Source organism: Acipenser ruthenus, chromosome 2, assembly GCF_902713425.1.
Source record: "Acipenser ruthenus chromosome 2, fAciRut3.2 maternal haplotype, whole genome shotgun sequence".
Classification (NCBI taxonomy): domain Eukaryota; kingdom Metazoa; phylum Chordata; class Actinopteri; order Acipenseriformes; family Acipenseridae; genus Acipenser; species Acipenser ruthenus.
In genome coordinates this window covers 65,284,710-65,339,709 of record NC_081190.1, presented here as the reverse complement: position 1 = coordinate 65,339,709, position 55,000 = coordinate 65,284,710, and the positions used below count along the sequence as shown (strand labels likewise).

Sequence of the window (55,000 nt, the reverse complement as noted above, 5' to 3'; positions counted from 1 at the left end):
GATGGTATTTACTCGCGCATAGTTTTGAATGTTATTTCTGAAACTCTCCTTTAACAAGTCTGAAGGGGACACTGTATTATTTAAAACGTGAATTAACGTCTTCAAACCTGTTAACAGTGAGCAGTTACCTTGGGATTACACCCCAGGTTCAGACGCATTGATTGGACTAATGTATCCGCAGGCGACCTAAGACTCACCGTTTCAACGGTGTCAGTAGTGCTCAACAGAAAAGAATGCATACAGAAAAATATTGTATACTGGCCATGGGCTTTGGTTTTGCCCAGAGCCGTAACTAAGCATTTAGCTACCGGGGCATGCAAATATATATAAATATATATAAATTGCATGCGCCTCCGGTTGAAGCAAACGGAGGTGGATGGAAAGACTCCATATCGCAGCTACAGGGGCATGCAAGACTCCACATCGCAGCTACAGGGGCATAAATTGTTATTTTTTTCTTTTTTTCTTTTTTATTTTTGGATGTTAGTAGTTAGGATGGTATTTTCAACGGTGTCAGTAGTGCTCAACAGAAAAGAATGCATACAGAAAAATATTGTATACTGGCCATGGGCTTTGATTTGCCCAGAGCCGTAACTAAGCATTTAGCTACCGGGGCATACAAATATATATATATATATATATATAATTTGTTTGTTTATTTAGCAGTCGCCTTTATCTAAGGCGATTTACGGAGACTAGGGTGTGTGAACTATGCATCAGCTGCAGAGTCACTTACAACTACGTCTCGCCCGAAAGACGGAGCACAAGGAGGTTAAGTGACTTGCCCAGGGTCACACAATATATATAATATCCGTATCATGAGTGTTTGTTTGTTTTGTCTAAGTATTACTTGTTATTATTAGACAGCTAACACATTCTGGAGCTGTTGCCAGAGTCCAGCGCAAACCCGGAACAGCACAATACTTGTATCACAAATAACTGTATTGTCACCACGAGCACTAATTCACGCACTATCGACTTGTGTATGTGCTTTGTGTTTCGTGTGGGTGTACAATAAACAGGACTATTATTTCGGGACAAACCCGGGGATTATAGTCCGTAATACACACCACTGTATTACTTGCCATCATTATTGTTTACTGTTTGTTCTGCCGTCAGGCACTGGACATACAAACGCATTAAACTACTTTGCACCTGGATTATAATTGTCTGTCTGTTCATTGATCACTTGCACCTGCACACTGTTAGCCACTTTGGCATACCCATATAACATTAAGTTATATTATGAACTTGCTAATGCATTTGTACTTTACTGTCTGGGACAGAAGCTTTTTTATGTCTGTGATCCATATTGCATCATTTTTTTGTTGTATGTTCCAACAGATGTTTGAATGTTAATTAAAATGATCATTAACAACAGTGAGATTAAATTATTATCTCTCGCATGTGATTTCTGTCATATGGTACAAGGCAATAAAAGCATACACAGCTTAACAAGCCTCAAGCCCTATGATCAGCAAAGAAAAAAGCCTACATAAAGTGTTCAGATAAGTTATATAGTTCATACAGTATATAGAACGGTAAAAAACAGTATAGGCTTTGTAATAACCGCAGACAGATGGACACACTGACTTACATTTTTATATGGCAGCTCCACAATCAGGAGAATAGATATTTTTCCCTCCATAATGAATTATAAAGTGCAACACGAATCATTGAATATAAAAGCTTTTTTTTTTTTTAAATGCAATTCTCAAGTCTGCAAAACATAAAAGTGCCTAATTTTGGTTTGAAACTGGAAAATTAATGGTTACCATGCAAAGGCATGATGGAAAATACTTTACAGTGACTGCATCTGTATTTGTCACCTTCTTCTTTACATTTTTGGTGCAAACTCGTTTTGGAGCAAAACCGTGCTCAGTTCTTCTCAGTGCTGTGAAAGAGCAGGCTGGAAATGTCTGCACCACGCTCCACTCCAGCAACTACGCCGCTCCGCTCCCCCCGCTCCATATATAATTGGCTCGCTCTGCTCCGCTCACTCTCTCTGTCCCCAACGCAGGGCCGGATTAACCAATATGCCAATAACACCATTCGCCATGTGCATAGGGCCCCCAAAATATGGGTTAACGTAGGGCCCCCATGTCCTTTAATCCGGCCCTGGTCTGGATGCAGGTTCAATTAAACAATTTGGGTTGGAACAAAGACCAGGAATGGAAGAGACAACTTTGACCTCGCCTGACCTAAAGGAATTATCTGTCACTTCTGTGTCTAACGGCAGATGCAGCATGTATAGAAGTGACATTGCATAGCATTTGCCTATAAAACTGTGCATAACAGCATTTGCTGGTGTTTTGTGGTATTTACTGCTATGACCAGTAGTTTAACAAGGATTGAATGACACAAGTACTGTACATCATTCCTTTCTTCAGTAGCTGTGTTTTGAAGGACTTGGGTAAAGGTTCTCTGACACACCCAGGAACAGAAATTAAACCACAGGAAATAAGGTATGAAACAATTTACAGATTTTAGTCCTTATTGCCTAACATTTACAAAAGACAAAAAAACAATAAATTATATAACAAATAGCAGCATGTAAACTCTAAACTATTTCTATTACCATACACTAGCCTTTTAAACAAGTTATAACTGATTCCAGTTTTGAACATAGCTTTGCTATCTTTATGGTGTCACACACACGCACACCACCCTCAGGTTCAGCTCCTCGAGTAAAACTTACCAAATATACATACCAATTTCACCTACAATATTTAAACACCTACTTTTATTATTATTATTATTATTATTATTATTATTATTATTATTATTATTATTATTATTATTATTAATAACTAAAACCAAAAAGCTTAATAGTCTGTTAAGTACATTTTGTTTTTAACACCCTAGTAATAAAACTCCACATATTTCCTGTACAGTCATAGCAAACATAAACGTTGGGTGGAATTAAGGTTACAATTACATGGAATTCTGAGCCATTGCAGTTTTTTATGAGCTTGCCCAGACACACCTTAGCTCGTTATTTCCATACAATATGCTTGACTAAACTCATAGCAAAACCTGGAACCCCGTTCCATTTTAGTTGCTTTTAAAAAATACCAAACAACAACTTTTTATTTATTTATTTATTTATTTATTTATTTATTTATTTATTTATTTAATGCACAAAGTCTGTAGTAATCATATTTTTTTGTTATTTATTACTTGGCTGCTATAAGAACAGCAGCACCATTTTTCAGATTTAATCAAGAGGGTTTAAAATACTAAAATAATTTTTTGAAATACTAAAACAAACTAAAAAAAATCATTTTGACTATTTTTTTTATGTAGAACACATTAAAAAAAAAAATACAGTGGGGGGAAGTCCATTCAATTCCAGAGGTCGCTGATTTGTGTCAGTCATCACTGCTTAACCGCGGAGTCAAGTCAGATTTGATGTCTTAATAAGTATTATCAAAGGCAGCATTGCTGTACTCATAACGGTCATGGTCCACATAAGTTTTGGCAAAGTTCTGCTTACTGGCCTCGGGTGTGGATTCAAAGCCATGGTTAGAGTAATGAGAGCTGTAGCCAGTGTTTAAGGCCTTACTCAATACAGGTGGCTTGGTTCTTGCGCCACTGATCTGGTATGATGGAATCCTATCACGATGCAGTCCTCTGACTGTGTCAAAGCCTTGGCCTCTCTCTAGGGTAGAGTCTTCCGCTGGCTTTTTACGTTTGACACAGCAGATGCACTTATTCCTGGAAACAAAACAAAACCAAAAAAAATACAATTAGTTACTGACTGTTATACATACAGTATAAGAGTATTATCTTATATCAATTTCTATATCTTATGTAACTTAATGCAGTAGATTCTACAATCAAATTCATACCTTACAAGAAAAGTAACTGGTGCATTTATCAGTGTGTTTAAAATTGAAAAATAACACAGAGACACAAAAAAGTGCTTAATTTTCTTACCCTTTCATGAAGGTGACAGCCATGAGTAAGATGATAAATATAGAGGAGATAATGCAAACTATGGCAATCTTGAGCCACACTAAAATATAAACAATATAAAAAAAGTTCATTTCAGATAGGCAAATCACATTGAGAGTATAATGTATTATATTTGAGTGGGGAGTGACTGCTTACATTTGTCATCCTTGATTACTGGAATAAAGTCTGTGACTGCCAAAAAGAAAAGAAAAAAAGATTCAAAATCCAATTGTTTTATGCAACTATTAAACAGTTCATATCATATCCTGTAGGATTTGTTATAGTTCTTGAAAGTATTACAAATAAATCTTACTATTTGGGTTGAAGCAGTAGGCTAAAGCAAGCTGGCTGGGTTTGTTGACACATGGAGTAACTGTCAGCTTTCCACTGGAGAACTGAACCACGTCCTTGTCTTTACTGTTTCAACAACCGCTCAAATCCCAGTGTACCTTAAGGGTTTAAACAATTTAGAACAGAGCTGGAACAAAGACCAGGAGTGGAAGGGCCAGCTTTGGCCAACCCTGATTTAGATCAAGACAAAAAATAAAACAAATAGTGGTATATTGTTTTTGTAGATTTTTTAGGTGTCAGTCTAGTTCCAAAGAAAAGGTTTGTCAGCACTGCAGAGTGCCATTGAGATAATAAGGCCCTTAGGGAGTTTCTCTGCCCCCCTTACCCCCACCCCACCCCACCCCACCCTGCCCCGCCCGCAATGAAAAGCAGTTTTATTACTTACATGCCGTCAGGGATGGGTGTGGATGTACTACTCAGTTGTTTCTTTGATGCCAAGCTATCACCAAGGGATAAACACCGTTGCATAGCTTCACTGTATGTCATGGTACTGTTCCCAAATGGAGGATAGACCACGTATACATCTGTAAAAGACACTGTGTGAAGAAACAGAGCCGAACTGATTTTTACCACTGTATTCCAAAACCTCTTCAGTATTGTCATATCCTTTGCTGCTATGTTTTAATTCTGAATAGGCGTTATACATGGAACTGGTTGTACAGTTAACTAGATCAGGAAGATGCACAGAAATCTTTTTGGGAAATGAAAGACTTGTAAAGGAACTGAGCAGAGACCAAGCAACATTGTATTATTGTACATCTTACCACGCCAATCTCAATCAGCTTTGCAATATTTGTTTTAGTGTTTTGTGGTATTTACTGTGTTGTACATAACAAAGAATTGTTTTTAAGAAAGTGTTTTACAAACGATGTACATGTGTAGCAGTACAGTAAAGCACACAAACTAAATTAACCAGCTTATAAATCAAATAACCAGGCATTTCCACTAGAACACACTAGCTCTCGAACTCAAGAGACCCGAGATGGTTACCATTGGTTTTGTAGCAGTAGGCACTGGGTGCAGTGTAGTATCCACAGGGCCCTTTTTTAATGATGCCTATATTACTGTTGCCACAAGTCTTGATCGCTGTGGTACGGGCAAGAAGAATTCACTGCTCTTCCACCCATCCATACCTGCCATCGAAAAGTTACATCATGAAAATGAAGGGTGAGCCAAAGCATTTACTTCCATAAAAAAAGTCAAACTGAATGTGGTTCAGAAATAGATTGTAGTATAAAATCTCTGATGCTTTAAAAATTAGGTTTACATGATATGAGAATATTACAAGTACAGAGCAATGTATTCAAATTGTAATGTGGAAGGATCCTTCAAAACACATGTTGTTTTTTTTGTTTTTTTATTTATATTCGATTGCAATGTAAACGCAATTCAATGTATTGGTATGTGGGTTGTGCAGATTATGGGTTATTTTCAATTGACTCAACCAAGATAATGTATTTGATAATGGTAACACCGTGTAACAATTTTTTATTTTTTTTTGGTTCCTGGGTATTAAGTGTTATTTCCTAATTGCTTATGCCTCAAAAGTATAGAAAATGGCTATTATTCCCCACAAACTTTGCTTTTGTGACCAGGACAATGATATTTTGAAATTTACCTATTTTCCAGAACATTTCAGATAGATTCAGTGCTGAGTAAACTTGGAGTAACTTCTAGAACTTTCTAGAACTTTCCAGTAATATAAATAGTAGTTTAAATACAGGGGCCTTAAGCCCACCAGTTCAGTTTAGTTCCAGCTGCCTAAGTGGATACATATCTGCATTTTTCTGAGATGGCATCAAGGTCATAAGAGACTTCAAAATGGTGGCATTCCTGATGGGTCTCCAAGGCGGTTTTACCAAGTTTCCCTGCTATCTTTGCCTTTGGGACAGTAGGGACTCCAAGGCGCACTACCACAGGCGGGACTGGCCACAGCGGACCGAGTTCTCTGTGGGGAGGAACAACGTCAAGTGGGAGCCACTGGTGGACCCCCGGAAGGTGCTGATGCCACCACTGCACATCAAATTGGGCCTTATGAAACAATTTGTCAGAGCTCTAGATAAGGAGTCGGCTGCCTTCAAGTACCTTCAAGACTTCTTCCCTAAGCTGTCTGAGGCAAAGGTCAAAGCCGGTGTCTTCGTCGGACCACAGATAAAGAAGATCCTGGAGTGCAATGAATTCCCCAAGAAGCTCACTAGTAAGGAGAAAGCGGCTTGGAACAGCTTTGTCGCAGTGGTTCGGGGCTTCCTGGGAAATCACAAGGCCAAAAACTATGTGGAGCTGGTTGAGACTCTGGTGAAGAACTACGGCACAATGAGCTGTAGGATGTCCCTCAAAGTCCATATCCTTGATGCTCATCTTGATAAATTCAAGGAGAACATGGGAGCGTACTCGGAGGAGCAAGGCGAGCGCTTCCACCAGGATATACTGGACTTTGAACGCCACTACCAAGGACAGTATAACGAGAACATGATGGGAGACTACATTTGGGGGCTGATTCGTGAAAGTGATTTACAGTATAATCGTAAATCTTGAAAAACTACTCACTTCTAAATCTTTTGTAGTCATTTTTGTATTACTTTAGTATAAATACATGTTAATTTGGATTCATATGTTGTTTTTTTTTTTACTTTATGTGAACGAAGAGACACAAATTCGCCCGTTTTCTCATTGAAAATAGGTAAATTTCAAAATATCACTGTCCTGGTCACAAAAGCAAAGTTTGTGGGGAATAATAGCCATTTTCTATGCTTTTGAGGCAGAAGTAATTAGGAAATAACACTTACTACCCAGGAACAAAAATTGTGTTACATAGTGAAATCAAGGTGAAACAGACCCCAATGTAAGAGGTTGAATCATTTGTAAGTACTTCAATTATTTCCATTTTAATATCCTACTATGACCTCTATCACTCTCTATAGTTTTCTGCTTAGATTACTATTTTTCAGGATTACTATCACAGCTTTTTTCAAGCATTGTCTAAAAGCTGAATTTCTGAAGTGAGAACTCTGACCCACTAGGGTGGTGTGCATCTCTAATTTCCAGTTCCTTGTGAAAGATGTTTTTCCATTGACTTTACAGATCAGTTGCAGAGGTGTGGCTGAAATGACTTACACACACCCCCAGTGGCCATTTAGAAAACTTGCCGCATTTCAGAAGTTCAGCTTTTCGAAGTAGAATATTTAATAAGCAGTGCAAACATAAACAGCAGAGAATGACACAAAATGACAAATTAAAAAGTAAGAAATTAAATTAAACATTCTGAAAATGTATATGGTACTGAATGTGTTCAATTCTAACCACACTCTCAGTGCATACGTTACCTGCAGGTCTGGAAGCTGGTGTTCTGAGCACTAGTCACCTGCTCTAAGGTTGCTAAAGCTGCATTCTGCGACAGACAGTACTCTCTGGATTGAGTGTAATTAAATGTAGTGATACTGGACTCAAAAACCCCTGAAATAACTGGTGAAAAAAAGGAAAGATGTCTTAATGGAAATAAAGAACAAGCCAACATGTACAGTACTAAATAATCCTGGAGCAATGTGGATTAAAGGGAGGTGGAGAAGCTCTGTATTGCTTTACACTTGGGTTTTCGAAACCAACCCTTGACGAGACTAAAATATATTGCCATGCCTCTCTGGCTTTAAATTTGCAGTTCAGTGGCATCTGTGCTTGAAATTGTTTAAGCTATAATGAAACTGTGATCATGTGTTTTTATTTTTCTAATATATTTATTTAGATGTCTCTTTGTATTCGCGATGCTTTCACTATTGAGCTGTACCTGTGCTGGCCCTGCAGGCCCAAAAGTGAATAAACTAAACTGAACAGCAGATAACCCTTTAAATCCTGCGTCTCTTGTGTAAATGTTTGATACCAGTTAATCAAAATAGATTGCTACAGTAGTGTGAAAATGTATTAGAACACCCCATTGCTTCTGTTGTTTTGATTTGTTGTGCATATGAAATCCAAACCACTGTAACTGATAATCTTGGAAAATTGTCAAATAAGCAAATTAGCAATTGTCTGATTTAATTGATGATAGGCCATGTGTGGAATTCATTAAAAAATAATAAGATAAAAAGGAACACACATACACAAATGGTAAAATGCATGTTACTTTTTTAAAGTTGTTCAAGATGCCTATTAAAGCACAAAGTGATCTAGCATTTTCACAAGAGTGCCTATTGTTTCTACATCACTAATTACTAAGTCTCACACAAAGAGGTTTTCATGCAGGTAGGTATTTAAGGATATAAATGACAAATCGAGGTGTTCTAATAAATTGGCACATTATTGTATAATAGGTTTTAAAAAAAGACAGATATTCTGTCCCTTGAAGGTATAAATACAATCTCACTATATAGTAGACAGACAGACAGAGACAGATAGACGATCTTACCAATGTCATATAGTGAACAGGTAGCAGCGTGCAGAAGGATAGCTAAACAGAACAAAATCCTCATTGTGATACCTATGATATTTGCTATGGAGTGAAGACTTCCAATCGTGTTTGCTCTTCTGTAGTTGCTTAGAAGCCAGTGAATCTATATACTCAAAAAATAAGAACCTGCCGAGGGCACTGGGTTGTCTTTCTAGGTCAGCCAACGCAAGAGACTGTGAAAAAAATGACACACCTTTCCACTTTATAACAACGTACTGATGTAGTACATACCAAAGTCCAAGGTGCAGATGCATTTTCTATATTTATCGTATGATTTATTGTTATCGGACACTAAGCTGATGTATCGGACACTAAGCTGTATTTTTAACACTTTTCTATTGCACATGTTCAAGATCCATTATAGCTCAGGAAGACTGACTAAAGGGCTATGACTGAAAGCATACTTTCTGAAAGCATTAGAAGAATTAAGTATAAAACAAACACAGAACTGCTTAGAACCACAATCTAACTCCTCTAAACAAGCTGCTTCTTGCCAGTGTTGTACCATTATGGTGTTTTTATTCCTTTTAGAGAATCTCAAACAAATAATTTTAGGAAAAATGTATTTTTGTAGATTATCAAAAAAAGTTACAAGAAATAGATTTTTTTTTTTTTTTTTGCAAAACTCCAAAAATGCAGGTGGGACTGGGATTTCCATTTCAACCATAGGTCAAGTATTGCATGGTGAATGTCTCAGTAGTCGCAGGCCAAAGAAAAAGCCACTCTTAGGAAAACGTCACAAGGACAATCACTTAAAGTTTGCAAATCGGCATTTAAATGATGGATATGAGTTCTGGTCAAATGTTTTGTGGAGTGATGAAACAAAAATCGAGCTATTTGGTCATGCTGATAGTCGTTACGTTTGGAGAAAGTCCAAAGCACACATCAAAATCTACTTTAGAATTGTTAAAGAAGAATAAAATCAAGGTTCTGGAATGGTCTAGTCAAAGTCCCAATCTAAATCCGATTGTGAATCTTTGGTATGAGTTGAAGGCTGTGCACAAGAGAAGTCCTCGAAATTTGAATGAACTGGAACAATGCTTTGTTGAAGAATGGTCAAAAATCACTAATGAATAATGCCAAAAGCTCATTGACAAATATCCTAATTGTTTAAAATAGGTTATTATTGCTAAAGGTACCTCAACTAGCTATTAATTTCATTTCCCTTGTCAGGGTATGAATACTTTTGAATTAGCATTCTTTGAATTTTGCAAAAAATAATTGCTAAAATAAATAATTGTAGAAATCTTGTAACTTGTTCCTCATCCACAAAAGCAAAAACTTTTGCTACAAAAGATTTTTCCTGCAATTATTTGTTTTTGAGAAATTTCTAGAAATGATAAATTCCCATTGGGGTATGTAAACTTTTGCCTACAACTATATATATACACTGTATATATAGTAACAAAGCCTGACGGCTCAAATTCATTGCACCCTTTTAAAAGCAGACCAAGACACAGAACAGTACTTTTTAGGCACTTTCATGCACTTTTATTAATTACAGAAAATAAACTAGCAAAACACAAAATACGTGGAGTACTAAACTGTACTTTGCAAGCTTTTAACTAACACCAGACAGCTAAGCTGTTTACCAGTCAAAACCCAGTTGTTTCACACACAAATAGGTTCACCCTATGTTCACGCAGAACCTGTTCTTGTTTACACAGGTCTGCTCTGCACATGGCCTTTCTCCATCCGCCTACTCTATAGGGTTTCCCCTGCCTTAATCAGCCTCAGGTGCTTCACTTTAAAATGGTAACCCTGTGGAATTCTGGGAAATGTAGTCCTGCAGCACATATTTTCTCCTCCCCCCTCAAGCCAAGCCAAGCCAAGTACAAGGTTGTCCTGGAAGAAAACTTGCTTCCTTCTGCTCTGACAATATTCCCCAACTCTGAGGATTGGTTTTTCCAGCAGGACAATGCTCCATGCCACACAGCCAGGTCAATCAAGGTGTGATGGAGGACCACCAGATCACCAGGGCAGCAGTGTGGAAGAGTGGTTAGGGCTCTGGACTCTTGACCGGAGGGTTGTGGGTTCAATCCCCAGTGGGGGACACTGCTGTTGTACCCTTGAGCAAGGTACTTTACCTAGATTGCTCCAGTAAAAACCCAACTGTATAAATGGGTAATTGTATGTAAAAATAATGTGATATCTGTATAATGTGAAATAATGTATAATGTGATATCTTGTAACAGTTGTAAGTCGTCCTGGATAAGGGCGTCTGCTAAGAAATAAATAATAATAATAATAAATCAAGACCCTGTCATGGCCAGCCCAATCTCCAGACCTGAACCCCATTGAAAACCTCTGGAATGTGATCAAGAGGAAGATGGATGGTCACAAGCCATCAAACAAAGCCGAGCTGCTTGAATTTTTGCGCCAGGAGTGGCATAAAGTCACCCAACATCAATGTGAAAGACTTGTGGAGAGCATGCCAAGACGCATGAAAGCTGTGCTTGAAAATCAGGGTTATTCCACCAAATATTGATTTCTGAACTCTTCCTAAGTTAAAACATTAGTATTGTGTTGTTTAAAAATGAGTATGAGCTTATTTTCTTTGCATTATTCGAAGTCTGACAACACTGCATCTTTTTTGTTATTTTGACCAGTTGTCATTTTCTGCAAATAAATGCTCTAAATGACAATATTTTTATTTGGAATATGGGAGAAATGTTGTCAGTAGTTTATAGAATAAAACAAAAATGTTCATTTTACCCAAACACATACCTATAAATAGTAAAACCAGAGAAACTGATTATTTTGCAGTGGTCTCTTAATTTTTTCCAGAGCTGTGTATATATATATATATATATATATATATATATATATATATATATATATATATATAATAAAAGAAAAAAGAGAAAAGGATATTTCAGGTACTTAAAAAGGTAGAATAATTGATTACAAATCAATTATCAGGACGTTTCGGACTACAAGTCCTTCATCGGCCGAATACAAAAAAAACAGTGGGTGCGTTAAGTAAGTGAGCGGCTCAGTAAAAAAATCAACTTAACGACTCGCTCAGTTCCACTCCCGCTAGGCCGCTCAGAGCGCTCCTGAGCATTTTTCATCAGTGATCAGAGTGAGCGGACGGAATGGACACCTGCAGGAAACAAGTGGAGATGACAGGCAGGATTGACAAATACGTTTGTCAAGAACGATGAACTGGTTTCGACTTATGAAGTTATGTATTAAATTGGCTAAATAAGATGGTAAAAATTGTTGTTTTCAAATTTGTATCATTTAATTTCATTTTTTTTTTAAATGTAGAGCTGTTTTATAGTTATTAGTGTATTATTATTAGGTTTGTAGTATTAATATTATTCATAATTCTCAACGTCGGTATTGTCGGTATTAAACACAGCCAGATATGAGGTTCAGTCCAAACAGAGCTCCGAACTCAGCGAGGTACAGCAGGGGACAGTAACCACACGGGGTCATTTCATCTACCATCACCTAATTAATAATTATTATTCACCATTTTTAAAAGTCGCTCAGCGCTCTCGTGGAGCAGAGCGTTAAATCATTTAAATCTGCTCAGTGTGATTTCTGAGCGTTCTCACTCTGAGCGGCTCACTTACTTAACGCGCAGACTGCTTTAAGAAGTTGATAAAAAAACAAACAAGTAGTCTTTTAAAAAAAAATCCAGAATGTTGATGATGATGATGATGATGATGACCTCAGAATAGAATGTTCATTCCAAATGGCTCCAAAGTACCTAGTTTGAAAATAAGTTCACATTCCTTTTGTTTCCTGACAGCATTAGTTCCATAGCATTGAACCATCCCACAAATTGTGATGTCTTCTATAGTGTGGTCATTTCTGTTAAAATGTCTGGCGACGGGAAAGGTAGAGGTGTTAATTCGTATACTTCTCAGATGTTCCACGAAGCGATCAGCCAAGCGTCGTTTTGTTTTACCAATATATAGCTTGTTACATTTGATGCAGCCAATGCAATATACTATTCCTTTACTAATGCAAGTAAAAGTATCATGGATAGTAAATTAGGATTTTGCTCCCTTAACTAGGCACTTTGGAGCCATTTGGAATGAACATTCTATTCTGAGGTCATCATCATCATCATCATCGTCATCATTGCCTAGAGAAGGCCGTCCACCAAAACTCAGTGACCAGGTAAGGAGGGCATTAGTCAGAGAAGCAACCAAGAGGCCAATGGTAACTCTGAAGGAGCTGGAGAGATCCACAGCTGAGATGGGAGAAACCGTCCATGGGACAACTATAACCCGGACGCTCCACAAAGCTGGGCTTTATGGAAGAGTGGCAAGAAGAAAGCCATTAACAAAACCCATATCAAATCCTGTTTGGATTTTGCCAAAAGGCATGTGGAAGACACAGCAAACATGTGGAAAAAGGTTCTCTGGTCTGATGAGACCAAAATTTAACTTTTTAGCCTTAGCGCAAAACGCTATCTGTGGCGCAAAGCCACACTGCTCATCACCCTGAGAACACCATCCCCACGGTGAAGCATGGTGGTGGCAGCATCATGTTATGGGGATGCTTTTCATTGGCAGGGACTGGGAAACTGGTCAGGATTGAGGGCAAGATGGATGGAGCCAAATACAGGGAAATTCTAGAGGAAAACCTGTTTCAGTCTGCAAGAGACCTGGGACTGGGGCGGAGGTTCACCTTCCAGCAGCACAATGACCTTAAACACACAGCAAAAGCTACACTGGAGTGGTTTAAAAACAAGAACCTGAATGTCTTAGAATGGCCCAGTCAAAGCCCAGACATCAATCCGATTGAGAATCTGTGGCAAGACTTGAAAATTGCTGTTCACCAACGGTCCCCATCCAACTTGACAGAGCTTGAGCAATTTTGCCAAGAAGAATGGGCAAAAATTGCAGGACCCAGATGTGCAAAGCTGATAGAGACTTACCCAAAAAGACTCACAGCTGTAATTGCTGTCAAAGGTGCTTCTACCAAGTATTGACTCAGGGGGGTGAATACTTATGCAACCAACAAATGTCTTTTTTTTGTTTAATTAACCTTTGTGTCACAATAAAAAATATTTTGCACCTTCAAAGTGTTAAGTATGTTGTGTAAATCAAATGGTAAAAATCCCAATTAAATCCATTTTAATTCCAGGTTGTAACACTACAAAATGTGGAAAAGTCCAAGGGGGGTGAATACTTATGCAAGGCACTGTATATATACACACACAGGTGCCAAAGCAGTCAATTGGATGATTTTCACTTTTATATTACTCTACATGTGTGAAAAGATACACCGTTGTCAGTTCTTGACTTTTACTAAATATACAGCTTTTGAAAGGCACGATCGCAAAAAAAATAAAGTTATACCTCTCCCAAGAACTTCCAGACATATACACACACACACACACACACACACACAAACAACAATAGCATTTCGCTCATACAGTATTAGTAGTATTTAGGCTTCTTAGTTGTTTTTTTTCTTCCCGTCTGGACAGTGGCTGAGAATGCGCTGTATAGTATTGATTAGATCAGTTTGCGCAGCCCTTAAATGAATGAAAATGTGAATGCATCAAAGTGGAGTTGGCATTCAGACCAGGTGGCAGCAACACAGCTCTCAGGAAGCTTACAGGCAAGCCCGCGGGCGCCAGGCCAGACTACAGGGGTCGCTGGTGCGGGGTGAGCCGAGGACACCCTGGCTGACCTAACCCTCCCTCCCGTCCTCGGTCGGCAAAGGAAAAGCCTGGACTCGAACTCGCAACGTCCAGACTATAGGCCACATCCTGCACTCCACATGGAGCACCTTTACTGGATGTGCCACTCGGGAGCCTCCTGAACTTATAACATTTTGACTTCATTTGGCCAGTTCCAACCCTTGTCCGTTTTTCAGGAAACACAACAGGTTCGCTGAATAGAGGTAAAGTGACCAGAGATAGTAACAGAGTGGCAGAGGCAGAGTCCAAAATGTTTTATTACAATAATCACACAGTTACATAAAAATCAGTTCAAATAAACAATACAATCTATCACAGTTTTAATAAGAGAAAGTCAGTTCACGGGTAGGAGCCCAGGCTATAAGAATAGTTTGTTAGTTTGTAGTTTGAGTTGGTAGAGAGACCTCTACAGAAAATATAAAAGAGGTTGTCTTGCTATATGAGGAGAGGTGTGGCCTCCAAGACTGTACCCAGCACCCCTTGAGGATAGGTAGCGGATGCAAACCTGAATCCCTGGAGGGTGGAATAGGTAGTGGATGCAAACCTGAAAATTGAACGGACAGAAAAGTAGTTACCCTGTTTATTGGAGAGCTGCTTGCGATGGGAGCAGAGAGCTCCCTCAGGGAATCTGGAAATAGGTAGAAAGTAGAAAGGTTAGTTGGGACATTGAGCGCTAAGCACACAGCAGGCTAAAACCTGAGCAAATAGTATGAAGAAAGAATGAGCCTCTGATTTTAGTTAAGTAATAGCGCATGAGCTGCGAGAGGATAGGTGTGGCCGGGGGTGACATAGTGACATAGCCTGACCCAAGGTTGGGCAGTGAGATCACTTGCCCCCCAGCGGGGACTGATGACAGAGGCACATGGTACAAAAGGAGGAGGAGGGAAAAGCAAAACATTTGAAAAGGGAGATAGATGTGACTAAGCTTTAAATAGATTTCGATGATGATTGACATAGAGATTAATGATGATTGACAGGCTGAAATTAGAAAAGCCCTAGCTCTCGCCCCCCGAACTCTACCTAAAGGTTTAACATTTAAATAAAGGCAGCTAAAAAATACACTGTATTCAACAGGAAGGGTCCTTAGACAAGGGCCTAGCAACAATTGCATTTCTCATTGACCGATGGTGGATAGATAGAAACAGATCTCCCCAGCAAGGATTCTTCAACAAAACCAAATAGTTAATAAACACACACAGGAGAGCAACTGTATTTGAAAAGTCAGCAGTAGTATACAGGGGTCCCCAAGGATTAAGGATTAATTTAATGATTAATTTAATAGACTGGCAGACTGACACACATTATATAAACCCAGTTATATTTGTATTTATTATTTATTTCTTAGCAGACACCCTTATCCAGGACGACTTATAATTGTTAAAAGATATCACATTATTTGTACATACAAATCGAGAGAGAGAGAGAGAGAGAGAGAGAGATTCTGGTATAGTAAGCAAACTTGTTAAATTTGCAGACAACACATAAATAGGAGGAGTGGCAAACACTGTTCCAGCAGCAAAGGTCATTCAAAATGATCTAGACAGCATTCAGAACTGGGCAGACACATGGCAAATAACATTTAATAGAGAAAAGTGTAAGGTACTGCACGCAGGCAATAATAATGTGCATTATAAATATCATATGGGAGATACTGAAATTGAAGAAGGAATCTATGAAAAAGACCTAGGAGTTTATGTTGACTCAGAAATGTCTTGATCTAGACAATGTGGGGAAGCTATAAAAAAGGCCAACAAGATGCTCGGATATATTGTGAAAAGTGTTGAATTTAAATCAAGGGAAGTAATGTTAAAACTTTACAATACATTAGCAAGACCTCATCTAGAATATTGTGTTCAGTTCTGGTCACCTCGTTACAAAAAGGATATTGCTACTCTAGAAAGAGTGCAAAGAAGTGCGACCAGAATTATCCCGGGTTTAAAAGGCATGTCGTATGCAGACAGGCTAAAAGAATTGAATCTGTTCAGTCTTGAACAAAGAAGACTTCGCAGTGATCTGAATTCCAAGTTCTAAACGGTACAGACAATGTCGACCCAGGGGACTTTTTTGACCTGAAAAAAGAAACAAGGACCGGGGGTCACAAATAGAGATTAGATAAAGGGGCATTCAGAACAGAAAATAGAAGGCACTTTTTTACACAAAGAATTTTGAGGGTCTGGAACCGACTCCCCAGTAATGTTGTTGAAGCTGACACCCTGGGATCCTTCAAGAAGCTGCTTGATGAGATTCTGGGATCAATAAGCTACTAACAATCAAACAAGCAAGATTGGCCTCATCTCGTTTGTAAACTTTATGTTCTTAACTAACTAGCAGGTCAGTTAGGTGGCTGTTGTCCTCACCCGTACCAGTTAGTAACACCCACCTTCTACAAACAAAACCATGCCAAATTTAATAATTATTATTTAATTAAATAACTGCATACACAGCAAATTAATAAAAAAAACTATTTTAAAAAATATGCTACACGTGTATTTTATTATTGTAGAATAGTATTCATAGTTTAAATATGTATTGTAATTGTGGACATTAACATTCGCTTATCCACATACACACTGTAATGCATATCTATAGACTACATACAATTAATTGGATGAAATGCAGGAATCAGAATGCATCATATACACGGTCTGACGTTATGGTCGAGCCTTATCATGTGACACTACTATCAAATTTAATTGGCTGTTATTGAAAATGTTGCCCTCGTGTTGCCTGAAAAATAGAACACCGTCCTAAGTGGGAGAAATGTCGCCAGTGTGTGGCCACCTTGTTGTCGCCTGCGAGACCAGGCCTTTACAGTGCACTGAAGGCAAGCCCCAAACTGACTGACCTACTTTGACAAAGAAGAAATGCCTCCCCAACCGTAATTGCTGGCCAGCGAAATCAAATAAAAAGGCTTTCCCCGTTTTAAACCAGATGAGAGGAGAAGGACACAGCGTTTAGTAATAATAAGCAAACAGAAGGTATGGGGCTCTTAACCTGCCGCTTTAATGCTTTGATCCAACAAAAACACAACCTGAGACCGGGAAGTAACCACATGTCTTGGAGCTTTATTCAATATGCAAGATTTCCAAATGCCAAACACTTTACTTTTAGAATTATACTCACCTGGCTTTAACACCGCAGGACACCGACAAAATGCGTCTTCCGAGCACTCCCCTCTATAGCGGCACACCGAATACCAAGTCCCACACCTACCGTCCCTTCTTCTCTCCTGTTTCTTCTTCTGTTCTGTTAATGGTCACCAAGTTTCTAGCAAAACTTATTGTCACCACCTACTGTTCAGATTTGGCTATTAAAACTGCTGTGAACACTTAACCTTTTAAAATCTCTGTATGTTAAATATTCTTGAGTCTTCCTAATATATTTTGCAATACACGCAATAATACCTTTTTCTATTTTTCTATCACCTGTACCATTTCAAAAAAAATATTGGAAATATTGCAATCCCTCAGATGCTCCACTGTTTCCTTTCCACTACATTCCATACATAACCCATTCTCATGCACTCCAGTTCTATATCGGTGTTCCTTTAATGTCGCATGCCCTGTAAGGCCTTATTAATGCTACTTCCTCTCCCCGTCGCAAACAAAGGAACAATTTAAATAACCAGGGCAATTATCTAATTAAGACACCACTAAATCAATTAAAAAAAACGACATGTGCAATAAAGCAACGTACAACAAAACATTTGAAAGAAGCCTGGTTACCTAGGAGAAAACAGATTACAATCCCCTTATCAAGTAGTCCTGCTACAGCAGCATGCTATTTCACATGTTACAACTGCACACAATCACAGGTACAGTCACCAATTCGAGACACAACATTTGTAAAATATAAACATACTGAATTTTTCGCAGTCATCAGCTGCATAGATTAACCATTCAGCAGAATGTGGAAACAAACAAGTGAATACAGATATTAAGCTACTGTTTTAGTACAGTATCACTTTAGTGTCTTAGCAAGTTGTTTTATTTTAAGCCGTTGAATATGATAGCAACCAACTTGCTCCTGAAGTATCACCCACCCAGCAAACACTTGCACTGTCGACCGGTCACTGTTCATCACAGCTACCGTACACAGCCCTTGGCGGAGGAATCAGCGACGGACGCTTCACAGCCTCTGGTACAAACAATCCTATTTCGATCTTTTTTTACATAAGGTTTTATATGTAATGTTTTCTTTACGTGTGCATAGTGGCGCTTTGTCTAGTTTTAACACATGTACATAGATGCTAAACGTATAGTTATTAAATCACTAAATATGACCAATAAATGACCGATCGACAGTGCAGACAATCAACTAACTAGGCTGCCTGAGCTACACATTTGCAGTTTGTTTTTTTTTTTTTTTGGAGCGTGAAATCACTCTCAAAAAGATTTGTAAGCGTAGACTGAGTTTCGAGCGTGCGCAGAAAAAACTGTAAATGTGAAAAGGGACTCGAGCGCGCGCAGAATAGAACCGTAATTGAAAAAAAAAAAAATTTGAGAGGTTGTATTTTTTTCATTTTACAGTTACAAACTGCATTTCTGCGCGCTCGTATTTTTGATAGCAATTTCACTCTCAAAAGTGTCGAGCGAGCGGAAAGCAGATTTGTAAGTGTAAATTAGAACCGTAGTATTTTGTCCCCCATTTTACAGTTACAAACTGCGTTTTACAGTTTTAAACTGCGTTTCTGCGGTCACGGATTGATAGCTATTGGAAGCCTATGGCAAGCCAAGTTATCATTTAGAGATATCTCGATATATTTTAAGATATCTCTAAATCGTTTCCAAACATGTCTAAATATTTTAAGGTATCTTCAAATATTTAAAGGTACCGCATCGCAAAATTATTTTCACTTATCTTTTAAATTGAGCTTTTTCATTTAGCATTTTCAGATATACAGTATCTTTAAATCATTTTAAGATATCTCAAAATCATTAAATCAAACATCCTGTTCATTTAGGGATATCTCTAAGGGGACAGGAAGTCCATTCAAAACATAGAGCATTTTCACAGGAAGTCATTTAGAGATACCTTGAAATTACTTACAGTTTATTTTGAGATACTGTATCTAAATGTTTTGGTAACATGGAAAGAGATTAGGGTACATTGTTTCACAAAGTTGTACCCAATTCAAAACATCTGTGTATCTTAATTTCTGTTTTGCATCCTACAATATAACTGAGTTGGAATATGTAATATAACCTGATGTAAAGTGAATACAAGCACCCAATTTCAGTCACATTGACATAATAGCAAGCACATTATAAAGGAGAAACATCCTACAGCTAGAACTGTGTTTGAGAAATATCAATCAATTAAATTACGTTTATGTTGTGCTTTTTATGGCAACGCCATCTCCAAAGAGCTTCAGAATCAAATAAAGTAAAAGGCCAATGAAACGAACTGCAGTTATAGTAAGGGCCATTTTCTGATAAAGTACATAAAATGGTAAAATAGAGTAAACTGATTCCTAAAGAATTATATTTTAACAGAAAGTTTAACTATTAATCAATATAAGCATGATCATTATAGTAGCAGCACTTAACTAGAAGTGTGTGTGTTGGGGGAGTTGATAACAAAGTAAAGATCAGAAATTAAATTTTTTTTCAAGCTTTTCCAGTTTCTTTTTTATATCCTCATAATTCCAATGCTTTCTCCTGGTTCTTATCAGCTGCCCTAGTGTTGTGTGTCACTGCTGCACCCAACCAATGCTGAAGTTATAACCAGGGTTGTATAGTTTGACTAGAATATTGACAAGCTTCTCATCATTGCTCTCTTCACACCTCTGCAGGATCCTCTTGCCCCATCCCTGCCACAGACTGTCATCACTGAAGCTGATGATGAAGAAATTCTCAGGGGAGTCCCTCTTCAGCTTTTCTGCTTCTTCATTTACAATATTCCAAATAGCACTATACAATCCCAATATATATTAAAAACAATACAATATACCCTCAATATTCATTCTTTTATCTACTTATAGCCCCATGATATGTGTTCTTACATGAACATTTTTGGGAGGGCAAAACGGACCACAAGCGGATTATACATCATAGCATGGTTAATGCAATAATTACAAATCATCTATACTTAAAAGGGCCAGGCCTGTTGCCAAAGATTAGGTGTTCTGGGATGCCCATGAAATGAGCTTTGGCCTCAGAGAGGATTCAACTCTGAAACTACTTGCATGTGTGTGGCCCTTAACCTCAGGGTCAAATGTAGACTTCAGTACAGACAACCTTATTCCAGTGAGGTCAAAATAAAGGTTTAATTTGCTAAATATAGCAGTGCATTGCTGTTATGACTTGCGATCGCTAACAAGGGCAAAACATGTTTTTGCCACAAATTAAAAAAAAAAAAACACATCGCACAATACATTGTGTGGCATCCTTGAATCTCACACATAGGCTGTTTACAAAACCTAAAATGATATACTGTAAATTAAAAGGTGTTAAATAAACAAGACTCTAAAAATATTTATTTGTCCTCTTAACATAAAACAGCCTAACAACCCTTTTCTCTATAGCATTTACTTGTACAGATTTTATTTTAACTTTAACTGCAGGCTCACTCTTTGTTGAGATGGTATTGGGACTCTGTTTTAAGAATTAAATACTATAATTAATATTAAGTTTCCCATTTAATCCAGAAATAACAGCCAGCAGAATAAAAATCTACTGTGTTTCAAAACTGTACAAATAAAATATTTACACAGTACTTACACTTTTTTTCAAAGAGGTATTATTTGAACAAAGTTCAATACATTTAAAAAGGCTTTTATAACTGATGCTATTTCCTTCAATCCTGTTAAAAGATAGAAAAAAATATTAAAGTATTCTACTGTTAAAATAGTTCTAAATTGACATATAAAAAGGCACATTTGCGAAACTAACACAATTGGCTGATACACTGTTTACAAGCAAGGAAGGAATTAATAGTCTATTCCCAAATAGAAGGACAAACAAGATGCATGACTTACTATCTTGTGGCCACAAGATAGTAAAACATGCACTCTATCTATCTATATCTATCTCGTATCCACTCCTGGGCTCCCTAAAAAGAGAAAATTAGAAATGTACATATTTTAGATTGATTTAATTTACTATAGTTCAAATGACATGCCTAATATATTCCTAAGATCATTAAAAAAGTCTCTATTATATCGTTTTTTAAATAGCAGTAAAACACACTCTCCAACCAACAGGGAACATGTATCTACAGTTACAATTCAAATTTACAGTTTTAGTTTGAGGTTCAATAAAATATAGAAAAAAAAAAACACACTCTTCCTTCTCAAAACACACATATATATCTAGGCTACCACTTGGTCTATCCCTTCCAGATATGTCTATTCTATGGAATTGTGTGCTGGTTAAAATCCTTAATTGGTCTGCTTCCATTTCCAGAAAACAGTCCCTGGTAATGTGGGAGATTACACTTTTTGCTGCTAGGTATAGTATTTGCAAGGCTATAGTCATAGTAATATGTCTTTATCAGGTTGATATTGGAGTTAAGTTGTAGGCTTTGAGCAGTTTGTTTTAATTTACCACTTTCTGTCACCAAGCCACTTCTCAGTCAGTACATTTTGCTTAAAATATGTTGAGAATACCATTGTATCTGCTATAAATATTACTCAAGATGGTCTTTTTAAAATTTTAACTTAACACATCTGCTTACGTGTTTGGTTCTTCCTTAGGGGCTCAAGTAATTCAATGAGTTCTTCATCCCCAATATTTGTCCAACCAAGACTATGGTAATAAACAATAAACAGAATGCAAGGTTAATTCCTTCAGTTCTCCAAAAACATGTATTTATTACATCCCATTTAATATTTAAAACATTATAAATTGGAGACAGTCCCACCATTTTATTTACATAAAACTATGTGAACAGTGGCAGAGCCACCCTAATAATTATAAACCTGCTGGATTAGACATTTTTTCACCATAAAATGCCAGCCTGTGTATATTACACAGCCTGTGTAATATAAAGTTAAATGGTAACAATGGTAAATGGTAATAATAATAATAATAATAATAATAATAATAATAATAATAATAATAATAATAATAATAATAATAATATTTAGATAAAATATCCTATGTGTTGCCATTATCCTACTAGAAAGTTTCAGTAATTTATGAAACTTACAACTTTCAGTCTAAGAAGCATTTGATCTTCAGTTTAGAATGTTCCTATGGATCTAACAAGTACCTACGGGAAAGACAGAAAACATTGACAAAGACTTCCCTGTGAAAAATGAATGGTTGTCAAATTGTGTTACTATGATTTTTTTTTATAGTACTGCCGTTTTCTTATGACAAAAAGTACAAGTTTACCCTTTGTTTTAAACAATTTTTATGTAATTGTTATGTGGTTGGAACTGCAGTTTTTACTTGACCTCCAGTCTCACTGTTCATTCATTCAGAAAAAAAGTATTCTTGTACACTTAATGAAAATGAGTCTGAATAATTGCTTCAAACATGCTTGGCTTGAGAGCCTATCACCTGGGCTGCTGGTCGAGGCAGTACACACCCTAAGCTTATAAACGCTATACAGCGATGCACTATAATCAAGTTTCTACTGATTAATGTAACCACAATTTCAAACGCGCCATCATATATTATCAGAGAAAACTAAGAAACTAAGTCAAGCAGACAAATGTTCAACTATTGCATTCACAGTGGCAAAATCGATATCCGAGACTCGAAGTAAGGAGGAAAAGGCATGTAACACCTGCAAGGTCACGGAAGTGTACAAACGCACCACAAACCTGTCTTTAATTCCAAAATATCACAGGATATAGCAAGTGTTGAATGTGAAAGTACTAATGTAGCCTGACTACGCCAGTTCAGTGCGATAAGGCACCGAACAAATTACAGAATATCCTTTAGGTTCTTTTTATTCAGATAACAGATCTAAAAATGTAGGAACAAGGTCACCAAGAAAATCAGATACATTTTAGCAAGCGTTTGTTTATTGTAAACTTCCAATACCAATACCTAGTTTCAAACGGCACTGATATAATAAAACAATTCCATTCACATATTAACAGGTAGCAATATTTCAAGCAGTTAAAACAAGGTTCACATACCGGGGCAAGCATATATATATATATATATATATATATATATATATATATATATATATATATATATATATATATATATATAAATTGCATGCACCAACCGGAGGTGGATGGAAAGACTCCATATCGTAGCTACCGGGGCATGCAATTATATATATATATATATATATATATATATATATATATATATATATATATATATATATATATATTGTTATTTTTTTCTTTTTTTTCTTTTTTTTTTGGATGTTAGGATTTAGGATGGTATTTACTCGCGCATAGTTTTGAATGTTATTTCCGAATGTCTCCTTTAACATGTCTGAAGGGGACACTGTATTACTTAAAACGTGAATTACCGTCTTCAAACCTGTTAACAGTGAGCAGTTACCTTGGGATTACACCCCAGGTTCAGACGCATTGATTGGACTAATGTATCCGCAGGCGACCTAAGACTCAACGTTTCAACGGTGTCAGTAGTGCTCAACAGAAAAGAATGCATACAGAAAAATATTGTATACTGGTCATGGGCTTTGGTTTTGGCTAGAGCCGTAACTAAGCATTTAGCTACCGGGTCATGCAAATATATATATATATATATATATATATATATATATATATATATATATATATATATATATATATATATATATATAAATTGCATGCGCCTCCGGTTGAAGCAAACGGAGGTGGATTGAAAGACTCCATATCGCAGCTACAGGGGCATGCAAGACTCCACATCGCAGCTACAGGGGCATAAAATGTTATTTTTTTTCTTTTTTTCTTTTTTATTTTTGGATGTTAGTAGTTAGGATGGTATTTACTCGCGCATAGTTTTGAATGTTATTTCTGAAACTCTCCTTTAACAAGTCTGAAGGGGACACTGTATTATTTAAAACGTGAATTAATGTCTTCAGACCTCTTAACAGTGAGCAGTTACCTTGGGATTACACCCCAGGTTCAGACGCATTGATTGGACTAATGTATCCGCAGGCGACAAGACTCAGCGTTCCAACGGTGTCAGTAGTGCTCAACAGAAAAGAATGCATACAGAAAAATATTGTATACTGGTCATGGGCTTTGGTTTTGGCTAGAGCCGTAACTAAGCATTTAGCTACCGGGGCATGCAAATATATATATATATATATATATATATATATATATATATATATATATATATATATATATATATATATATATATTTATATATATATATATATATATATAAATTGCATGCGCCTCCGGTTGAAGCAAACGGAGGTGGATTGAAAGACTCCATATCGCAGCTACAGGGGCATGCAAGACTCCACATCGCAGCTACAGGGGCAGAAAATGTTATTTTTTTTTCTTTTTCATTTTTGGATGTTAGTAGTTAGGATGGTATTTACTCGCGCATAGTTTTGAATGTTATTTCTGAATCTCTCCTTTAACAAGTCTGAAGGGGACACTGTATTACTTAAAAAGTGAATTAACGTCTTCAAACCTGTTAACAGTGAGCAGTTACCTTGGGATTACACCCCAGGTTCAGACGCATTGATTGGACTAATGTATCCGCAGGCGACCTAAGACTCACCGTTTCAACGGTGTCAGTAGTGCTCAACAGAAAAGAATGCACACAGAAAAATATTGTATACTGGTCATGGGCTTTGGTTTTGGCTAGAGCCGTAACTAAGCATTTAGCTACCGGGGCATGCAAATATATATATATATATATATATATATATATATATATATATATATATATATATATATATATATATATATAAATTGCATGCGCCTCCGGTTGAAGCAAACAGAGGTGGATGGAAAGACTCCATATCACAACTACAGGGGCATGCAAGACTCCATATCGCAGCTACCGGGGCATAAAATGTTATTTATTTATTTTTTTTTATTTTTTTTTTTGGATGTTAGGAGTTAGGATGGTATTTACTCGCGCATAGTTTTGAATGTTATTTCTGAAAATCTCCTTTAACAAGTCTGAAGGGGACACTGTATTATTTAAAACGTGAATTAACGTCTTCAAACCTGTTAACAGTGAGCAGTTACCTTGGGATTACACCCCAGGTTCAGACGCATTGATTGGACTAATGTATCCGCAGTCGACCTAAGACTCACCGTTTCAACGGTGTCAGTAGTGCTCAACAGAAAAGAATGCATACAGAAATATATTGTATACTGGCCATGGGCTTTCGTTTTGCCCAGAGCCGTAACTAAGCATTTAGCTACCGGGGTATGCAAATATATATATATATATATATATATATATATATATATATATATATAAATTGCATGCGCCTACGGTTGAAGCAAACGGAGGTGGATGGAAAGACTCCATATCACAGCTACAGGGGCATGCAAGACTCCACATCGCAGCTACAGGGGCATAAAATGTTATTTTTTTTCTTTTTTTCTTTTTTATTTTTGGATGTTAGTAGTTAGGATGGTATTTTCAACGGTGTCAGAAGTGCTCAACAGAAAAGAATGCATACAGAAAAATATTGTATAATGGCCTTGGGCTTTGATTTGCCCAGAGCCGTAACTAAGCATTTAGCTACCGGGGCATGCAAATATATATATATATATATATATATATATATATATATATATATATATATATATATATAAATTGCATGCGCCTCCGGTTGAAGCAAACGGAGGTGGATGGAAAGACTCCATATCACAACTACAGGGGCATGCAAGACTCCATATCGCAGCTACCGGGGCATAAAATGTTATTTATTTTCCTTTTTTTTTTTTTTTTTTTGGATGTTAGGAGTTAGGATGGTATTTACTCGCGCATAGTTTTGAATGTTATTTCTGAAACCCTCCTTTAACAAGTCTGAAGGGGACACTGTATTATTTAAAACGTGAATTAACGTCTTCAAACCTGTTAACAGAGAGCAGTTACCTTGGGATTACACCGCAGGTTCAGACGCATTGATTGGACTAATGTATCCGCAGGCGACCTAAGACTCACCGTTTCAACGGTGTCAGTAGTCCTCAACAGAAAAGAATGCATACAGAAAAATATTTTATACTGGCCATGGGCTTTGGTTTTGCCCAGAGCCGTAACTAAGCATTTAGCTACCGGGGCATGCAAATATATATATATATATATATATATATATATATATATATATATATATATATATATATATAAATTGCATGCGCCTCCGGTTGAAGCAAACGGAGGTGGATGGAAAGACTCCATATCGCAGCTACCGGGCATAAAATGTTCTTTTTTTCCTTTTTTTTTTTGGATGTTAGGAGTTAGGATGGTATTTACTCGCGCATAGTTTTGAATGTTATTTCTGAAACTCTCCTTTAACAAGTCTGAAGGGGACACTGTATTATTTAAAACGTGAATTAACGTCTTCAAACCTGTTAACAGTGAGCAGTTACCTTGGGATTACACCCCAGGTTCAGACGCATTGATTGGACTAATGTATCCGCAGGCGACCTAAGACTCACCGTTTCAACGGTGTCAGTAGTCCTCAACAGAAAAGAATGCATACAGAAAAAATATTGTATACTGGCCATGGGCTTTGGTTTTGCCCAGAGCCGTAACTAAGCATTTAGCTACCGGGGCATGCAAATATATATATATATATATATATATATATATATATATATATATATATATATATATATATATATATATATATATATATACATATATATATATATATATATATAAATTGCATGCGCCTCCGGTTGAAGCAAACGGAGGTGGATGGAAAGACTCCATATCACAACTACAGGGGCATGCAAGACTCCATATCGCAGCTACCGGGGCATAAAATGTTATTTTTTTTCCTTTTTTTTTTTTTGGATGTTAGGAGTTAGGATGGTATTTACTCGCGCATAGTTTTGAATGTTATTTCTGAAACTCTCCTTTAACAAGTCTGAAGGGGTCACTGTATTATTTAAAACGTGAATTAACGTCTTCAAACCTGTTAACAGTGAGCAGTTACCTTGGGATTACACCACAGGTTCAGACGCATTGATTGGACTAATGTATCCGCAGGCGACCTAAGACTCACCGTTTCAACGGTGTCAGTAGTCCTCAACAGAAAAGAATGCATACAGAAAAAATATTGTATACTGGCCATGGGCTTTGGTTTTGCCCAGAGCCGTAACTAAGCATTTAGCTAACGGGGCATGCAAATATATATATATATATATATATATATATATATATATATATATATATATATATATATATAAATTGCATGCGCCTCCGGTTGAAGCAAACGGAGGTGGATGGAAAGACTCCATATCACAACTACAGGGGCATGCAAGACTCCATATCGCAGCTACCGGGGCATAAAATGTTATTTTTTTTCCTTTTTTTTTTTTGGATGTTAGGAGTTAGGATGGTATTTACTCGCGCATAGTTTTGAATGTTATTTCTGAAACTCTCCTTTAACAAGTCTGAAGGGAACACTGTATTATTTAAAACGTGAATTAACGTCTTCAAACCTGTTAACAGTGAGCAGTTACCTTGGGATTACACCACAGGTTCAGACGCATTGATTGGACTAATGTATCCGCAGGCGACCTAAGACTCACCGTTTCAACGGTGTCAGTAGTCCTCAACAGAAAAGAATGCATACAGAAAAAATATTGTATACTGGCCATGGGCTTTGGTTTTGCCCAGAGCCGTAACTAAGCATTTAGCTACCGGGGCATGCAAATATATATATATATATATATATATATATATATATATATATATATATATATATATATATATATATATATAATTTGTTTGTGTATTTAGCAGGCGCCTTTATCTAAGGCGACTTACAGAGACTAGGGTGTGTGAACTATGCATCAGCTGCAGAGTCACTTACAACTACGTCTCGCCCGAAAGACGGAGCACAAGGAGGTTAAGTGACTTGCCCAGGGTCACACAATATATATAATATCCGTATTATGAGTGTTTGTTTGTTTTGTCTAAGTATTACTTGTTATTATTAGACAGCTAACGCATTCTGGAGCTGTTGCCAGAGTCCAGCGCAAACCCGGAACAGCACAATACTTGTATCACAAATAACTGTATTGTCACCACGAGCACTAATTCACGCACTATCGACTTGTGTATGTGCTTTGTGTTTCGTGTGGGTGTACAATAAACAGGACTATTATTTCGGGACAAACCCGGGGATTACAGTCCGTAATACACACCACTGTATTACTTACCATCATTATTGTTTACTGTTTGTTCTGCCGTCAGGCACTGGACATACAAACGCATTAAACTACTTTGCACCTGGATTATAATTGTCTGTCTGTTCATTGATCACTTGCACCTGCACACTGTTAGCCACTTTGGCATACCCATATAACATTAAGTTATATTATGAACTTGCTAATGCATTTGTACTTTACTGTCTGGGACAGAAGCTTTTTTATGTCTGTGATCCATATTGCATCATTTTTTGTTGTATGTTCCAACAGATGTTTGAATGTTAATTAAAATGATCATTAACAACAGTGAGATTAAATTATTATCTCTCGCATGTGATTTCTGTCATATGGTACAAGGCAATAAAAGCATACACAGCTTAACAAGCCTCATGCCCAGCTATGATCAGCAAAGAAAAAAGCCTACATAAAGTGTTCAGATAAGTTATATAGTTCATACAGTATATAGAACGGTAAAAAACAGTATAGGCTTTGTAATAACCGCAGACAGATGGACACACTGACTTACATTTTTATATGGCAGCTCCACAATCGGGAGAATAGATATTTTTCCCTCCATAATGAATTATAAAGTGCAACACGAATCATTGAATATAAAAGCTTTTTTTTTTTTAAATGCAATTCTCAAGTCTGCAAAACATAAAAGTGCCTAATTTTGGTTTGAAACTGGAAAATTAATGGTTACCATGCAAAGGCATGATGGAAAATACTTTACAGTGACTGCATCTGTATTTGTCACCTTCTTCTTTACATTTTTGGTGCAAACTCGTTTTGGAGCAAAACCGTGCTCAGTTCTTCTCAGTGCTGTGAAAGAGCAGGCTGGAAATGTCTGCACCACGCTCCACTCCAGCAACTACGCCGCTCCGCTCCCCCCGCTCCATATATAATTGGCTCGCTCTGCTCCGCTCACTCTCTCTGTCCCCAACGCAGGGCCGGATTAACCAATATGCCAATAACACCATTCGCCATGTGCATAGGGCCCCCAAAATATGGGTTAACGTAGGGCCCCCATGTCCTTTAATCCGGCCCTGGTCTGGATGCAGGTTCAATTAAACAATTTGGGTTGGAACAAAGACCAGGAATGGAAGAGACAACTTTGACCTCGCCTGACCTAAAGGAATTATCTGTCACTTCTGTGTCTAACGGCAGATGCAGCATGTATAGAAGTGACATTGCATAGCATTTGCCTATAAAACTGTGCATAACAGCATTTGCTGGTGTTTTGTGGTATTTACTGCTATGACCAGTAGTTTAACAAGGATTGAATGACACAAGTACTGTACATCATTCCTTTCTTCAGTAGCTGTGTTTTGAAGGACTTGGGTAAAGGTTCTCTGACACACCCAGGAACAGAAATTAAACCACAGGAAATAAGGTATGAAACAATTTACAGATTTTAGTCCTTATTGCCTAACATTTACAAAAGACAAAAAAACAATAAATTATATAACAAATAGCAGCATGTAAACTCTAAACTATTTCTATTACCATATACTAGCCTTTTAAACAAGTTATAACTGATTCCAGTTTTGAACATAGCTTTGCTATCTTTATGGTGTCACACACACGCACACCACCCTCAGGTTCAGCTCCTCGAGTAAAACTTACCAAATATACATACCAATTTCACCTACAATATTTAAACACCTACTTTTATTATTATTATTATTATTATTATTATTATTATTATTATTATTATTATTATTATTATTATTATTATTATTATTAATAACTAAAACCAAAAAGCTTAATAGTCTGTTATGTACATTTTGTTTTTAACACCCTAGTAATAAAACTCCACATATTTCCTGTACAGTCATAGCAAACATAAACGTTTGGTGGAATTAAGGTTACAATTACATGGAATTCTGAGCCATTGCAGTTTTTTATGAGCTTGCCCAGACACACCTTAGCTCGTTATTTCCATACAATATGCTTGACTAAACTCATAGCAAAACCTGGAACCCCGTTCCATTTTAGTTGCTTTTAAAAAATACCAAACAACAACTTTTTATTTATTTATTTATTTATTTATTTATTTATTTATTTAATGCACAAAGTCTGTAGTAATCATATTTTTTTGTTATTTATTACTTGGCTGCTATAAGAACAGCAGCACCATTTTTCAGATTTAATCAAGAGGGTTTAAAATACTAAAATATTTTTTTGAAATACTAAAACAAACTAAAAAAAATCATTTTGACTATTTTTTTATGTAGAACACATTAAAAAAAAAAATACAGTGGGGGGAAGTCCATTCAATTCCAGAGGTCGCTGATTTGTGTCAGTCATCACTGCTTAACCGCGGAGTCAAGTCAGATTTGATGTCTTAATAAGTATTATCAAAGGCAGCATTGCTGTACTCATAACGGTCATGGTCCACATAAGTTTTGGCAAAGTTCTGCTTACTGGCCTCGGGTGTGGATTCAAAGCCATGGTTAGAGTAATGAGAGCTGTAGCCAGTGTTTAAGGCCTTACTCAATACAGGTGGCTTGGTTCTTGCGCCACTGATCTGGTATGATGGAATCCTATCACGATGCAGTCCTCTGACTGTGTCAAAGCCTTGGCCTCTCTCTAGGGTAGAGTCTTCCGCTGGCTTTTTACGTTTGACACAGCAGATGCACTTATTCCTGGAAACAAAACAAAACAAAAAAAAAATACAATTAGTTACTGACTGTTATACATACAGTATAAGAGTATTATCTTATATCAATTTCTATATCTTATTTAACTTAATGCAGTAGATTCTACAATCAAATTCATACCTTACAAGAAAAGTAACTGGTGCATTTATCAGTGTGTTTAAAATTGAAAAATAACACAGAGACACAAAAAAGTGCTTAATTTTCTTACCCTTTCATGAAGGTGACAGCCATGAGTAAGATGATAAATATAGAGGAGATAATGCAAACTATGGCAATCTTGAGCCACACTAAAATATAAACAATATAAAAAAAGTTCATTTCAGACAGGCAAATCACATTGAGAGTATAATGTATTATATTTGAGTGGGGAGTGACTGCTTACATTTGTCATCCTTGATTACTGGAATAAAGTCTGTGACTGCCAAAAAGAAAAGAAAAAAAGATTCAAAATCCAATTGTTTTATGCAACTATTAAACAGTTCATATCATATCCTGTAGGATTTGTTATAGTTCTTGAAAGTATTACAAATAAATCTTACTATTTGGGTTGAAGCAGTAGGCTGAAGCAAGCTGGCTGGGTTTGTTGACACATGGAGTAACTGTCAGCTTTCCACTGGAGAACTGAACCACGTCCTTGTCTTTGCTCCACGCAGGTCTGTAAGGAGAAAGACAATGCAGTATACTGAGGGATCGACCTTCAACTCTATATTAATCCCACTGATGTCACACAGATTCCCTCCCTCCTGATTAACATCATATAATACAAGTATGCTGGACTGTAATAGACCAGCTTCAAGGATGAGATCCTCCACTGTTTAAATCAGGGGTGTCAAATCACTGTCCTCGAGGACCATTCCACTCCAGGTTTAACAGGTAAAATTATATAGTAAACTACTTCAGGGTCTGGATCTAGCTTTAATTGGTTCAATTAACCCTTTAAGGTACAAAGGAAGTATGTGTCCCACGAATAAAATTATGCTAACTTTTTTTTTTTTTTTGCAATGAGGCGCATGAAACATGGTTTAAAATGTACTGACAGGTTGGATCTGGTCATCCAAATTGTCAGTTTCCTCCCTGTGTCACTTGAGTCACTCTCAAATGTATTTTAAGAAGAAACTGTTTCAACAGCCGCTCAAATCCCAGTGTACCTTAAGGGTTTAAACAAATTTAGAACAGAGCTGGAACAAAGACCAGGAGTGGAAGGGCCAGCTTTGGCCAACCCTGATTTATATCAAGACAAAAAATAAAACAAATAGTGGTATATTGTTTTTGTAGATTTTTTAGGTGTCAGTCTAGTTCCAAAGAAAAGGTTTGTCAGCACTGCAGAGTGCCATTGAGATAATAAGGCCCTTAGGGAGTTTCTCTGCCCCCCTACCCCCACCCCACCCCACCCCACCCTGCCCCGCCCGCAATGAAAAGCAGTTTTATTACTTACATGCCGTCAGGGATGGGTGTGGATGTATTACTCAGTTGTTTCTTTGATGCCAAGCTATCACCAAGGGATAAACACCGTTGCATAGCTTCACTGTATGTCATGGTACTGTTCCCAAATGGAGGATAGACCACGTATACATCTGTAAAATACACTGTGTGAAGAAACAGAGCCGAACTGATTTTTACCACTGTATTCCAAAACCTCTTCAGTATTGTCATATCCTTTGCTGTTATGTTTTAATTCTGAATAGGCGTTATACATGGAACTGGTTGTACAGTTAACTAGATCAGGAAGATGCACAGAAATCTTTTTGGGAAATGAAAGACTTGTAAAGGAACTGAGCAGAGACCAAGCAACATTGTATTATTGTACATCTTACCACGCCAATCTCAATCAGCTTTGCAATATTTGTTTTAGTGTTTTGTGGTATTTACTGTATTGTACATAACAAAGAATTGTTTTTAAGAAAGTGTTTTACAAACGATGTACATGTGTAGCAGTACAGTAAAGCACACAAACTAAATTAACCAGCTTATAAATCAAATAACCAGGCATTTCCACTAGAACACACTAGCTCTCGAACTCAAGAGACCCGAGATGGTTACCATTGGTTTTGTAGCAGTAGGCACTGGGTGCAGTGTAGTATCCACAGGGCCCTTTTTTAATGATGCCTATATTACTGTTGCCACAAGTCTTGATCGCTGTGGTACGGGCAAGAAGAATTCACTGCTCTTCCACCCATCCATACCTGCCATCAAAAAGTTACATCATGAAAATGAAGGGTGAGCCAAAGCATTTACTTCCATAAAAAAAGTCAAACTGAATGTGGTTCAGAAATAGATTGTAGTATAAAATCTCTGATGCTTTAAAAATTAGGTTTACATGATATGAGAATATTACAAGTACAGAGCAATGTATTCAAATTGTAATGTGGAAGGATCCTTCAAAACACATGTTGTTTTTTTTGTTTTTTTATTTATATTCGATTGCAATGTAAACAGAATTCAATGTATTGGTATGTGGGTTGTGCAGATTATGGGTTATTTTCAATTGACTCAACCAAGATAATGTATTTGATAATGGTAACACCGTGTAACAATTTTTTTTTTTTTTTTTATTTCCTGGGTATTAAGTGTTATTTCCTAATTGCTTATGCCTCAAAAGTATAGAAAATGGCTATTATTCCCCACAAACTTTGCTTTTGTGACCAGGACAATGATATTTTGAAATTTACCTATTTTCCAGAACATTTCAGATAGATTCAGTGCTGAGTAAACTTGGAGTAACTTCTAGAACTTTCTAGAACTTTCCAGTAATATAAATAGTAGTTTAAATACAGGGGCCTTAAGCCCACCAGTTCAGTTTAGTTCCAGCTGCCTAAGTGGATACATATCTGCATTTTTCTGAGATGGCATCAAGGTCATAAGAGACTTCAAAATGGTGGCATTCCTGATGGGTCTCCAAGGCGGTTTTACCAAGTTTCCCTGCTATCTTTGCCTTTGGGACAGTAGGGACTCCAAGGCGCACTACCACAGGCGGGACTGGCCACAGCGGACCGAGTTCTCTGTGGGGAGGAACAACGTCAAGTGGGAGCCACTGGTGGACCCCCGGAAGGTGCTGATGCCACCACTGCACATCAAATTGGGCCTTATGAAACAATTTGTCAGAGCTCTAGATAAGGAGTCGGCTGCCTTCAAGTACCTTCAAGACTTCTTCCCTAAGCTGTCTGAGGCAAAGGTCAAAGCCGGTGTCTTCGTCGGACCACAGATAAAGAAGATCCTGGAGTGCAATGAATTCCCCAAGAAGCTCACTAGTAAGGAGAAAGCGGCTTGGAACAGCTTTGTCGCAGTGGTTCGGGGCTTCCTGGGAAATCACAAGGCCAAAAACTATGTGGAGCTGGTTGAGACTCTGGTGAAGAACTACGGCACAATGGGCTGTAGGATGTCCCTCAAAGTCCATATCCTTGATGCTCATCTTGATAAATTCAAGGAGAACATGGGAGCGTACTCGGAGGAGCAAGGCGAGCGCTTCCACCAGGATATACTGGACTTTGAACGCCACTACCAAGGACAGTATAACGAGAACATGATGGGAGACTACATTTGGGGGCTGATTCGTGAAAGTGATTTACAGTATTATCGTAAATCTTGAAAAACTACTCACTTCTAAATCTTTTGTAGTCATTTTTGTATTACTTTAGTATAAATACATGTTAATTTGGATTCATATGTTGTTGTTTTTTTGACTTTATGTGAACGAAGAGACACAAATTCGCCCGTTTTCTCATTGAAAATAGGTAAATTTCAAAATATCACTGTCCTGGTCACAAAAGCAAAGTTTGTGGGGAATAATAGCCATTTTCTATGCTTTTGAGGCAGAAGTAATTAGGAAATAACACTTACTACCCAGGAACAAAAATTGTGTTACATAGTGTAATCAAGGTGAAACAGACCCCAATGTAAGAGGTTGAATCATTTGTAAGTACTTCAATTATTTCCATTTTAATATCCTACTATGACCTCTATCACTCTCTATAGTTTTTTTTCTGCTTAGATTACTATTTTTCAGGATTACTATCACAGCTTTTTTCAAGCATTGTCTAAAAGCTGAATTTCTGAAGTGAGAACTCTGACCCACTAGGGTGGTGTGCATCTCTAATTTCCAGTTCCTTGTGAAAGATGTTTTTCCATTGACTTTACAGATCAGTTGCAGAGGTGTGGCTGAAATGACTTACACACACCCCCAGTGGCCATTTAGAAAACTTGCCGCATTTCAGAAGTTCAGCTTTTCGAAGTAGAATATTTAATAAGCAGTGCAAACATAAACAGCAGAGAATGACACAAAATGACAAATTAAAAAGTAAGAAATTAAATTAAACATTCTGAAAATTTATATGGTACTGAATGTGTTCAATTCTAACCACACTCTCAGTGCATACGTTACCTGCAGGTCTGGAAGCTGGTGTTCTGAGCACTGGTCACCTGCTCTAAGGTTGCTAAAGCTGCATTCTGCGACAGACAGTACTCTCTGGATTGAGTGTAATTAAATGTAGTGATACTGGACTCAAAAACCCCTGAAATAACTGGTGAAAAAAAGAAAGATGTCTTAATGGAAATAAAGAACAAGCCAACATGTACAGTACTAAATAATCCTGGAGCAATGTGGATTAAAGGGAGGTGGAGAAGCTCTGTATTGCTTTACACTTGGGTTTTCGAAACCAACCCTTGACGAGACTAAAATATATTGCCATGCCTCTCTGGCTTTAAATTTGCAGTTCAGTGGCATCTGTGCTTGAAATTGTTTAAGCTATAATGAAACTGTGATCATGTGTTTTTATTTTTCTAATATATTTATTTAGATGTCTCTTTGTATTCGCGATGCTTTCACTATTGAGCTGTACCTGTGCTGGCCCTGCAGGCCCAAAAGTGAATAAACTAAACTGAACAGCAGATAACCCTTTAAATCCTGTGTCTCTTGTGTAAATGTTTGATACCAGTTAATCAAAATAGATTGCTACAGTAGTGTGAAAATGTATTAGAACACCCCATTGCTTCTGTTGTTTTGATTTGTTGTGCATATGAAATCCAAACCACTGTAACTGATAATCTTGGAAAATTGTCAAATAAGCAAATTAGCAATTGTCTGATTTAATTGATGATAGGCCATGTGTGGAATTCATTAAAAAATAATAAGATAAAAAGGAACACACATACACAAATGGTAAAATGCATGTTACTTTTTTAAAGTTGTTCAAGATGGCTATTAAAGCACAAAGTGATCTAGCATTTTCACAAGAGTGCCTATTGTTTCTACATCACTAATTACTAAGTCTCACACAAAGAGGTTTTCATGCAGGTAGGTATTTAAGGATATAAATGACAAATCGAGGTGTTCTAATAAATTGGCACATTATTGTATAATAGGTTTTAAAAAAAGACAGATATTCTGTCCCTTGAAGGTATAAATACAATCTCACTATATAGTAGACAGACAGACAGAGACAGATAGACAATCTTACCAATGTCATATAGTGAACAGGTAGCAGCGTGCAGAAGGATAGCTAAACAGAACAAAATCCTCATTGTGATACCTATGATATTTGCTATGGAGTGAAGACTTCCAATCGTGTTTGCTCTTCTGTAGTTGCTTAGAAGCCAGTGAATCTATATACTCAAAAAATAAGAACCTGCCGAGGGCACTGGGTTGTCTTTCTAGGTCAGCCAACGCAAGAGACTGTGAAAAAAATGACACACCTTTCCACTTTATAACAACGTACTGATGTAGTACATACCAAAGTCCAAGGTGCAGATGCATTTTCTATATTTATCGTATGATTTATTGTTATCGGACACTAAGCTGATGTATCGGACACTAAGCTGTATTTTTAACACTTTTCTATTGCACATGTTCAAGATCCATTATAGCTCAGGAGGACTGACTAAAGGGCTATGACTGAAAGCATACTTTCTGAAAGCATTAGAAGAATTAAGTATAAAACAAACACAGAACTGCTTAGAACCACAATCTAACTCCTCTAAACAAGCTGCTTCTTGCCAGTGTTGTACCATTATGGTGTTTTTATTCCTTTTAGAGAATCTCAAACAAATAATTTTAGGAAAAATGTATTTTTGTAGATTATCAAAAAAAGTTACAAGAAATAGATTTTTTTTTTTTTTTTTGCAAAACTCCAAAAATGCTAATTCAAACCCTTTGATGCTATGATAGTATTGTCTACAAGGTGCTAGAAATTTCAATATGATAATGAAGAACCTAATTCTAGAAAAGTCTAGAAAATGCTGGATTGTAGGTGAACATTCTTAGAAAGTAGAAAAGGGTTAGGCATAGGATGATTGCTGTCATTACCAGTAAGTCAATATGGGACAAAGTAAAGATCTATCTGAAGAAAATGAGTTATTGTCATAAAGCTGGAGAAGGATAGTTCCAAGCATTTCAGTATCACAATTTCAAATATTGTTTCTATTATCAAGAAGTACAAGACTCATGGTACTGTCACAATGCTCCCTCGGTCTGGAAGAAAGAAGGTTCTTTCACCAAGAACAAGAAGAAGAATTGTGAGGAAGGTTAATAACAATCCGAGATTGACTGCCAAAGATATTCAAAGTGAATTGGCTGCAGGTGGGACTGGGATTTCCATTTCAACCATAGGTCAAGTATTGCATGGTGAATGTCTCAGTAGTCGCAGGCCAAAGAAAAAGCCACTCTTAGGAAAACGTCACAAGGACAATCACTTAAAGTTTGCAAAACGGCATTTAAATGATGGATATGAGTTCTGGTCAAATGTTTTGTGGAGTGATGAAACAAAAATCGAGCTATTTGGTCATGCTGATAGTCATTACGTTTGGAGAAAGTCCAAAGCACACATCAAAATCTACTTTAGAATTGTTAAAGAAGAATAAAATCAAGGTTCTGGAATGGTCTAGTCAAAGTCCCAATCTAAATCCGATTGTGAATCTTTGGTATGAGTTGAAGGCTGTGCACAAGAGAAGTCCTCGAAATTTGAATGAACTGGAACAATGCTTTGTTGAAGAATGGTCAAAAATCACTAATGAATAATGCCAAAAGCTCATTGACAAATATCCTAATTGTTTAAAATAGGTTATTATTGCTAAAGGTACCTCAACTAGCTATTAATTTCATTTCCCTTGTCAGGGTATGAATACTTTTGAATTAGCATTCTTTGAATTTTGCAAAAAATAATTGCTAAAATAAATAATTGTAGAAATCTTGTAACTTGTTCCTCATCCACAAAAGCAAAAACTTTTGCTACAAAAGATTTTTCCTGCAATTATTTGTTTTTGAGAAATTTCTAGAAATGATAAATTCCCATTGGGGTATGTAAACTTTTGCCTACAACTATATATATACACTGTATATATAGTAACAAAGCCTGACGGCTCAAATTCATTGCACCCTTTTAAAAGCAGACCAAGACACAGAACAGTACTTTTTAGGCACTTTCATGCACTTTTATTAATTACAGAAAATAAACTAGCAAAACACAAAATACGTGGAGTACTAAACTGTACTTTGCAAGCTTTTAACTAACACCAGACAGCTAAGCTGTTTACCAGTCAAACCCCAGTTGTTTCACACACAAATAGGTTCACCCTATGTTCACGCAGAACCTGTTCTTGTTTACACAGGTCTGCTCTGCACATGGCCTTTCTCCATCCGCCTACTCTATAGGGTTTCCCCTGCCTTAATCAGCCTCAGGTGCTTCACTTTAAAATGGTAACCCTGTGGAATTCTGGGAAATGTAGTCCTGCAGCACATATTTTCTCCTCCCCCCTCAAGCCAAGCCAAGCCAAGTACAAGGTTGTCCTGGAAGAAAACTTGCTTCCTTCTGCTCTGACAATATTCCCCAACTCTGAGGATTGGTTTTTCCAGCAGGACAATGCTCCATGCCACACAGCCAGGTCAATCAAGGTGTGATGGAGGACCACCAGATCACCAGGGCAGCAGTGTGGAAGAGTGGTTAGGGCTCTGGACTCTTGACCGGAGGGTTGTGGGTTCAATCCCCAGTGGGGGACACTGCTGTTGTACCCTTGAGCAAGGTACTTTACCTAGATTGCTCCAGTAAAAACCCAACTGTATAAATGGGTAATTGTATGTAAAAATAATGTGATATCTGTATAATGTGAAATAATGTATAATGTGATATCTTGTAACAGTTGTAAGTCGTCCTGGATAAGGGCGTCTGCTAAGAAATAAATAATAATAATAATAAATCAAGACCCTGTCATGGCCAGCCCAATCTCCAGACCTGAACTCCATTGAAAACCTCTGGAATGTGATCAAGAGGAAGATGGATGGTCACAAGCCATCAAACAAAGCCGAGCTGCTTGAATTTTTGCGCCAGGAGTGGCATAAAGTCACCCAACATCAATGTGAAAGACTTGTGGAGAGCATGCCAAGACGCATGAAAGCTGTGCTTGAAAATCAGGGTTATTCCACCAAATATTGATTTCTGAACTCTTCCTAAGTTAAAACATTAGTATTGTGTTGTTTAAAAATGAGTATGAGCTTATTTTCTTTGCATTATTCGAAGTCTGACAACACTGCATCTTTTTTGTTATTTTGACATACCTATAAATAGTAAAACCAGAGAAACTGATTATTTTGCAGTGGTCTCTTAATTTTTTCCAGAGCTGTATATATATATATATATATATATATATATATATATATATATATATATATATATATATATATAATAAAAGAAAAAAGAGAAAAGGATATTTCAGGTACTTAAAAAGGTAGAATAATTGATTACAAATCAATTATCAGGACGTTTCGGACTACAAGTCCTTCATCGGCCGAATACAAAAAAACAGTGGGTGCGTTAAGTAAGTGAGCGGCTCAGTAAAAAAATCAACTTAACGACTCGCTCAGTTCCACTCCCTCTGAGCCGCTCAGAGCGCTCCTGAGCATTTTTCATCAGTGATCAGAGTGAGAGGACGGAATGGACACCTGCAGGAAACAAGTGGAGATGACAGGCAGGATTGACAAATACGTTTGTCAAGAACGATGAACTGGTTTCGACTTATGAAGTTATGTATTAAATTGGCTAAATAAGATGGTAAAAATTGTTGTTTTCAAATTTCTATCATTTAATTTCATTTTTTTTTTAAATGTAGAGCTGTTTTATAGTTATTAGTGTATTATTATTAGGCTTGTAGTATTAATATTATTCATAATTCTCATTATTAACGTCGGTATTGTCGGTATTAAACACAGCCAGATATGAGGTTCAGTCCAAACAGAGCTCCGAACTCAGCGAGGTACAGCAGGGGACAGTAACCACACGGGGTCATTTCATCTACTAAAGGTGCTTCTACCAAGTATTGACAAAGGGGGGTGAATACTTATGCAACCAACAAATGTCTTTTTTTTTTGTTTAATTAACCTTTGTGTCACAATAAAAAATATTTTGCACCTTCAAAGTGTTAAGTATGTTGTGTAAATCAAATGGTAAAAATCCCAATTAAATCCATTTTAATTCCAGGTTGTAACACTACAAAATGTGGAAAAGTCCAAGGGGGGTGAATACTTATGCAAGGCACTGTATATATACACACACAGGTGCCAAAGCAGTCAATTGGATGATTTTCACTTTTATATTACTCTACATGTGTGAAAAGATACACCGTTGTCAGTTCTTGACTTTTACTAAATATACAGCTTTTGAAAGGCACGATCGCAAAAAAAATAAAGTTATACCTCTCCCAAGAACTTCCAGACATATACACACACACACACAAACAACAATAGCATTTCGCTCATACAGTATTAGTAGTATTTAGGCTTCTTAGTTGTTTTTTTCTTCCCTTCTGGACAGTGGCTGAGAATGCGCTGTATAGTATTGATTAGATCAGTTTGCGCAGCCCTTAAATGAATGAAAATGTGAATGCAACAAAGTGGAGTTGGCATTCAGACCAGGTGGCAGCAACACAGCTCTCAGGAAGCTTACAGGCAAGCCCGCGGGCGCCAGGCCAGACTACAGGGGTCGCTGGTGCGGGGTGAGCCGAGGACACCCTGGCTGACCTAACCCTCCCTCCCGTCCTCGGTCGGCAAAGGAAAAGCCTGGACTCGAACTCGCAACGTCCAGACTATAGGCCACATCCTGCACTCCACATGGAGCACCTTTACTGGATGTGCCACTCGGGAGCCTCCTGAACATATAACATTTTGACTTCATTTGGCCAGTTAAAACCCTTGTCCGTTTTTCAGGAAACACAACAGGTTCGCTGAATAGAGGTAAAGTGACCAGAGATAGTAACAGAGTGGCAGAGGCAGAGTCCAAAATGTTTTATTACAATAATCACACAGTTACATAAAAATCAGTTCAAATAAACAATACAATCTATCACAGTTTTAATAAGAGAAAGTCAGTTCACGGGTAGGAGCCCAGGCTATAAGAATAGTTTGTTAGTTTGTAGTTTGAGTTGGTAGAGAGACCTCTACAGAAAATATAAAAGAGGTTGTCTTGCTATATGAGGATAGGTATCGGATGCAAACCTGAATCCCTTGAGGGTGGAATAGGTAATGGATGCAAACCTGAAAATTGAACGGACAGAAAAGTAGTTACCCTGTTTATTGGAGAGCTGCTTGCGATGGGAGCAGAGAGCTCCCTCAGGGAATCTGGAAATAGGTAGAAAGTAGAAAGGTTAGTTGGGACATTGAGCGCTAAGCACACAGCAGGCTAAAACCTGAGCAAATAGTATGAAGAAAGAATGAGCCTCTGATTTTAGTTAAGTAATAGCGCATGAGCTGCGAGAGGATAGGTGTGGCCGGGGGTGACATAGTGACATAGCCTGACCCAAGGTTGGGCAGTGAGATCACTTGCCCCCCAGCGGGGACTGATGACAGAGGCACATGGTACAAAAGGAGGAGGAGGGAAAAGCAAAACATTTGAAAAGGGAGATAGATGTGACTAAGCTTTAAATAGATTTCGATGATGATTGACATAGAGATTAATGATGATTGACAGGCTGAAATTAGAAAAGCCCTAGCTCTCGCCCCCCGAACTCTACCTAAAGGTTTAACATTTAAATAAAGGCAGCTAAAAAATACACTGTATTCAACAGGAAGGGTCCTTAGACAAGGGCCTAGCAACAATTGCATTTCTCATTGACCGATGGTGGATAGATAGAAACAGATCTCCCCAGCAAGGATTCTTCAACAAAACCAAATAGTTAATAAACACACACAGGAGAGCAACTGTATTTGAAAAGTCAGCAGTAGTATACAGGGGTCCCCAAGGATTAAGGATTAATTTAATGATTAATTTAATAGACTGGCAGACTGACACACATTATATAAACCCAGTTATATTTGTATTTATTATTTATTTCTTAGCAGACACCCTTATCCAGGACGACTTATAATTGTTAAAAGATATCACATTATTTGTACATACAAATCGAGAGAGAGAGAGAGAGAGAGAGAGAGAGAGAGAGAGAGAGAGAGAGAGAGAGAGAGAGAGATTCTGGTATAGTAAGCAAACTTGTTAAATTTGCAGACAACACATAAATAGGAGGAGTGGCAAACACTGTTCCAGCAGCAAAGGTCATTCAAAATGATCTAGACAGCATTCAGAACTGGGCAGACACATGGCAAATAACATTTAATAGAGAAAAGTGTAAGGTACTGCACGCAGGCAATAATAATGTGCATTATAAATATCATATGGGAGATACTGAAATTGAAGAAGGAATCTATGAAAAAGACCTAGGAGTTTATGTTGACTCAGAAATGTCTTGATCTAGACAATGTGGGGAAGCTATAAAAAAGGCCAACAAGATGCTCGGATATATTGTGAAAAGTGTTGAATTTAAATCAAGGGAAGTAATGTTAAAACTTTACAATACATTAGCAAGACCTCATCTAGAATATTGTGTTCAGTTCTGGTCACCTCGTTACAAAAAGGATATTGCTACTCTAGAAAGAGTGCAAAGAAGTGCGACCAGAATTATCCCGGGTTTAAAAGGCATGTCGTATGCAGACAGGCTAAAAGAATTGAATCTGTTCAGTCTTGAACAAAGAAGACTTCGCAGTGATCTGAATTCCAAGTTCTAAACGGTACAGACAATGTCGACCCAGGGGACTTTTTTGACCTGAAAAAAGAAACAAGGACCGGGGGTCACAAATAGAGATTAGATAAAGGGGCATTCAGAACAGAAAATAGAAGGCACTTTTTTACACAAAGAATTTTGAGGGTCTGGAACCGACTCCCCAGTAATGTTGTTGAAGCTGACACCCTGGGATCCTTCAAGAAGCTGCTTGATGAGATTCTGGGATCAATAAGCTACTAACAATCAAACAAGCAAGATTGGCCTCATCTCGTTTGTAAACTTTATGTTCTTAACTAACTAGCAGGTCAGTTAGGTGGCTGTTGTCCTCACCCGTACCAGTTAGTAACACCCACCTTCTACAAACAAAACCATGCCAAATTTAATAATTATTATTTAATTAAATAACTGCATACACAGCAAATTAATAAAAAAAAACTATTTTAAAAAATATGCTACACGTGTATTTTATTATTGTAGAATAGTATTCATAGTTTAAATATGTATTGTAATTGTGGACATTAACATTCGCTTATCCACATACACACTGTAATGCATATCTATAGACTACATACAATTAATTGGATGAAATGCAGGAATCAGAATGCATCATATACACGGTCTGACGTTATGGTCGAGCCTTATCATGTGACACTACTATCAAATTTAATTGGCTGTTATTGAAAATGTTGCCCTCGTGTTGCCTGAAAAATAGAACACCGTCCTAAGTGGGAGAAATGTCGCCAGTGTGTGGCCACCTTGTTGTCGCCTGCGAGACCAGGCCTTTACAGTGCACTGAAGGCAAGCCCCAAACTGACTGACCTACTTTGACAAAGAAGAAATGCCTCCCCAACCGTAATTGCTGGCCAGCGAAATCAAATAAAAAAGCTTTCCCCGTTTTAAACCAGATGAGAGGAGAAGGACACAGCGTTTAGTAATAATAAGCAAACAGAAGGTATGGGGCTCTTAACCTGCCGCTTTAATGCTTTGATCCAACAAAAACACAACCTGAGACCGGGAAGTAACCACATGTCTTGGAGCTTTATTCAATATGCAAGATTTCCAAATGCCAAACACTTTACTTTTAGAATTATACTCACCTGGCTTTAACACCGCAGGACACCGACAAAATGCGTCTTCCGAGCACTCCCCTCTATAGCGGCACACCGAATACCAAGTCCCACACCTACCGTCCCTTCTTCTCTCCTGTTTCTTCTTCTGTTCTGTTAATGGTCACCAAGTTTCTAGCAAAACTTATTGTCACCACCTACTGTTCAGATTTGGCTATTAAAACTGCTGTGAACACTTAACCTTTTAAAATCTCTGTATGTTAAATATTCTTGAGTCTTCCTAATATATTTTGCAATACACCCAATAATACCTTTTTCTATTTTTCTATCACCTGTACCATTTCAAAAAAAATATTGGAAATATTGCAATCCCTCAGATGCTCCACTGTTTCCTTTCCACTACATTCCATACATAACCCATTCTCATGCACTCCAGTTCTATATCGGTGTTCCTTTAATGTTGCATGCCCTGTAAGGCCTTATTAAAAGAATGAATATTGAGGGTATATTGTATTGTTTTTAATATATATTGGGATTGTATAGTGCTATTTGGAATATTGTAAATGAAGAAGCAGAAAAGCTGAAGAGGGACTCCCCTGAGAATTTCTTCATCATCAGCTTCAGTGATGACAGTCTGTGGCAGGGATGGGGCAAGAGGATCCTGCCGAGGTGTGAAGAGAGCAATGATGAGAAGCTTGTCAATATTCTAGTCAAACTATACAACCCTGGTTATAACTTCAGCATTGGTTGGGTGCAGCAGTGACACACAACACTAGGGCAGCTGATAAGAACCAGGAGAAAGCATTGGAATTATGAGGATATAAAAAAGAAACTGGAAAAGCTTGAAAAAAAATTGAATTTCTGATCTTTACTTTGTTATCAACTCCCCCAACACACACACTTCTAGTTAAGTGCTGCTACTATAATGATCATGCTTATATTGATTAATAGTTAAACTTTCTGTTAAAATATAATTCTTTAGGAATCAGTTTACTCTATTTTACCATTTTATGTACTTTATCAGAAAATGGCCCTTACTATAACTGCAGTTCGTTTCATTGGCCTTTTACTTTATTTGATTCTGAAGCTCTTTGGAGATGGCTTTGCCATAAGAAGCACAACATAAACGTAATTTAATTGATTGATATTTCTCAAACACAGTTCTAGCTGTAGGATGTTTCTCCTTTATAACTTGCTTGCTATTATGTCACTGTGACTGAAATTGGGTGCTTGTATTCACTTTACATCAGGTTATATTACATATTCCAACTCAGTTATATTGTAGGATGCAAAACAGAAATTAAGATACACAGATGTTTTGAATTGGGTACAACTTTGTGAAACAATGTACCCTAATCTCTTTCCATGTTACCAAAACATTTAGATACAGTATCTCAAAATAAACTGTAAGTAATTTCAAGGTATCTCTAAATGACTTCCTGTGAAAATGCTCTATGTTTTGAATGGACTTCCTGTCCCCTTAGAGATATCCCTAAATGAACAGGATGTTTGATTTAATGATTTTGAGATATCTTAAAATGATTTAAAGATACTGTATATCTGAAAATGCTAAATGAAAAAGCTCAATTTAAAAGATAAGTGAAAATAATTTTGCGATGCGCTACCTTTAAATATTTGAAGATACCTTAAAATATTTAGACATGTTTGGAAACGATTTAGAGATATCTTAAAATATATCGAGATATCTCTAAATGATAACTTGGCTTGCCATAGGCTTCCAATAGCTATCAATCCGTGACCGCAGAAACGCAGTTTAAAACTGTAAAACGCAGTTTGTAACTGTAAAATGGGGGAAAAAATACTACGGTTCTAATTTACACTTACAAATCTGCTTTCCGCTCGCTCGACACTTTTGAGAGTGAAATTGCTATCAAAAATACGAGCGCGCAGAAATGCAGTTTGTAACTGTAAAATGAAAAAAATACAACCTCTCAAATTTTTTTTTTTTTCAATTACGGTTCTATTCTGCGCGCGCTCGAGTCCCTTTTCACATTTACAGTTTTTTCTGCGCACGCTCGAAACTCAGTCTACGCTTACAAATCTTTTTGAGAGTGATTTCACGCTCCAAAAAAAAAAACAAAAAAACTGCAAATGTGTAGCTCAGGCAGCCTAGTTAGTTGATTGTCTGCACTGTCGATCGGTCATTTATTGGTCATATTTAGTGATTTAATAACTATACGTTTAGCATCTATGTACATGTGTTAAAACTAGACAAAGCGCCACTATGCACACGTAAAGAAAACATTACATATAAAACCTTATGTAAAAAAAGATCGAAATAGGATTGTTTGTACCAGAGGCTGTGAAGCGTCCGTCGCTGATTCCTCCGCCAAGGGCTGTGTACGGTAGCTGTGATGAACAGTGACCGGTCGACAGTGCAAGTGTTTGCTGGGTGGGTGATACTTCAGGAGCAAGTTGGTTGCTATCATATTCAACGGCTTAAAATAAAACAACTTGCTAAGACACTAAAGTGATACTGTACTAAAACAGTAGCTTAATATCTGTATTCACTTGTTTGTTTCCACATTCTGCTGAATGGTTAATCTATGCAGCTGATGACTGCAATTAATTCAGTATGTTTATATTTTACAAATGTTGTGTCTCGAATTGGTGACTGTACCTGTGATTGTGTGCAGTTGTAACATGTGAAATAGCATGCTGCTGTAGCAGGACTACTTGATAAGGGGATTGTAATCTGTTTTCTCCTAGGTAACCAGGCTTCTTTCAAATGTTTTGTTGTACGTTGCTTTATTGCACATGTCGTTTTTTTTAATTGATTTAGTGGTGTCTTAATTAGATAATTGCCCTGGTTATTTAAATTGTTCCTTTGTTTGCGATGGGGAGAGGAAGTAGCATTATGTGTTTTTACATGAACATTTTTGGGAGGGCAAAACGGACCACAAGCGGATTATACATCATAGCATGGTTAATGCAATAATTACAAATCATCTATACTTAAAAGGGCCAGGCCTGTTGCCAAAGATTAGGTGTTCTGGGATGCCCATGAAATGAGCTTTGGCCTCAGAGAGGATTCAACTCTGAAACTACTTGCATGTGTGTGGCCCTTAACCTCAGGGTCAAATGTAGACTTCAGTACAGACAACCTTATTCCAGTGAGGTCAAAATAAAGGTTTAATTTGCTAAATATAGCAGTGCATTGCTGTTATGACTTGCGATCGCTAACAAGGGCAAAACATGTTTTTGCCACAAATTAAAAAAAAAAAACACATCGCACAATACATTGTGTGGCATCCTTGAATCTCACACATAGGCTGTTTACAAAACCTAAAATGATATACTGTAAATTAAAAGGTGTTAAATAAACAAGACTCTAAAAATATTTATTTGTCCTCTTAACATAAAACAGCCTAACAACCCTTTTCTCTATAGCATTTACTTGTACAGATTTTATTTTAACTTTAACTGCAGGCTCACTCTTTGTTGAGATGGTATTGGGACTCTGTTTTAAGAATTAAATACTATAATTAATATTAAGTTTCCCATTTAATCCAGAAATAACAGCCAGCAGAATAAAAATCTACTGTGTTTCAAAACTGTTCAAATAAAATATTTACACAGTACTTACACTTTTTTTCAAAGAGGTATTATTTGAACAAAGTTCAATACATTTTAAAAGGCTTTTATAACTGATGCTATTTCCTTCAATCCTGTTAAAAGATAGAAAAAAAATATTAAAGTATTCTACTGTTAAAATAGTTCTAAATTGACATATAAAAAGGCACATTTGCGAAACTAACACAATTGGCTGATACACTGTTTACAAGCAAGGAAGGAATTAATAGTCTATTCCCAAATAGAAGGACAAACAAGATGCATGACTTACTATCTTGTGGCCACAAGATAGTAAAACATGCACTCTATCTATCTATATCTATCTCGTATCCACTCCTGGGCTCCCTAAAAAGAGAAAATTAGAAATGTACATATTTTAGATTGATTTAATTTACTATAGTTCAAATGACATGCCTAATATATTCCTAAGATCATTAAAAAAGTCTCTATTATATCGTTTTTTAAATAGCAGTAAAACACACTCTCCAACCAACAGGGAACATGTATCTACAGTTACAATTCAAATTTACAGTTTTAGTTTGAGGTTCAATAAAATATAGAAAAAAAAAAACACACTCTTCCTTCTCAAAACACACATATATATCTAGGCTACCACTTGGTCTATCCCTTCCAGATATGTCTATTCTATGGAATTGTGTGCTGGTTAAAATCCTTAATTGGTCTGCTTCCATTTCCAGAAAACAGTCCCTGGTAATGTGGGAGATTACACTTTTTGCTGCTAGGTATAGTATTTGCAAGGCTATAGTCATAGTAATATGTCTTTATCAGGTTGATATTGGAGTTAAGTTGTAGGCTTTGAGCAGTTTGTTTTAATTTACCACTTTCTGTCACCAAGCCACTTCTCAGTCAGTACATTTTGCTTAAAATATGTTGAGAATACCATTGTATCTGCTGTAAATATTACTCAAGATGGTCTTTTTAAAATTTTAACTTACCACATCTGCTTATGTGTTTGGTTCTTCCTTAGGGGCTCAAGTAATTCAATGAGTTCTTCATCCCCAATATTTGTCCAACCAAGACTATGGTAATAAACAATAAACTGAATGCAAGGTTAATTCCTTCAGTTCTCCAAAAACATGTATTTATTACATCCCATTTAATATTTAAAACATTATAAATTGGAGACAGTCCCACCATTTTATTTACATAAAACTATGTGAACAGTGGCAGAGCCACCCTAATAATTATAAACCTGCTGGATTAGACATTTTTTCACCATAAAATGCCAGCCTGTGTATATTACACAGCCTGTGTAATATAAAGTTAAATGGTAACAATGGTAAATGGTAATAATAATAATAATAATAATAATAATAATAATAATAATAATAATAATAATAATAATAATAATAATATTTAGATAAAATATCCTATGTGTTGCCATTATCCTACTAGAAAGTTTCAGTAATTTATGAAACTTACAACTTTCAGTCTAAGAAGCATTTGATCTTCAGTTTAGAATGTTCCTATGGATCTAACAAGTACCTACGGGAAAGACAGAAAACATTGACAAAGACTTCCCTGTGAAAAATGAATGGTTGTCAAATTGTGTTACTATGATTTTTTTTTATAGTACTGCTGTTTTCTTATGACAAAAAGTACAAGTTTACCCTTTGTTTTAAACAATTTTTATGTAATTGTTATGTGGTTGGAACTGCAGTTTTTACTTGACCTCCAGTCTCACTGTTCATTCATTCAGAAAAAAAAGTATTCTTGTACACTTAATGAAAATGAGTCTGAATAATTGCTTCAAACATGCTTGGTTTGAGAGCCTATCACCTGGGCTGCTGGTCGAGGCAGTACACACCCTAAGCTTATAAACGCTATACAGCGATGCACTATAATCAAGTTTCTACTGATTAATGTACCCACAATTTCAAACGCGCCATCATATATTATCAGAGAAAACTAAGAAACTAAGTCAAGCAGACAAATGTTCAACTATTGCATTCACAGTGGCAAAATCGATATCCGAGACTCGAAGTAAGGAGGAAAAGGCATGTAACACCTGCAAGGTCACGGAAGTGTACAAACGCACCACAAACCTGTCTTTAATTCCAAAATATCACAGGATATAGCAAGTGTTGAATGTGAAAGTACTAATGTAGCCTGACTACGCCAGTTCAGTGCGATAAGGCACCGAACAAATTACAGAATATCCTTTAGGTTCTTTTTATTCAGATAACAGATCTAAAAATGTAGGAACAAGGTCACCAAGAAAATCAGATACATTTTAGCAAGCGTTTGTTTATTGTAAACTTCCAATACCAACACCTAGTTTCAAACGGCACTGATATAATAAAACAATTCCATTCACATATTAACAGGTAGCAATATTTCAAGCAGTTAAAACAAGGTTCACATACCGGGGCAAGCATATATATATATATATATATATATATATATATATATATATATATATATATATATATATATATATATAATTGCATGCACCTCCGGTTGAAGCAACCGGAGGTGGATGGAAAGACTCCATATCGTAGCTACCGGGGCATGCAAATATATATATATATATATATATATATATATATATATATATATATATATATATATATATATATTGTTATTTTTTTCTTTTTTTTTTTTTTTTGGATGTTAGGATTTAGGATGGTATTTACTCGCGCATAGTTTTGAATGTTATTTCTGAAACTCTCCTTTAACAAGTCTGAAGGGGACACTGTATTATTTAAAACGTGAATTAACGTCTTCAAACCTGTTAACAGTGAGCAGTTACCTTGGGACTACACCCCAGGTTCAGACGCATTGATTGGACTAATGTATCCGCAGGCGACCTAAGACTCACCGTCTCAACGGTGTCAGTAGTGCTCAACAGAAAATAATGCATACAGAAAAATATTGTATACTGGCCATGGGCTTTGGTTTTGCCCAGAGCCGTAACTAAGCATTTAGCTACCGGGGCATGCAAATATATATATATATATATATATATATATATATATATATATATATATATATATATATATATATATATATATATATATATATATATATAAATTGCATGCGCCTCCGGTTGAAGCAAACGGAGGTGGATGGAAAGACTCCATATCGCAGCTACAGTTGCATGCAAGACTCCATGTCGCAGCTACAGGGGCATAAAATGTTATTTTTTTTTTCTTTTTTTCTTTTTTATTTTTGGATTTTAGGAGTTAGGATGGTATTTACTCGCGCATAGTTTTGAATGTTATTTCCGAATCTCTCCTTTAACATGTCTGAAGGGGACACTGTATTACTTAAAACGTGAATTAACGGCTGTTAACAGTGAGCAGTTACCTTGGGATTACACCCCAGGTTCAGACGCATTGATTGGACTAATGTATCCGCAGGGGACCTAAGACTCACCGTTTCAACGGTGTCAGTAGTGCTCAACAGAAAAGAATGCATACAGAAAAATATTGTATACTGGCCATGGGCTTTGGTTTTGCCCAGAGCCGTAACTAAGCATTTTGCTACCGGGGCATGCATATATATATGCATGCCCCGGTAGCTAAATGCCTTTCTTTAACTGAAGCAAACGGAGGTGGATGGAAAGACTCCATATCACAACTACAGGGGCATGCAAGACTCCATATCGCAGCTACCGGGGCATAAAATGTTATTTTTTTTCCTTTTTTTTTTTTTTTTTTTTTGGATGTTAGGAGTTAGGATGGTATTTACAGGGGCATAAAATGTTATTTTTTTTCTTTTTTTCTTTTTTATTTTTGGATGTTAGTAGTTAGGATAGTATTTACTCGCGCATAGTTTTGAATGTTATTTCTGAAACTCTCCTTTAACAAGTCTGAAGGGGACACTGTATTATTTAAAACGTGAATTAACGTCTTCAAACCTGTTAACAGTGAGCAGTTACCTTGTGATTACACCCCAGGTTCAGACGCATTGATTGGACTAATGTATCCGCAGGCGACCTAAGACTCACCGTTTCAACGGTGTCAGTAGTGCTCAACAGAAAAGAATGCATACAGAAAAATATTGTATACTGGCCATGGGCTTTGGTTTTGCCCAGAGCCGTAACTAAGCATTTAGCTACCGGGGCATGCATATATATATATATATATATATATATATATATATATATATATATATATATATATATATATATATATATATTAATATAAATTGCATGCGCCTCCGGTTGAAGCAAACGGAGGTGGATGGAAAGACTCCATATCGCAGCTACAGGGGCATGCAAGACTCCACATCGCAGCTACAGGGGCATAAAATGTTATTTTTTTTCTTTTTTTATATTTTATTTTTGGATGTTAGTAGTTAGGATGGTATTTACTCGCGCATAGTTTTGAATGTTATTTCCGAATCTCTCCTTTAACATGTCTGAAGGGGACACTGTATTACTTAAAACGTGAATTAACGGCTGTTAACAGTGAGCAGTTACCTTGGGATTACACCCCAGGTTCAGACGCATTGATTGGACTAATGTATCCGCAGGGGACCTAAGACTCACCGTTTCAACGGTGTCAGTAGTGCTCAACAGAAAAGAATGCATACAGAAAAATATTGTATACTGGCCATGGGCTTTGGTTTTGCCCAGAGCCGTAACTAAGCATTTTGCTACCGGGGCATGCATATATATATGCATGCCCCGGTAGCTAAATGCCTTTCTTTAACTGAAGCAAACGGAGGTGGATGGAAAGACTCCATATCACAACTACAGGGGCATGCAAGACTCCATATCGCAGCTACCGGGGCATAAAATGTTATTTTTTTTCCTTTTTTTTTTTTTTTTTTTTTGGATGTTAGGAGTTAGGATGGTATTTACAGGGGCATAAAATGTTATTTTTTTTCTTTTTTTCTTTTTTATTTTTGGATGTTAGTAGTTAGGATAGTATTTACTCGCGCATAGTTTTGAATGTTATTTCTGAAACTCTCCTTTAACAAGTCTGAAGGGGACACTGTATTATTTAAAACGTGAATTAACGTCTTCAAACCTGTTAACAGTGAGCAGTTACCTTGTGATTACACCCCAGGTTCAGACGCATTGATTGGACTAATGTATCCGCAGGCGACCTAAGACTCACCGTTTCAACGGTGTCAGTAGTGCTCAACAGAAAAGAATGCATACAGAAAAATATTGTATACTGGCCATGGGCTTTGGTTTTGCCCAGAGCCGTAACTAAGCATTTAGCTACCGGGGCATGCATATATATATATATATATATATATATATATATATATATATATATATATATATATATATATATATATATATTAATATAAATTGCATGCGCCTCCGGTTGAAGCAAACGGAGGTGGATGGAAAGACTCCATATCGCAGCTACAGGGGCATGCAAGACTCCACATCGCAGCTATATATATATTAATATAAATTGCATGCGCCTCCGGTTGAAGCAAACGGAGGTGGATGGAAAGACTCCATATCGCAGCTACAGGGGCATGCAAGACTCCACATCGCAGCTACAGGGGCATAAAATGTTATTTTTTTTCTTTTTTTATTTTTTATTTTTGGATGTTAGTAGTTAGGATGGTATTTTCAACGGTGTCAGTAGTGCTCAACAGAAAAGAATGCATACAGAAAAATATTGTATACTGGCCATGGGCTTTGATTTGCCCAGAGCCGTAACTAAGCATTTAGCTACCGGGGCATGCAAATATATATATATATATATATATATATATATATATATATATATATATATATATATATATATATATATATATATATATATATAAATTGCATGCGCCTCCGGTTGAAGCAAACGGAGGTGGATGGAAAGACTCCATATCACAACGACAGGGGCATGCAAGACTCCATATCGCAGCTACCGGGGCTTAAAATGTTCTTTTTTTTCTTTTTTTTTTTTTGGATGTTATGAGTTAGGATGGTATTTACTCGCGCATAGTTTTGAATGTTATTTCTGAAACTCTCCTTTAACAAGTCTGAAGGGGACACTGTATTATTTAAAACGTGAATTAACGTCTTCAAACCTGTTAACAGTGAGCAGTTACCTTGGGATTACACCCCAGGTTCAGACGCATTGATTGGACTAATGTATCCGCAGGCGACCTAAGACTCACCGTCTCAACGGTGTCAGTAGTGCTCAACAGAAAATAATGCATACAGAAAAATATTGTATACTGGCCATGGGCTTTGGTTTTGCCCAGAGCCGTAACTAAGCATTTAGCTACCGGGGCATGCAAATATATATATATATATATATATATATATATATATATATATATATATATATATATATATATATATATATAAATTGCATGCGCCTCCGGTTGAAGCAAACGGAGGTGGATGGAAAGACTCCATATCGCAGCTACAGTTGCATGCAAGACTCCATGTCGCAGCTACTGGGGCATAAAATGTTATTTTTTTTTTCTTTTTTTCTTTTTTATTTTTGGATTTTAGGAGTTAGGATGGTATTTACTCGCGCATAGTTTTGAATGTTATTTCCGAATCTCTCCTTTAACATGTCTGAAGGGGACACTGTATTACTTAAAACGTGAATTAACGGCTGTTAACAGTGAGCAGTTACCTTGGGATTACACCCCAGGTTCAGACGCATTGATTGGACTAATGTATCCGCAGGGGACCTAAGACTCACCGTTTCAACGGTGTCAGTAGTGCTCAACAGAAAAGAATGCATACAGAAAAATATTGTATACTGGCCATGGGCTTTGGTTTTGCCCAGAGCCGTAACTAAGCATTTTGCTACCGGGGCATGCATATATATATGCATGCCCCGGTAGCTAAATGCCTTTCTTTAACTGAAGCAAACGGAGGTGGATGGAAAGACTCCATATCACAACTACAGGGGCATGCAAGACTCCATATCGCAGCTACCGGGGCATAAAATGTTATTTTTTTTCCTTTTTTTTTTTTTTTTTTTTTGGATGTTAGGA

General features: G+C 36.9%; 1 protein-coding gene and 1 long non-coding RNA gene across 5 annotated transcripts; both read right to left on the bottom strand.

Moving 5' to 3' along the window:
- Positions 1-3,083: 3,083 nt before the first annotated feature.
- Positions 3,084-18,545, bottom strand: LOC131700716 (uncharacterized). Of its 4 annotated transcripts, none has more exons than XR_009308545.1 (8): positions 18,463-18,545; positions 7,632-7,770; positions 5,299-5,441; positions 4,694-4,832; positions 4,271-4,406; positions 4,114-4,149; positions 3,940-4,018; positions 3,084-3,717 (listed from the first exon to the last, which is right to left on the bottom strand). It is a non-coding gene; the product is annotated as an uncharacterized LOC131700716 (long non-coding RNA). The 4 variants fall into 4 exon arrangements; XR_009308539.1 differs by lacking the exon at positions 18,463-18,545 and adding an exon at positions 17,544-18,035 and having other exon boundaries at positions 4,694-4,844; XR_009308527.1 differs by lacking the exon at positions 18,463-18,545 and adding an exon at positions 17,544-18,035.
- A 12,200-nt stretch (positions 18,546-30,745) lies between these two features.
- Positions 30,746-33,519, bottom strand: LOC131700700 (uncharacterized). The gene is made up of 6 exons (XM_058999274.1): positions 33,405-33,519; positions 32,800-32,938; positions 31,904-32,019; positions 31,747-31,782; positions 31,573-31,651; positions 30,746-31,349 (listed from the first exon to the last, which is right to left on the bottom strand). Exons 2-6 carry the CDS (start codon positions 32,898-32,900, stop codon positions 31,049-31,051), a joined length of 633 nt encoding a protein of 210 aa, XP_058855257.1. The 5' UTR covers positions 32,901-32,938; positions 33,405-33,519; the 3' UTR covers positions 30,746-31,048.
- Positions 33,520-55,000: the final 21,481 nt, after the last annotated feature.

Excerpts from the sequence above, each read along its gene's own strand:
- LOC131700700 (XM_058999274.1), bottom strand. The coding sequence starts at position 32,900 with ATGACATACAGTGAAGCTATGCAACGGTGTTTATCCCTTGGTGATAGC. Across the intron at positions 31,783-31,903 it reads CTACTGCTTCAACCCAAATA|TCACAGACTTTATTCCAGTA; the intron begins GTAAGATTTATT and ends TCTTTTTGGCAG. Across the intron at positions 31,652-31,746 it reads AGTAATCAAGGATGACAAAT|TGTGGCTCAAGATTGCCATA; the intron begins GTAAGCAGTCAC and ends TTTATATTTTAG.